This window comes from Vigna umbellata, chromosome 1 (genome assembly GCF_029865625.1).
Source record: "Vigna umbellata cultivar VRB3 chromosome 1, Vumbellata_1.0, whole genome shotgun sequence".
In the NCBI taxonomy this organism is placed as follows: Eukaryota; Viridiplantae; Streptophyta; class Magnoliopsida; order Fabales; family Fabaceae; genus Vigna; species Vigna umbellata.
This window is the reverse complement of record NC_142165.1, coordinates 3,126,503-3,198,591: the sequence shown is the minus strand read 5'-3', so window position 1 is coordinate 3,198,591 and position 72,089 is coordinate 3,126,503. Positions and strand designations below refer to the sequence as shown.

Genomic DNA, 72,089 nt, shown 5'->3' with positions numbered 1-72,089 from the left:
TGGCCCAAAACAGCGGCCCAATCTTCCAATGCAATGGTTCAGTCAATGCAGCAGCAACACTAATGGCTTAGCAGCACAATTCAATACTCTGCAACAGTAACCCAATTCCTGAAATCAGATTCACCAAGCAACAAAAATAAATTAATCAAAAATTAAAGAAAGAAAAGAAAAATTAACAAACGAAAGAAAAGAATTTTTTATCAAAAGATTTTCTAAAAAAAAATATTAATTTTCTAATTATTAACATAAACTAAAAATTATATCTAAAAACCTAATTTTAACTAAAATTTTACAATTCTAAAGAATTAAGAGAAAAATGACTTTAAAAGTGTGCTTTCAAACCCAAAAATGAGTGGCAGTGTTTCTAAAGCTCAAGTGATGATTCAAGAAACTTTATATCATCAATTTAAAGGTGTTTAAACACTGAAACAACAAGGAATCACACTACACTCAAAAATCACTAACTCACTTCCAAATTTAAGCAAAATTGATGGTTTAGGAAGTGATTTTGCATGTAGGCTCAAATTTGACGAAATGAACAGTGCACACAGGTTTGAAATGGTAAAATAAACTTGTTCAAACATTCACAATGGATAGAAACAACCAGATGCTTCAAATCACACCTGCTATAGCAAACTATGCAGCATTTTTAAACCAAAATTAGCACTAGAATTGAAAACACACACTGGAATCAAACTATACAGCATAAACAAAGCTAAAGGAAGTCCTAATTCACCATATCTAGGTACAAAATCTTAGCTAGGAGATGTTAAATGGCCTAAGACAACAAAATTTTGATGCAGTTTTGGTGACATTTTCATACATATTTGGCTATAGTAAGTATGATTTATTGAATCTTGTTGTGTTTGTGCATATACAACCTTTGAACAAGTTTATTTTGCCATTTTAAAGTTGTGTGCACTGTTGAAATGATCATTTTTATGCCTATATGTAGAATCATGTCTTAAACCATCAAAATTGGCTTTAAAATGGAAGTGAACCAGTGAATTCACATTGCAATCTGTTTTCAAACTGTTTCAGTGTTTAAATATCTTTAAAATGATGATAAAAAATTGTTTGATGCTCCAATTTTCGATTCTAGGTTGGCATGTGCAGGTTTATGTTTCCAAATGCAAAGTCTAGTGGTGCATGACAGGACAAGGTTCAGAACGCCTTTTGGTAATTACCGAAGGCTTTTGGCCCTCGGTAATTATCGAAGGCTTTTGGTCCTCGGTAATTACCGAAGGGCGGAAGCCCTCGGTAAATGTTAGCGACAAGAGATTTACCAAGGGCTCTTTGGCCGTCGATAAGTCGTCTGTAATTAGTTTTTACCGACGGTTTCGAGTTGTTTCCGAGGGCTTCTAGCCTTCGGTAATGCCCTTCTTTTTTGTAGTGATCAAGGCACTGTTTCTTCTTCTGTTCAAAGGCTCTTTTTATGAGATTTACACACAGTTCATACGTATATGCAATATGTATCCTACCAAATAATGATTTTCTATAAAGTGACTCAAAAATATTATTATATCCTTCACGTATTAATTGGTTAGACATATGTGCTTACATCAATTGTTTAAAAGTGAATACATATACGCATATAAAATTGAATAAAATTATTTTAAATTAAACTCTAGTATATTAATTTAATTAAGCTATTATGCGTGTAATAAAGAAATAGTATCAATACAAAAATTAAATTAAGTTAGCAAGTAGAAAAATGAATTTTTCTATCAGCGTTTTATAATGAAACCACAAACTTATTTTATTTATAATTATTTTTGTATAACCATGATAAAAACTTTTATTTTCTTTGTTTTGTCGATGATTTTATTTTATTAATTATATAATAATTCTTTAATAGTTTAATACTATAATACATGAATATGAAAAACAGAAAAATTTGATAAGAGTTCGACAACATTTTGCATTGGTCTCCGAAATACACGAAATGAGAGTGATCAGGGATGACCACAATCAAATATACATCCGGAGAACAACACAAATAATCTGAACCGAAATGTTATCAATCTTATCCATAAACTCCAACGTACATTGTTAAACTGATTTTTGTCGCTTAAAATCAGAACAAAGTCTGGTCCCCACTAATGTAGTATAGGACAACCAGAGAATCAATCCAAAGACTCGGCTAGAATTAAGTTTAAAGTGTAGAATCAAATCTTGTATTTATTTAACACCTAATTAACTACTAATGCAATGTGGGGAAATGAAATATGAACAATGAAATTAAAGAGAAAAAAATGAAGGAATCAAATCTGTATAAAAGAAAAAAAATGAAGAAAGAAAATGTAATTTGAAATAAAAGAAAAGAAATGAGAATAGAACTCTAAACTACTTAAACAGAAACAGAAATGAAACTACTATGAGAACTTAAATGCAACTAAAGTGATCCTAAACTAATGAGCATTATTACTGCCTAATAATAGAATCTAAAGATTATCACTGCAATAGGTAAATGATGCAAGAAAACAAGAAAATAAACCTAACTAAGAGTGCTAAGGACAGTGGAACATATAACAAAACTTAAATGGAAGGAAAATAAAATCAATATCAAAACCAAAACTATTCTAATATAAAGTCAACAGAAATACTGAAAATGAAGAAGCAAACTAAAGATATTGGATAAAAAGCAAACAACAGAGGCAAATGTGCAATAAACTGAATGAAAGATTCTCAATTCCTCTTCAGAAAGACATTCCGAGAAAGTTAAGCCCTCCTTGGGTCTTTTGAGTTCGTATTTCAGAACTTCAAATGGAAATTCTCACTCAATTATTCAATCAATACACACTTCCACAAGAACAGGATTACAACACTGAGATTTCAGCATTAAAATCACACGAATCAGAATTAATAAAAGAAAAAGAATAGAAACACAAAACCGATTTGAATCATCTCTGACTCGAGAAGACATCCCGAAAATGTATGCTCACTGTGGAGTCATTCAATTCCAAAAGGAACCATAGAATTGCAGAGTTACAGAATCCAAATCATTTTCTCAACACATAACAAGTACAGAAATCAAAAACAAAGAACAAAATCGAGACATAAACAAGAACAAAACAAAAACACAAAACTCAACTTTATTAACATGAAAAGGAAATTTTACACACTACCGAAAGTCACCAAGACTCTCGCGGCCTGTCACCCTCGCGATCGTCTCAACGAAATCCAAAAGTCGAGAACTCTACTTCTACGAAAGCGGAAAAGAACACTAACCTAAAGAGTGTAAAACTATAGTGAAAACTAAAGTGCATCTCAAAAGTGTATGAAGTAGTGTCTCGTGTACATGGTGAAAGCCCTTTATATAGGGTCGAAGAAAGAAAACAATAGAAAAGGAAAGGGGAAACGAAAAAAATGGGAGAGGGGAACCTTGCTGTGACGCTTTGAGCTCTCTCATCAGACGACCAATCCTTCATTTCGCTTCACAGCCCTCCGATCACCTTCTTCGGTTAGGTCCGGTCAACTCTTCTTCTCTGATCAGCTATGGTCAGAGTGTCGCACTCCTCTTTTCACTTCGCTCTCTGCCCTAGCTCAAAGGTTCTACTCTCTTCTAAATGAATGTGCTCGAGAGAATGTTATTTTCTCAAATGAGCTGCTCTGCAATGACCCCCAAAAGCTACCTCCATTGAAACTCACCGTTTCACTTAAGCCCATACTAGCATTGGCAGCCCAATTATCCAATCAGCAGTAGTCTTCCAATTGCAGCACCATTGTAGCAGGCCAGCGCTGCCTTCAATTTCACTTGCAACAGCTTGATGTTAAAACAATGGCCCAAAACAGCGGCCCAATCTTCCAATGCAATGGTTCAGTCAATGCAGCAGCAACACTAATGGCTTAGCAGCACAATTCAATACTCTGCAACAGTAACCCAATTCCTGAAATCAGATTCACCAAGCAACAAAAATAAATTAATCAAAAATTAAAGAAAGAAAAGAAAAATTAACAAACGAAAGAAAAGAATTTTTTATCAAAAGATTTTCTAAAAAAAATATTAATTTTCTACTTATTAACAGAAACTAAAAATTATATCTAAAAACTAATTTTAACTAAAATTTTACAATTCTAAAGAATTAAGAGAAAAACATGAAACTAGCATAATTCTAAGAAATTAAAAACTAAAGAAATCTAAGAAATGATTTTTAACAGAGAAAAATATGTAAATCTAGAGTGTTATCACACCCCCCACACTTAAAGAACTGCCCTCCAGGGCAGGGACAAACTAAAAAGACAAAGGAAAAGAAAGACTCATTCTAAAAGGAAAGACTAAAGACACACAACAAGAAACTGCTAAATCCTATTTCAGCTTATTCAAACCTGCAAAATCAAACCAATTCTAGCTATTTCATCAAATCAGAACTGCACCAAAAGAATTCTCAACTTAAGATTCAAACTTCAGCAATTCCAGAAAGCCTTATAACAGCTTAATCCAATCAAAATCAGCAAAGCAAACATATGGAAAAGTAGCAGGCAGTCTCAACCTCACAGGATGTAGTGTATGCACTCAAATCACTCAAGTGTTTAGGGACAATCCTGTTTCACTCAATCATATCATGCCAACTACTATTCACAACTTTGAAAAGACTCTAAATGACAGTGCTTGACTCAAGGCTTCTCTAAATCAATAGGTCTTTAATTGGCTTGTAATGTTCATGGAATGAAATGGAAAAATAGAAAAGAATGGGAACTGAAATGAGTAGAGAAATGTGATGAAAAAGGGATAAAACTAGAACTCAGGACATACTCTTTTTTTTTTCAAACTTTGGCCAGATGATTTTTTCTTTCTTTTTCTCTGGTTCTCTTTCTATTTCATTCATTTCAGGTCTTTTTTTTTCAATTTCCATTTCTGATTTTTCTCATTTCCAGACCTGTTTCTTTCTTTTTCAACCAAACCAGATTTTTCTTTTTTTTTTTACTTCTGGCCTCACTCTTTTTCATGCACTCACCAAGTTCTAGACTTCTCCCTACATCTCACAAGTCTCTAAGGAATGATTGGTTGAGGGAAATGGCTTGAAATGGATGGGAAGCAAAGAAAAGAGGCTAAGGCTCAATATAAGGTGCAATGCTAAGGAATGAAATGGATAAGCTAAACTGGAAAAATGAAGGATGCCTAGATCATATTTAAAGTTACCAAGAGCAAGCACATCACAAAGAATCAATGCAAAATCAGAGTGACAATTAAACATGCATGTTATCACACAAGAAAGACAAAAACTGGCCCAAAATCTCTCAAGGGTTTAAAATTTGTTAAAACTGACTTGCTACTCATCCTATGCAAAAATTACTGAATTGAAATGAACTAAAGCTGCAAAAATTACTGCTAGAGCTACCTCTGCTTAAATCTAAAGCTAAGTCTACTTTTGAAAACTCTAATATAAGGAAATAAAGCTAAAAATTGATTGAAATCAACAAACAATGAATATAAGCATAAAACAGAACCTAAATGCACCTAACAGAATTACCTAAGCTATATACAACCTAAAGAGCTCCTAATTAAAGCTTCTACGAAGGAAAGAAACAAAGATAGATAATCCTACTCTATTCCTATAACTTCCTAATCAAAGACAGATTAACCAAAGTAAGACAGATTCATAACAGAACAAAACACAAACTAGACCCTAATGATGAAAAGAATCCTAATTAAAGACTAAAAACAAAGCATGAAACTAAAATAGAAACTAATAAAAAAACTAAAACAGGGCAAGAAACTAACATACGGAAGACAAAATAGAAATTAGGAAAAGAACGGGACCTAGAAGAAGTTCTAAAACAGACTTGAAAGTAAAAGAAACTAAACTAAAACAACGAAGCTAAAAACTGAACACATTCCTATTTACGAACTAAAACAGATCATAAAATACCCCTATTTATTGCTAAAACTAATACTAACAGAGTTATTTACCTCAGAACAAGCATTGAATCTATACCTTCCCACCCCCACACTTAAGAGGCACATTGCCCTCAATGTGTGAATGGGTAAGGTTCCTAAACAGCAGAAACATAACAGATATGCACAAAACAGATACTAATGGATATATGCAAAAATTAAAGGCACAACTGGAACAAAGAATGTATATAACAGAACCAAAGGAAACATATTATTCAATGTACGTGACAATAATAGAAACTGAAAATGAAAAACAAGAAAAGAAAGCTTATTCGTTGAAGCTCTATGTGTTGCTTGGTACTTCCTTTGGGTTCACCACTGGCTGAGCAGGAATGCCTCCAACCTTCTGATTCACCAGTTCATTTACAGCATGAGCCAGCTGCCCAATCTGCATCTTCATATCCTGAATGGTTGCCTCCATAGTAGGGTCCATCCTAGGCTGCATTTGTGACTGGTTCTGCCTATACTGCTGGTTCTGCCCTCCATAAAATGATGCATTCTGCCTATTCTGTTGTGCATACTGATTCATGCTCTACATCAGCCCATTTGACTGTTGTCCACTCTGCTGATTGTATGGAGGAGCTTCGTATCTTGGGTTCATCATATTCCTCCATCCTGAGTTTTGTGAGTTGGAAGCTTGGTTGTAATGTTGTGGCTGATTCTGGGTTTGTCATTGCTGTTGAATCTGCCTGAAGTTTCCTTGCTGATATTGGAATGCAGCTACCACTGATTCAGCTCCAGGGGTGCCTTGAAGTTGATAACACTGGTCTGTGAAGTGTTGATCTGATGCACACAGACCACAGTGCTTTCTCACTGCATTCACTTGGCCTCCTAAAGTTGTCTGCCTCATCAGCTCAATTAGCTCCAAAATTTTGTTCCCCAGCAGCAGGTTGTTCTCAGTAAACATGTTGGTCCTCACTGAATCTGAGATTGCATTCAGTTGCATCTCATGAACTCCTTTACTACTGCCACCTCTGGTGTAGGTCTGCTGGTAATTCTCAGCCATGTTTGCAATGAGGTTTCTTGCTGCAGATGGTGTCTTGTCCATGAGAGTGCCTCCACTTGCTGCATCTATCATGTTCCTTTCTTGAGGCAGCAACCCTTCATAAAAGTATTGCAGTAGCAGCTGTTCATTGATCTGATGGTTGGGACAAGTGGAGCATAACCTCTTGAAGCGTTCCCAATATTCAAACAGATTCTCCCCAAGCAGTTGTCTAATCCCACTTATTTCTTTTCTCACAACTGTTGTCCTGGAGGCAGGGAAGAACCTTTCCAGAAATTTTCTCTTCATTTCTCCCAGCTAACTATGGGTACATTCTGAGAAAACAGCCACTCCTTAGCAACATCTTGCAGGGAAAAAGGAAAGGCTTTCATCTTGACAATCTCCTCAGGCACATCCAGTGGTTTCATAGTTGAACAGACCATTGTGAACTCCATAATATGCTTGTGAGGATCCTCCCCTGCTGACCCATGGAACCTTGGCAGAAGCTGAATGAACCCAGACCTAAGATCAAAGTTGGGAGCCCCCTGCACATATGGCACTTGGATGCATAGGGGCTGGAATCCAATTTCCTGATTAGCCAGCTCCTTTAATGTTCTCTCTCTCTGCTCAACAGTCATGTCTTCAGTCTTAGATGTATCTGATAAACACTCAAATGAAGTCGGAAATGATCCAGTAGCCTCAGATTCATGCTGGTTCCTCTCCTTTTTTATTCCTTTTCTATTCCTACCAATTTCTGGATCCAGGGTAAGCAAAGGGCTGTGATTAGCCCTGGTCATACACTTTCAACTCTCACAGCTAGATGAACACTTATTAGTTTGCAGATTTAGAAATAAAATATTTTTCATTATACGCACTTCTAATTCAACCTAAACCTCCTCAACAGATGTATTGACTAAGCATCCAGCAACACAAACACAGTAATCACCAACAACTTTTCAAATAAAAGACCAAAACATCACAGAATTCAGGACAGATGTACAAAACAGATAGCACATGTATATATACAAGTCAGAACTACTAAAGAGCACAAAAAGTAAAAAAATTGAAAATCATTACGAAAACAGAATATAAAATCTACAATAGGAAAATCAACACGGTACTTAACTAAAATCAAAAACAAGAGCAGAAAAGGAGGAGATAAAGTTTATTCAAGGTAGGTTTTCTAGAACTAGATCATTGAATTGCAATGTACTTTTCTCATTTTCTAAAGGCTGCTTCTCCTGGAAGATTTTTAATTGATGACCATTGACCGTGAATGACTTATCCGCCTCTGGTTTCCTAATCTCCACTGCCCCATTTGGGAATACTTTGACTATTACATATGGACCTTCCCATTTTGATCTAAGCTTGCCAGCTATTAGCTTCATCTTGGAGTTGTACAGGAGCACTTTCTGCCCAATACTGAACTCTTTCCTTAATATATTCATATCATGAAACCTCTTCACTTTCTCTTTATAAAACCTTGAGTTCTCATAAGCCTCCAGCCTGATTTCATCCAGCTCTTGTAGCTGCAATTTCCTCTGCTTCCCAGCTTCATTATACTCCAAGTTGCACCTCTTAACAGCCCAGAATGCCTTGTGTTCAATCTCTACTGGTAAATGGCATGATTTGCCAAATACTATCCTGAAAGGTGACATCCCAAGAGGTGTACGGTATGCTGTCCTTTGTGCCCATAGTGCTTCATCTAGCAACTCACTCCAATTCTTCCTATTTGGCTGGACCAGTTTTTGGAGCAGCTTATTCACTTCTCTGTTAAACACCTCTGCCTGCCCATTTGCTTGTGGGTGGTAAGGTGTAGACACCTTATGTTTGACTCCATATCTGCTCAGAAGTGTTGCTATGAGCTGATTGCAAAAGTGTGTGCCTTTATCACTAATTATTGCCTTTGGAACCCCAAACCTGTAGAAAATGTTAGTCTTCAAGAATTTTGAGACTGTTCTAGCATCATTGGACTTGGTTGCTTTTGCCTCTACCCACCTAGACACATAATCTACAGCCAACAGAATGTAAGAATACCCAGATGAGCTTGGCAGGGGTCCCATAAAATCAATGCCCCAAACATCAAAGATTTCACAAAATAATATATTCTGCAGAGGCATCTCATTTCTCCTAGTTATATTCCCCCCAGCCTTTTGACAAATCTCACAACTCTTCACAAAATTATAGGCATCTTTGAAAAGAGTGGGCCAAAAGAACCCACTATCTAACACTCTTCTAGCTGTCCTGGTTGGGCCAGAGTGACCTCCTACCAATGTATCATGACAGCCATGCAGGACTCCATTTATTTCACTATCAGGCACACACTTCCTAATGATTTTATCACTACAAAACCTCCACAAATAAGGGTCATCCCACACATAATACTTTGCATCAGATTTCAATTTATTTATATAATGCCTAGATGCATGAGCAGGTAAAACAGCAGTAGCTAAATAATTAACCAATTCAGCATACCAAGGAGGTTGAGTCAGAGCAGAAAACACAAACTCATCTGGAAACTTTTCATTCAGTGGAATTTCTTCCTCCTTTCCTGCTATTCTGCTCAAGTGATCAGCCACTTGATTTAAGGCTCCACTTCTGTCTTTAATTTCTATATCAAATTCCTGCATCAAAAGCAGCCACCTCATAAGCCTGGGTTTTGAATCAGCTTTCTTCATTAAAAATCTCAAGGCTGAGTGGTCTGTGTGAACCACAGTTTTAGATCCCAGCAAATATGGCCTATACTTCTCCAAAGCAAAAATGACTGCCAGCAACTCCTTTTCTGTGGTGGTATAATTTTTCTGGGCAGCATCAAGGGTCCTAGACGCATATGCAATGACATGAGGGATCCTTTCTTTTTTCTGGGACAGCATAGCTCCCAATGCAAAGTCTGAAGCATTGCACATCAATTCAAAAGGCAATTCCCAGTTTGGAGGTTGAAGAATTGGTGCAGTGGTGAGTTTCCTTTTCAGCTCATCAAAGGCTCCCTTGCAAGCCTCATCAAATTCAAAAATTGCGTCCTTTTGAAGGAGTCTAGACAGTGGCAAGGCTATGTTGCTAAAATTCTAAATGAATCGCCTATAGAAGTCTGCATGTCATAGGAAAGAACGCACTTCCCTCACAGTGGAGGGGTAAGGTAGGGCAAAAATCACATCTATCTTAGATTTATCTACTTGGAAGCCCTTTTCAGAAATAACATGTCCTAGCACTACCCCTTCATTGACCATAAAGTGGCATTTTTCAAAGTTTAAGACCAAATCAGTTTCAATGCACTTTTTCAAAACTTTTCCTAAATTCCCTAGGCATGCCTCAAATGAAGCTCCAAACACCGTGAAGTCATCCATAAAAACCTCCATGCAACTTTCTATTAATTCTGAAAAAATACTTAACATGCATCTTTGGAAAGTTGCAGGAGCATTACATAGTCCAAATGTCATCCTAGTGTAAGCATAAGTGCCAAATGGACATGTAAATGTGGTTTTATGTTGATCTTCAGGGTGTATATGAATCTGCATGTACCCAGAAAAGCCATCTAGAAAACAGTAAAAAGGTTTACCTGCCAACCTCTCAATGACTTGGTCTATGAAGGGGAGAGGGAAGTGATCTTTCCTTGTGGCTTGATTCAGCTTTTTGTAATCAATGCAAACCCTCCACTTATTTGCAACTCTGGTAGGCACGAATTCTCCCTCTTGATTCTTTACAATTGTCATTCCAGATTTCTTTGGCACCACTTGAACTGGTGATACCCAAGTACTGTCTGAAATGGGGAAAATCATCCCTGCTTTTAAGAGCTTGCTCACTTCCTCCTTCACCACATCTTGAATAGTTGGATTCAACCTCCTTTGAGGCTGCCTAACAGGAACTGCATCACTGTCCAGCAATATTCTATGCATGCAGAGGGCAGGATTGATCCCTGGTATATCTTCCAAAGTCCACCCAAGAGCCTTCTTGTGTTGTTTCAAGACTTGTAGCAACTGCTCTTCCTGTTCAAGGTTCAAACTTGCTGAAATGATCACTGGAAATTTATTTCCAGCTTCAAGATAAGCATATTTTAAGTGCAGAGGCAGCAGCTTTAATTCAGATTTGTGCTGCTGCTCTGGAGTTTCTTGTGCAGATTCTTCACCAAGTTCAAAAATGCCCTCTTCTAGTGCTTGCAAGTCCATATTTTCAAAGAATTTGTCTTCACACCCGATATAGAATTCAGAATGTAATTCCCCCTCTGCCATGTTCAAATCAGATTGCACTTGAAGCTCCAAATTATTACAACAAATTTCTGAATAACTGAACACATCTGAATGGTTTTCCAGGGGATGACTCATTGCTTCAAAAATGTTGAATCTGACCTGGGTGTCTCCAAACTCCATGGTTAAATTTCCTTCATGCACATTGATAATAGTTTTTGCGGTCATCAAAAATGGTCTTCCCAAAATCAATGTAGGACTCTACCTTGAATTCTCACCCTCCATTTCTAAAACCTAGAAATCTGCTGGGAACATTAACTGGTTTACCCTTACTAACACATCTTCCACAATGCCCAAAGGTTTTGCAGTGCTTCTATTGGATAGTTGGATAATAACAGATGTAGGCTTTAAATTCCTTAACTGTAGAGCCTTGTAAATAGAACTGGGCATGACATTTATGGATGCTCCCAAGTCCACTAAAGCATTTGCAATGGAGATTTCTCCAATGGTGCATGGGATGGTAAAATGCCCTGGATCACTATGTTTAGGAGGCAGCTCCAATTTGGAAACAGTAGAAATATTTTTGATTTGTGGCCTCCTCAGTCCTCTTTTATAGGTGCACACCTCTTTAAGGAACTTGGCATATTTAGGCACCTATTTAATTGCTTCCAACAGAGGCATATTAATTTCTATCTTCTGAAAAATCTTCAATAACTCAGCATCAGTTTCCAATTTCTTTTCTGCTGGTGCAGATTTGACAGGGAAAGGTGGTTCAATTATGATTTCTGGTTGCTGCTCATTCTCCACAATTTTTCCTTTCTCTATTGAGGCATGCAACTCCTTTCCACTTCTTAACATGACTACATTGGTACTGGCAGTCCTGTTTACTTGAACCTTTGGTTGATGAGCTGGCTGCATCTTCCCAAGTTCAGATGTTCCTCTTAAATGGGGAGGAATATACTTGGTGGTCTCTTTTTCCTCTGCCAGTGTAATTTCCACTGATACACTGCTCTCTTCAACATCTTCCATACAACCAGCTATCTTTTCATTCTCCCAAGAATTTTGTTGAGATCCCTTCAGATTCACGGTGCCCCAGTTCTCTTTCAAATTATTGGCTGCGGAGTCACAGGTTGCATTTAAAGTGTCCTTAGACCAGCCTAACAGCCCTGATGTTGTCATCTTATTCTCTGAAGGTTTCTGATTCAGCAACTTCACTTTTTCCACCAGCTGGGACATTACTTGAGTCAATTCCCTTAAGTCTTTGGATTCTGCCCCAATTACTGGTACAGTAACAGCAGCTTTATTGTACAAATATCCTTGATAAGAGCACTCAGCCATTTTACTCAATAGTTGTCTTGCTTCAGCTGGAGTTTTATTCATTAAGGACCCTCCAGCAGCCACATCAACAAACATTCTCTCTCCTTGCAGCAGACCTTCATAGAAGTATGTTAGGAGTAGAGAATCTTGTAGCTGATGATTTGGGCACATGAGGCATAATTTATTGAATCTGTCCCAGAAATCAGCCAAACTTTCATTCTGCCCTTGCTCAATGGTGCAGATATGCCTCCTAAAGTATGATACTCTTGATGCTGGAAAAAATCTATTCAAGAATCTACACTGCATCTCTTGCCAACTTACAAAAGGCTGTTGCTGGTAAATTATCCAATACCTAGCAGCGTCTTGCAGGGATAAGGGAAAAGCCTTCATCATAACCAGTTCTTCAGCAGCTCCCGAAGGCTTCATAGAAGAACACACCAGAATAAATTCTCTGATATGTTGATGAGGGTCCTCATGCTCCCATCCATGGAAGGTGGGCAGCAACCTTATGAACCCAGGTTTAAGTTCAATTCCAGATGCATTCTGCTCCAGGGGTAAATGGGTGCACACCGGCTGGTGACCCATTTCTTGGTTGGCCAATTCTCTCATGGACTTCTCCAGAGGAAAAGCCATACTAAACAGCTCAGTTACAACACTCTCAGGCTACTAAAACTACCCCAAGCTAATCTCACTAATTCCCCAAAGTTTGGCATAACACACTCGGCCTAAACCTTCTCAACAAAGGTGTCAATCAAGCACACAGAAACAACCAAATATAATCACCAAGACAACTATCAAAAAGCAAAGACCAAAACAGCTAAAAGAATAAAAAATCAAAATTCACATTACTGTAGTTTTAAAAACAGATGCTAAACATACGAAAAATAATTTGCAAAACAGAAGAAATAGATCCTAAGCTAGAAAGGACAAATATGAACACAAGAAAGAATTGCAAGGAAACAATTAAACCTACACAAGACTAACCTAACACTCTAAGACTTAATTCGTCGAGTCCCCGGCAACGGCGCTTTTGTTAAACTGATTTTTGTCGCTTAAAATCAGAACAAAGTCCGGTCCCAACTAATGTAGTATAGGACAACCAGAGAATCAATCCAAAGACTCGGCTAGAATTAAGTTTAAAGTGTAGAATTAAATCTTGTATTTATTTAACACCTAATTAACTACTAATGCAAGGTGGGGAAATGAAATATGAACAATGAAATTAAAGAGAAAAAAATGAAGGAATCAAATCTGTATAAAAGAAAAAAAAATGAAGAAAGAAAATGTAATTTGAAATAAAAGAAAAGAAATGAGAATAGAACTCTAAACTACTTAAACAGAAACAGAAATGAAACTACTATAAGAACTTAAATGCAACTAAAATGATCCTAAACTAATGAGCATTATTACTGCCTAATAACAGAATCTAAAGATTATCACTGCAATAGGTAAATGATGCAAGAAAACAAGAAAATAAACCTAACTAAGAGTGCTAAGAACAGTGGAACATATAACAAAACTTAAATGGAAGGAAAATAAAATCAATATCAAAACCAAAACTATTCTAATATAAAGTCAACAGAAATACTGAAAATGAAGAAGCAAACTAAAGATATTGGATAAAAAGCAAACAACAGAGGCAAATGTTCAATAAACTGAATGAAAGATTCTCAATTCCTCTTCAGAAAGACATTCCGAGAAAGTTAAGCCCTCCTTGGGGTCTTTTGAGTTCGTATTTCAGAACTTCAAATGGAAATTCTCACTCAATTATTCAATCAATACACACTTCCACAAGAACAGGATTACAACACTGAGATTTCAGCATTAAAATCACACGAATCAGAATTAATAAAAGAAAAATAATAGAAACACAAAACCGATTTGAATCATCTCTGACTCGAGAAGACATCCCGAAAATGTATGCTCACTGTGGAGTCATTCAATTCCAAAAGGAACCATAGAATTGTAGAGTTACAGAATCCAAATCATTTTCTCAACACATAACAAGTACAGAAATCAAAAACAAAGAACAAAATCGAGACATAAACAAGAACAAAACAAAAACACAAAACTCAACTTTATTAACATGAAAAGGAAATTTTACACACTACCGGAAGTCACCAAGACTCTCGCGGCCTGTCACCCTCGCGATCGTCTCAACGAAATCCAAAAGTCGAGAACTCTACTTCTACGAAAGCGGAAAACAACACTAACCTAAAGAGTGTAAAACTATAGTGAAAACTAAAGTGCATCTCAAAAGTGTATGAAGTAGTGTCTCGTGTACATGGTGAAAGCCCTTTATATAGGGTCGAAGAAAGAAAACAATAGAAAAGGAAAGGGGAAACGAAAAAAATGGGAGAGGGGAACCTTGCTGTGACGCTTTGAGCTCTCTCATCAGACGACCAATCCTTCATTTCGCTTCACAGCCCTCCGATCACCTTCTTCGGTTAGGTCCGGTCAGCTCTTTTTCTCCGGTCAGCTATGGTCAGAGTGCCGCACTCCTCTTTTCACTTCGCTCTCTGCCCTAGCTCGAAGGTTCTACTCTCTTCTAAATGAATGTGCTCGAGAGAATGTTATTTTCTCAAATGAGCTGCTCTGCAATGACCCCCAAAAGCTGCCTCCATTGAAACTCACCGTTTCACTTAAGCCCATACTAGCATTGGTAGCCCAATTATCCAATCAGCAGTAGTCTTCCAATTGCAGCACCATTGTAGCAGGCCAGCGCTGCCTTCAATTTCACTTGCAGCAACTTGATGTTAAAACAATGGCCCAAAACAGCGGCCCAATCTTCCAATGCAATGGTTCAGTCATTGCAGCAGCTACAACAATGGCTTAGCAGCACAATTCAACACTCTGCAACAGCAACCCAATTCCTGAAATCAGATTCACCAAGCAACAAAAAAAAATTAATCAAAAATTAAAGAAAGAAAAGAAAAATTAACAAATGAAAGAAAAGAATTTTTTATCAAAAGATTTTCTAAAAAAAATATTAATTTTCTAATTATTAACAGAAACTAAAAATTATATCTAAAAACCTAATTTTAACTAAAATTTTACAATTCTAAAGAATTAAGAGAAAAACATGGAACTAGCCTAATTCTAAGAAATTAAAAACTAAAGAAATCTAAGAAATGATTTTTAACAGAGAAAAATATGTAAATCTAGAGTGTTATCATACATATTATAGCAAATTATGAAAAATAATTTTCCCAAACTGTCCAATCAGACAATTCAAAATTTAACATAAACGATTAAAAGATTAATCGTTTGTGTTAAATTTCAAACGGGAACTATGTTTCACTCAATGATTTCATACTTCTAACATGTCAATCATAATAACACAACAAACTTTATCACATGTTTTAACTAACAACACAAAAGCCAATAACATGCAAATCCAAAAGCCAATAACATGCCTACCCAAAACCTAATAACATGCATATATCCAAAAGCCAATAACATGCAAATCCAAAAGCCAATAACATGAATATCCAAAAGCCAATAACATGCATATCTAAAATCCAATAACATGCAATTCCATAAGCGAATAACATGCATAGACAAAAACTTTTAAACAAAAATGATAACCTTCTTAACCGATTAAAAACGTAAAGGAGGGAAGTGGAGGAGTGCAAAACTCAAGAAATCGTCGCCCAAGAACGCCACCTAAGCACATGAGCAAAACTGCACCAAAACCCAATGAAAACTCATTTTAATCGGTTCAAATAAAATATAACTCATCAAAAAGTAATGTAATCGAAGTAAAAATGATTTTAAATAGTGAAAATGGAAGAAAATCAAACCTAAAATGCAATCCAGAGGAGAGAAAATGCGAGGAAGACAATGAACAGTGAGTGCACATAATTGTTGCCTCGCTCCCGGTTTAGTTAATAGCATACCTTTAGACGTCGACTCCCTCCTAGCCGATGTCTAAATGGCTTTAAACGTCATCTCCCCTGCCAAGCCGACGTTTAAAGCATTTAAAAATTAATTTTGGATCAGACTTTAGACGTCCGGGATGGGGGGCCGACGTCTAAGCTCTATTTAGACGTCGAGGTTGATCGACATATGTCTAATGGCAATGGAGCAGTCACTTTTGGCAGTCCATTTGGCGGAGGTGGGAAGGGGGACGATGTTTATGAGTATTTAGACTTCAGATTAATGGGATCGAACGTCTAAATGGCATCAAAAAGTTACTTTTGGATTATGGGTTGACCCTTTAGGTGTCTCATATGGGTGGCCGACATCTAAATAGACTATACACGTCGGCCCCCCTTGCACACCGACGTTTATGAGTAATAAAAAATTAATATTTTTACTTTTTCGTTTAGTTTTGGCATCCATTTGGGGGGAACCGACGTATATGAGTATTTAGCCGTCAGGGCCCCCCATAACCCACGCCTAAAAAGTTGTTTTATTTATGAAAATGCCACCAGTCATTTTTTACATTGGATATTCGAGGGTCGGACGTCTAAAGGGTGACGTTGAAGCCCTGTTTTGCACTAGTGATTGTAGCTATTTTTTTGTCAATACACAATTGTTAAATAGTTTAGAATATAAAACTATTAAATGAAAAATATTGTGTTACTTTTTTATAATTACAACTATATGCATAACTTCAAATTTCTCTTATATTCATAAATACAACTTACAAATAATATTAAATTTGTCTTAATTTTTAATAGAATTGTTGATAGAAAGTAGTGTTTCATTTACCAACGAAAATGTTTGTCGATAAGTTGTATTTATCAACGATTTACTTATGGATGTGTCTATTTCATTTATTGATAGATAAATATATCGGTTAAGTATTATTGATTTAATTTATAAATAGACAGTGGTTGTCGATAGGTTGTTCAATGAAATAGCATTTGCATTTTGGTTTTTCCTCCCTTAATTTCATTTTATGCATCTCAAAATATTTGGCTACGCTCTCATCTTTCGTCTTACACTCCAGAGCTTGTCGAAACTTGGTGACCCTGTCCCTGCCTTACGTTTAGGTTGTTGTGAGGAGGCCGCTACCGTGAAGTGACCCTACCGTGACAAAATGTTATTGTGATGTCTTGTTCGTGTTAAGGGATCTTAATCGAGGGTCCTATTGTGCTTTTTGTCATTGTCGTTGTCAAGGAAAACTATTGTGGTTACTGTCCACTACATTGTCAATGGACTGTCGCGGTAACTTCTATATTTGTAGAATAAATTTTGATCTGATTTGAACCTAAATGAAAATTTGTGCAATGAGATAAGGATAGGATTAACATTTGGTTGTGAAATCTGATTTAATACTCATTATCATTTTCAAAATGCATATGCATTTTATGTTCAATTATTAATAAAAATCGGTGCCCAATATGAGATTCTCCTTAAAAATACTATCAATCTCTAATGGATAAAGCTCTTTGATAGTGCATTGCAGATTGTTTGGATTGTCTAAATTGTCTGAATTGTGTGGTTTGTCTGAAAATTGATTTATGTCTAAATTCATTGTGGTTGGGTAGAAAATGTTGTCCACTACACTTGAATCTGTCAATCTATTTATTGACGAACATTACTGATGATAAATCTGTCAATAATGAATCAAATTGAGTCATTATATTACTGACAGATAATGGTTAGTAATATCGACAACATTTATCTGTCAATAATTATTGACGATTTATACTCGTTGATAATTATCAACGATCATTAACCGTTAGTAATTATCGATAACATTATTCATCAATAATTTTTATCCATAATGTTATTGTTGAAACATTTTTATCCTTTAGTAATCCATCAAATTATTCGTCAAATAATAATGGAATTTTTTTCGTTAAAAATACTTTCTTTCGATAAATCAAGTTTTTTTTAATAAATAGTATTGAACTATAATAAGATTATAAAATAACTGTTAAGAGATACATTCATGTTCCTTGAATATTTATTAACTCTATTCATATAACATTACATTTAAAGACAAAAAGAAACAAGTTAAAATTTTTCATTTTTAGTTTGAAATTTGAACTAAACCTTTTTGTTGAAGAAAAAGAAAATTAGATCTATATATATTGAATTTTGACTGATTTTTTCTTTTATTAGTTCATTTTTTGAATACTCTCATTAATTAAACATAATCATTTACCCTAAATTCCTAAAAATACTTTTAAATCTTTTTAATTAAGTACGGACATGTTAATTTGAATAGTTTAAGTTAAAATATAGAAACAAATGCAAACACCTATTTCCTTTTTAAGAAAGTTTCTATAATTTTTATGCTTTTAATTATTAGATTGATCACATTTTACACTTTTAGAAACAAAACTTACTATTTACCTCGAAATTAAATTATAGACACATAAAGGTTAAATTGTTCTTTTAGAGTGTACTTTAGCACACTTTAACAATTATTAAAAATTGTTGTATTCAACACATGTCTTGGGTAAGCTTATTATGAGACAAAAAAAGAAGCTTATATTTAAATAGCATGAATTATAGTTTTTATACTATTTAAGAACTCTATAAAATAGAGTGATAAAATGGATTAGACTAGCTAAGTTGACCTTAACCCGTTTTCTGATATATAGGATATAGGGTCTTTGAACCTGAATTAAATGCAAGCCTTTTTTAGCTTGATTTGATAAACACATTTCATAATCGGACTTCGGTCCAGCTAGCTTAAACATGTTCAAGGCAATCCTTCTGATAAATTTTTTTAAGAAATACACTAACAAAAAATACTAAGTTACTCATTAAAGCATGGTCTCAAACTTTCATTTGTGTCATATAAAACTTTAATATTTTATTTTAACAAAGACTACTTATATATATATATATATATATATATATATATATATATATATATATATATATATATATATATATATATATTAAGACGTTGGTAAATTTTTTGAAACTTTAATTTGTTTGATATAAGTCACTTACAAATGTTAAGATACACATGTGTTACATTGTTTTTTCAAACTTTTACAATATTTTCAAACTTAGATGTAAGCAATTAAATATATTGTTTGGGCATATAATCAAATTATAATATATTGATATATATAAATCTTATTTTATAGAGGTAATTTTATAAGGTTAAATTAAATTTAAATTTTTTTAAAATGGTATCAATGTTTATCAATGATTTGTACTAACAAGATTAGTCGATCTAGTCATTATGCTACGTGATATCAAACTTTTCTTTATTTGTACATTTAATGTTTTTTTTATCTGAACACTTGATATCCTCTATCTTAAGAATGTTAAAAATCTCATTTTATTTAAAAATATAGCTAAATTAATTATAATATATAATTTTAAAAAAAATTCTAAGATGATTGATATGTGAGTATTTTCCATCTTTAAAAATTATAATGATTTAGTATCATATTCCAATCTTGTAAATGTACACAATAAATAATTATATGTGTTTTATTAATTAAACTAAAATAAATATGTAAATAAAAATAACTATACAATACATTTCAATATTCAATTTTCAAGGAAAAAAAAATCATCCAACAAAATATAGTGGACTGACCCAAAAACTCTACAACCCACTTCGGGGGTTAGACTTAATCATCAAATTATGAAACCAAATAAAATTAAACCATCTTAGCCCAATTTTATATAATTCATTAGTTATGTTAGGTCGGTCCGTAACGTGTTAAGTAGCTCACTTGTTATCGCTACGTCAAAGCATGTCTCTATTTAAATTCCATAACTTCATGATTCTTAATTCATGCAATTAATTCAGTGTTTTTCATTGAATTGGGGTCATTGTGACGCTTTAAATATGATTTAATCTTAGACGTGTTATATGAAAATTAGAAATCTTTCCTTAGATTAAAAACTGATAAAATGTTCATTTATTTAACATTATATTTCGATTTCATATGATATTTAATTTTTTTTTTATAAGGGTTTGATGTGTTGAAACATATCACCAATATATATCCCAATAAGGCTACACTTCAAATTTAACCTATCATTTGTAAAACACCAAGAATATCATCAAAGAAAAATACAAAGAAATCATGAGGAAAGTCAGAGATTTTCGCCTAAGTCGATATTTTTCATATATTTGCACTCCCTTTATCTGTTGTGTCTTGACATGAAAGACATTTTGCCTTCAATAATTATCCTAATCATTGCTTCAATTCTCTGTATATAATATTTATTACACGGGATTGACAGGGGGAGGTTTTTCTTCAGACTTTCCACCCAATCTTGTTATGAACGCAAGTTATATTCCAATCGATGAACATAAAAATTTTACACAGTTGAATAGGTCACCTTATATGTATGCTTTCATTTCATACTTGTTCATATTTGCAAGATTTTTGCTTTTGGAATCACACATCCAAAATCATAATGAGCTGCAATTACCTAGTTGATTGCAGTGGTTCATTCGTCCAAAAAACACTCTATCTGTGTTGAATAAGCCAGAGAGAAAACGATACAAATGAAGGAGAATTAGAGCATTATAATAAAGAAGGTTCTTCCAAAAAGTGGTAATAATAAGCCAAATAAAATAGAACGTGCATGTTTCACAAGTATTAATATATATGATAAGATGACCGATTCTTCTCTGAAAGAATCAAACTGAAGAGAGGGTTTAGTAGTCGGCGTATGGTAGGGGATACATGCACAGTGTTGGTTGGTGATTGGACGATGGGGTTTGGTTGCATGCAATGCATATTCCCCTTTTCTGAAACCACTGTGACATGTCTAACATACGATACGAGGATCATCAAACAAAAGGTCATTTGTTTTTGTTTGGACATGGGAGAGTGCCCCCATGAGTACACAACAGTTCACAATCAAACACGTTCTTGTGCCTTCCGCGAAGGATCCCTCAACCACAACGTGTCATGTGCGTGTGCATGCAACTACTCTCAATGCCTCCAAGTCAATCTCAAGTCAAGCCACAACAATTTTCTTATTGTCACCATCATCACTTCATTATTGTCAACATCCTCATATTATATATAATCTGTACACACACACACTGAATTATCCTTTTTTTTTATGGTTGTATATATCGGCTGTAAATATGTCTACACCTTATTAAATCATTGACCACAAAGACACTCTAAAAACTTGTGTAAACACAAACAGCGTTTTTCCTGATTTTGGATCTCAGAAAAATTGGTGATTTCTTCATTGTTTATATAGTGGTTGTTCCATTATATTCAGTTTGCATGACAACGGATATATGCTGCTCAATATTTTACACTTTCATCGTATTGTTTTCAATTTGGTGGTCGGCAGAACACGTAGTCAGTGATTGTAATGGACAAGAAACTTGGTCGGTCAACATCTGCCAACGGTTCTGCTTATGAGTTGTTATAGATTAATAGTAACGTTCACATTAGTTTTCACGAGACATTTTATCAATTTATTTATTTATTTTTTTCTTATGTTAAATTAATCAAGTAGAGCTCATTTCCTAGTTCCACCGTCCCAGGCTTTTTTTCCGGAGTCAAAACATTTGAGAAACGAAAAACGCCCTAGGAAATTGGTGAACAAAACTGTTCTGATAAACAAAACCCTCCATATCAAAAGGGTGTTTTTTCTTTTTTTTTAAGGGATTTAAAATTTGAATTGTTTTTGGTAATTCTTAAGTATTAGAAAATTAATCTAACATGTAGTGATAAGATAGAATCCTCAAGCAGAAAAAAAAAGTTAATTAAGGTTTGTTTTATGAATATTAAAAGATTGTTTAACCTAAGCCTGAATATAAAAGGGTTGAATAACAATTATTAAACATGCTTTTCACGTGAATCAAGTGTTTGTTTTATGAACAGTCAAGTTCTTTTGTCTTCAGTATGACCTTAAAGTATCTTCTTGCACTCGTGAACCTTTTCATTATCTCTTTTGACACGGTATGGAAAGAAATCTGTTACGATTCATGAACATCTACCTAACTCAAGTTTACGTTATTAACTTTAGAAGTTAAAAGTAAAATAGTTTGCATGAATCTCTGTATAACAATAGACCGTGTTAAAGGGATCATTCACGTTGTAGAAGAGTGGATTCGAAGCAAAGTCGCCAAATGTTTGAGAAAATTACTCGGGGATGGAACTTGGAAGCAACATAGGTAACGAATTAAGGCCCAAAACTATTTATGAGGATAAAAAAAGCTCCTGCATTGATGCAGACCGGCTTGAATAAAAAACTCTCAAATTCTTAAGTCAGAAGCTCACTATTCAGCCTACTGGTCATTCAATATCTAACTAGAATCAGTTGACAAATTCATAGAAAGAGGCTAAATTTGGCCACCTCATAAATTATATGACAGATTCCTTGATTGAATCATTCTACAACTTTGAATTTAAATATCTTCAAAAAAATAAATGAATTACCAAACTAATAATAGTAATGATAATAATAATAATAATAATGTACGCTTATTACATCAATCATTCTATGGTAAAAAAATTACTAGATCTTGTTAATATCCCTCCCTATGCAGGTACAAAAAATTTCAATGATGTGGTCAGATTTATATATACAGAAAAGAATGGTTACTCTATCATCAGGCACCTCCTCCAAGGTTAAAAATCAGAAACTGTTATGCAATCTGGACCTCAATGGGGGTCTCAACTGCAATCTAAAAAGACCTGATGCACTACCTCCTTCTTCTGTTGTGCTAACGAAACTTTAAACATAGTGTTCTAATTTGATTAGCATAACGCTCGTATCATCCATGGAGCCTCGTGAAACAGACAAATCTACAAGCTTTTTACAAGCCAGCAATGGTTGTGATTTGTTGCTCCCCACGAGAAAAGAACGAGCAATGTCTACTGCTTCCTGATTACTAACCTGAAAGGACGAGAAAGAGAAACTTGTTCAGTTAGTTCATCACTCAGCAAATGAGAAACAATATTGAACAATACATTTCATGAAGAAATTGTGAATATATGGTCTCAAGTTCTATACCTTATCCCATAGTCCATCTGAAGCTAAGATTAACAAGTCATGTTCAGGTTCAATTCTGAGAACTTTGGTCTCAGGTTCTGCTGTCACCCATTGTTTCAGGTGTCTATCTCCAATTCCTCTAGACACAGCAAGAGATCCTTGGATCCTCCAAATACCGCGGCATAAATCCACGTAGCCACCCTACAAGAACAATTCCAATACTTAAGAACCAACAAATTCAAATTCAAAGATTTTGAGGTGGTTCCAATAACAACAGAGAAAGTATTATCACGCTTAGAAGCTTACCAGGCTCTCAATTCTGTCCCTTTCATCTTCCCTTGAAGGCCTGTGATCAGATGTTAGGGCTTCAGCAACACCCCCTCTGCTAATGACAGCACGGCAATCACCAGCGTTGGACACAACAAGGTTGCCGTTCCTAATCAATGCTGTCACACAGCAAGAGCCACCATGGAGTTCCTCCTTCAGGAAATCTGAGTCTGTGTTGAGGTACCCACGCTTCACTGCCTCCTCAGCATCATCTTCATCTCTCATAATCACTTCATCTAAAATATTCTTCTCTAAGTTATTTGCAGCATATTCAGCAGCCTTGGCACCTCCGTGCCCATCAAATATGCCAAAAAAAGCCTGTCGGGATCACAAACAAATTTTCTCGTTAGATTTAGTTACACTCACATCAATCTAACTCATCAAGTATGAGCATCATCAGGAGCATATTAATCAATCCTCAATACACATCACACACACTACAAATTTTACCCAATCTCTCTGCTTCAAATATTTTAATTCAACATGTTAACCACTGAAAAAACTTCTTAACTGAGTAAGTAAATCACAATTCTTCATACCATATATATCTACAAATTCATAAAACCAACAAAAACACACAGAAAATCTCTCGATCCTTCAAATTCTGTAATAAGTAAACTCAATCAGACTCAGACCAATTTCAGACAAAAAGTTTCAAACTTTCCACAACCCCAGTTCGTAAAAAGACCCCATAATCATAAGCCCCCTACCCACATACCCCAGCCCCAAAGTTTTTTTTTTTCTCTGTTCAAAAATAGAATTTTCTTACCAGTTTGTTTTCACCGCGCAGATTATTCCCAGCGGTGTAACGATCCTCCATGTACTCCCTCCTCCCTCTCTTGCAGTAGACCCCAAAGCCATCCTCCTCGGCCTCGACGACGTCACGCGCCGCAGCGGAGGGCGTGGGCGGAACCCCGAAGGTGAGAGAGGAAACGGGTATGTCGAGCCTGGCGGGTCGCTTCCTCTTCAAAACGGTGCCGTTGGGGGAGGTGGAGGAAGCAGAGGAGGCAGAGAAGACGGAGGGAGGCTTGGGAAGGCGAAGGCGAAAAGGAGAAGAAGGAGAGGAGGAAGCAGCCGCAGCAGAAGGAGAAGAACAAGAGGAGGCCGTGTTAGTGTTGGAAGGTTTGAGGTGGGAGAGGGAGAGGGAAAGGGATTCGGGCGAAGAAGAGATGATGGAAGGCTTAGAGCAGAAGAGAGAAGAGGAGGGAGAGAAGACCGGCGAATTGGAAACCGCGACGGAGCAAGACATGTTGGAAAAATCCTTGTGTTGTTGAGTAAAAATTCAAACGTTGGAATTGGTCTTCAATGCGTTTTGTTTTTTGATTTGAGTTTGGGTTTTGTGTGTTGAGAGAGTTTGATAAGGGAGGGTGAGGTGTATATAAAGGGCAAAATAATAGAATGTTGTTTCTGGGTCGGATTGGAGTCAGTGTGGGACCCTCTCTTTTGCGTGTTATTTGCGAGTTTCATTACACACACAACACAGCTATCACACTCAATTTTAAAACGTTCTTTGACCACCTTCTTACACCTCTGAAAACCCCCTTTTGCCCCTCCTCCTTTTCCTGCTTCATCTTTTTCTTTTATGTTGCTGCCCCTTCTTCAAAAAAAAAAGGGTAATAATAGGTCAATCATCATGAAAATTCAATTTAAGGAAATAAAAAAAAAAGGAAAAATGTAGATTGATATAGTCTTCATACACCATAACGTGAGGTAATATGATAATTTTGTCCCAAAAGTTTACTATATCATTTTGCATATGTTTGTTATATATCTATTTTTAATCATTAAGTCATTTATATTTTAGATTAATATTTGAATTATTTACAATTTAGAAACTAAAGACATAATTATTAGTATTAGTTGTTATTTAACTAGATGCATTAATTTCATTTTCCTGTTCATATATATATATATATATATATATATATATATATATATATATATATATATATATATATATATATATATATATATATATATATATATATATATATATATATATATATAATCTTAATACATTGTTGTGTGAGGTAATATGATAATTTCTTTAATGACTGTGCTGATAAAATAACAAAAGTAATTACTATAAGATTTTGCATCAATATTATATCTATCTTTTACCATTGAGTTAATTAGTTACGTGATATGTTAAAGATAATACAAATTGAAATATGGTCTATTTTATAAAATAATATGACAAAAATTATTCAATTTTATGTCTGTTAATTTTATTTCAATATTAAATTTATTTAGATATTATTGCTATGAGTAAAAACATAGTTTTATCTTTAAAATATATTTTATTTAGTTAAAGTTAAATAAAAAATACATATAAACTTAAAAAGATTTTATCTCGGGAGATATTCAAATTTTATATTTTACAATTTACATCGGTATATTGGAAGTCGGAAAAAATATAATTTTATTTATATATTAATTAAGTTATATATTGATATCGTAAAACTTCATGTCATAAATAATTAAATACAATACGTTTATTAATATTTATAACAATCGTTTTAAAAATATTAGAATAATTATTTATTATTGATAGGCGAAGTATGAATTTCCACATTGATAATATATAATAAATTAGTTATTTTATTTATTGTGAAAGAAGGCATAATTTTAAGCAAAAGAAGTGTGTAATTTATTTATTTTCACAACTAATGACATGAGTTTCCAAGTAATAATAAATTTAATTGAAATATAACTGCAAAAGAAAAACATCATTTTGTAAAAGTAATAATATAATGAATAAAAAATATGAATCAGTATTTGATTTAATTGAAAGAAAATGAAAATATAGAAATTGAAGAGTTTTTATAGTTGTTTAAATTTACTTTTACTTGGTATTGCATTGATTCAACAAAGAAAAAGGTAAAAGGAATAAAAATCTAATTTGAATGTTGACTCGAAGGTGTGTTGTATTAAAGAGAATGTATCTTTAAGGAAAGAAGAGAAAAAGGGTAGGAATGTAATCTGGCGAAGTGTTAGTGGGGTGACCTGGGCGAGTAAAAGCTGATGAAAGTTGGATTGAAAGAATAAAAAAAAGAAAAAAAAAGTGTAATAGGAATGTTGAAAGAGTGTATTTTGACTGAAGCAGTGCAACTACTTGCGTTCAAAACCCTAATAATAATCTCTTTCATTCTCTTTCTTAATTTGTATTATTGATTAGGTTTTGTTTGGGGGAAGTTAACTATTGAGAGTGTGGGGCCACAAAGAGAAGCACGTTCTGCGAAGTTACCGTTGGAGATAGAGAGAGAAACAGACCTCATTTATTATATTATTGTTATTATTATTATTTGGTTGTTTGGCTTGGTGACCGTTGTCATCTTCTTCAGCACTTCTCAACCAACTCCATATTTCTAACGTTAACACAGTGTTCTTTACAACTTTTTAAAATGCTTTTTTTTTCTTCTCATTCAGCACCGCCATATAAGCTTGCAAGTTGCAACTACTTCATTTCTCGCAATGCTTCCAACTTTACTTTGATGAATTTATTTATTTCAGATAGTAATGCAAGTTAAGGAACATAACTAAATAAAATTATTTTTAACTAACTTTTCACAACATTCACATTATATGGTTGACGTGAAACGTTGATTCACGTAAAAGTGTCACTTTTACATTGGTTTCTACAACTAATAGAAAATCAACATTCATTAACGATTTTTATAGTTTTAAATAAAGAATTAAATAAATTTTTATTCTTTAATTTTGACCTCAAATTACTATATTTTTATTTGTTAAATACATTTTTATAATAGATATTAAAATAATAATATATCAAATTGTTTCGTGCTGAAAGGGGCTAAGGAAAACTCGTACTCCTCCCGTTCGGGAATGCTCTATCTCCGTCGATCGGTCCTCCTTGCTCCTGTCTTAAAGTCTGAAGCTTCCTCTCTTACTGTCAAAATGGGAGTGGCCTATAGGAAAACACTCCGACGCTCAAAGTTAGAATTTATTTCCGCAAGTCTCGTTTTTTAATTAGAAATCAGAGAGCTTACCTTCTCCATCAATTGTTATTTATAGGATTTCAAGGAATATCATCCATTAACGTACCTCTTAATGACGATCAATGTCCACCTTAACTGTTCGACAGTGACCGTTACATCATTAATTATGCATTCATTGACATTCAAAGGTTGTCTCCAACAAACGGCTGAAGAGTTCATGAGTATTCTCCTGGCGTCCGACAGGGAATAATCGGCTTCCATCGCCCCTACGCACCCGGTCGGTCTAATTAACACTTCCATCGTCTTTTGACAGTTTGTCTAACCTACTCGATAGCAACACATATCCGGTCGGTCTAGCCTACTCGGTAGTAACACAAATCATATAAAATACTTAGATGATAGTATGGAATATGTTTGATATATCAAAAAAATTAATTTAATTAAATTAAAATGATTATATTTATTAATTTTTAAAGTTTAAGAATAAAAATATATCAAAATTTTAAAAATAAATAAATTCTAATTTTACAATAAAATTCATAGATTAAAATGAAATAAATCTATTTTTAGATTTTCTTTTATCATTTTAATACAATTTTGTTATGAAATTATAAGAATTATGTAAGTTTAAAAATATTTCGGACAAGTAGTAAGCTTAAAAGATTTTTAATCATTTCATAATAAAATTACATCATAATAATAAATAATAAAAAAAGCTTCCGTTTGTATGTAGTTCTCAAAATAACAGAATTTCACCAAACGTAAATGAATTGTTTTGCATTAAGGATTTTGGTTCATCATGTGTATTTAAACATTTTAGATATAATATGCTATTTATTTAATATTAAGATGATTAATATAAGCATTTTTAATTTAATTTTGAAATCCTATCATTAATAATTGAAATGCGTTCTTTGTTAATATTTTTATTTTACAACATAAACAATTGTCTACCGTTTCATGTGTTCTAATAATAACAAAATTGCTTAGCTTTTGTTTTTTTTACTGCCTGCTGCTTAACATAGGAAACCTTTGTCTTTTTGTGAATCTTAAAAACCTTTATTAACAAAAATATTAAAGAAGATCATAATATCATATTATATAATATGGGTAGTGATAATGCGAATAGATAAATGGATATAACATGGTCTTTTGTTTAATAGATTCGGAGGTCTCTATATTTGCGGGTTCGTTTCAATTGGGTCCTCCAATTTTGGACGTGATCAATTGGGTCCCTAATTTGGTCAATCTGATTCAATAATAACATTTTCATTGAATGCAGTTAACGACGTTAACTTTTTTAATTGGTGGCAAGCTGAGGCATCCAGGTGGCATCCTTGATGGATTTTTAATTGTTAAATATATTAATAAAATATATTAATAAATGAAAATATAATTAGAAATTATTAAACATATTAAGCATTGTTTCCTATTTTGGGGTAGCTTGTGTATGAGAAATTGGGGAAATCTGCGAACTTAGGGTTCGTTGCTGGAAATGGCATTGTGCTGGCATTTGGGGAGCATTGCTTTTGCGTGAGAAATTAGTTAGACATAAGCTTTCGTTGTATAAAATTGTAGTGATCTATCGGTGGTTTTGAGTAGAAGCAGGAAATTTTTGGCGGTGAATCACGTGGAAGAGTTTCGCGAAGGTCGTTGGAGGTGTAGCACGTGTCCAGGTTAGTAAATGTTTACTTCTTTGTATAATTTTGACAATGATGCATGGTTAGTCGTGGTCCCCCATGTTCGAAGTGGTGTGGTAGTGTGTTATTTATGTTGTTGTTGAAATTGTTGTTGAAAGTGGTCCCCCATGTTTGAAGTGTCGTAGTAGACCCTAATTGTTGTTGTGCTTTATATTGGTGTTGCAATGTTGCAATGTGATCCCCCATGTTTGTTTCTTGTGCTTTTTGTTTTGTTTAAGTTATGTTGTAGTTGCTCCCCGTGTTTCCTTGTTCTGCTTCTAATTTTATATAATTTTTGTTGTCATTGTCGTCTTATTATTTTATAGGATATATACTGTTATAGTGTATTACATGTAGGGCTGGGCAAAAATAACTGATCTGTACTGTACTATAGTTAACTGTACTATATTATACTTAAAAAAACTGATCCACTTTTACTAAAAGTTCAGTATACTATTTTATGGTTTAGTTTTTAAAAACTGAACTTATAACAGTTTCGGTTCAGTTAACTGTGAGAACTGTATCTACTCTTTTCTTTCTCTAGTTCCTATTCAATTGCTCCGTTTGGCTAAGAAAACGTTATTTAATAATAAAATATTAATAAAAGAAACCGTTCAAATAAAAAATTAATAATGAATTTTTTAAGACAATTTTTTTTATCACAAATTTTTATATTTTTTCATCAATAAAAATATATTACTTTTTAAATAATATTATTTTAAGTAATAAAAGTAAAATATATTTTTTTAAATTTAATTTTATTAAATGATTAAGTAATATAAATCATAAAAAAAAAGACTATATAAAAAAATAATACTTTAAATATATTATATTCTTTAACATATTATTAAATATGTAAAAATATGTTAAAAAAACTTTTAATGATATTAAAATGTGTGTAAGCACACACACTAAAATAACTATTTATTTTAAAAATCAACTTACTTTAAAATAAATATCAATATTATTATTTTTAAATGATAGTATTTTACATACTAAAAATAAAATATATTTCTTAACGTTAAATTTTATTAAATGAATATATAATGAAATATCATAAAAAAAATAGTAATGTAGCAAAAATAATTAATATTATAAAAATATCAAATGACAAAAAAATTAACAAATGTTTATCAAGAGTAATTTTTCTAGTATCATCTTTTATTATATTATAATAATTAATAAATATTTGTTTAATTTTTACATAATAAAATATAAATAATAAATAATTGATTAATAAAACAATTTTATGAGGGAACAAAATAAATATAAATAAAAAATTATTTTAAAATAAAATAAGTAGATAAAAAGATAAAATAAATTATATACACATATAAAACAAAAAAATATAAATAAAAAATTAAAAAAATAAATATAAAAGTAAAATAATATTCATGACAAAATAAATATAAATAAAAAAAGAAAAAAAAATAAAAAAATAAAAAAAGAAAAAAAAAATAATAAAATAATTTCCATACACATATAATAATAAAAGAAATATAAATAAAATAGAAAATAATAATATCAAATAATTAAAAAGTTAATTTGTAAGACACTTATGAATAAAATAAAATAAATATTAAAATAAATTTCAATTAAAAAGAACATGTATTGTTATACTATTCAGTTTAAAAACTAGTACAATTCAGTTTAAAAACTAGTACAATTCAGTTTAAAATTAGCATAATTCAGTTTAAAATTAGTATAGTTAGTAGTTCAGTTTAGTTTATATTGTAGTTTAGTACAATTTAGTATAGTTCAGTTCAGTCCAGTTTGATAAAACAAAAAACAGTTCAGTTCAGTTTGTCTGAACTGTTTTACAGCTCAGTTCAGTTTATACAAATTAGTTTTTAGTTCAGTACAGATTTTAGTAGTACAGTGCAGTTCAGTTCTATTTGCCCACCCCTAATTACATGGAGGATCATTTTGAAGTTGTTTTCCACCATGGAGGTCACTTCATAAACAATGGGCCACTTAAGTATGAGGGGGAAAGTACAACTCTGTCTTTTGACCCAAACGTGTGGAGTTACTTCATTATAGTCAGTGTAGTAAAAGGACTTGGATATGATGGATTTAAGGAGTTGTGGTATTGTGTAGGGGGGGTTCTGTGTTAGATGATAGGTTAGAGGCTTTGTCTGATGATAGAGGAGTCATGCACATGATGAACTTAGCTATGCTAAATGGAGAAGTTCATTTATTTGTTGTTCACACAGTGTGTGAACCTGAGATCGTACACTTGTTAGAAAATGTTCCACATAATATAGGTGAAGAAGAAGTTCAACCTGTGATGCATGATAGTGATGATGGTGAGTGTGAACAAGTTCATGATGAGTGTGAGAAAGAAAGAGTTGAGGGAGATTATGTTGTAGAAGGTCAAATTGAAGCTGAATGTGATGTGGGTGAGTGTGAAAGAGATGATGTTGTAGGAGGTCAAGTTGAAGTTGAATGTGATGTGGGTGAGTCTAAAAGAGATGATGTTGTAGGAGGTCAAATTGAAGTTGAATGTGATGTGGGTGAGTGTGAAAGAGATGATGTTGTAGAAGGTCAAATTGAAGTTGAATGTGATGTGGGTGAGTCTGAAAGAGATGATGTTGTAGGAGGTCAAATTGAAGTTGAATGTGATGTGGGTGAGTCTGAAAGAGATGATGTTGATGTTCGTAGTTGGAGTTGCAGTGGTGAGGATGCCAATGTTGATTGCAATGTGGATGTTCCTAGTATGGATGACCTAGTTGACTGTGATATCCAAGAAGAGGTAGGGCATGGAGTTGGGAATTGGTTTGGTGAAATTGAAGTTGATGTGCAAGATGATGGACCATCACGGACTCGCATTTCCGATAGTGATGTTGAGGATGGTATAAATACTGACAATGATAGAGGTCTGTCTAATGATAATTGGGAATCAGAAGAATTGGTTAGTGGAGGAGAAAGTGATGGAGAAGATGATGAGGAAGAAAGTTATGGAAAGTTTGTAACATTTACTATGCCTAAAACAATGGTGGATTACAAGTGGGATTTGGGCACTTATTTTGTTAACAACCAATTCTGATGTTTACTGGCACAATTGCAGCAGTCGTTTTTTGTACCTTGTAATGATGTAAAAAATTCTGATGTAAAAAATTCTGATGTAAAAGATTCTGATGTTGAACCTTTTGTGATTAATACCAGTTTGTTGTAATGTCAACTTTGCTTTTATGGAATTTTATCTTTGCTTTTATGGAATGATTCATACCAGTTTGTTGTAAGCTTTTGTTATTTAAGAAGTTTTGTCTTTAGCTTCCTGTGTTTGCAGTGATTAGTTCTTTAAGAAGTTTTTTTATCTCTGTGTTTGCAACACAAGGAATAACTCAGGGTTAATGGGATGACCTGATGAGTCTAATTTAAAATGTCAGCAGCTCATAACCCAAAGCTCTCAGAAGTAGAGCTGAAGCCAATAATATCTCAGCAATGTATCTGTGGTCTGAAGAGGATAACAATGCTGTAGTTTAGCATTATAACAATGAAATTGCTTATTCTATAAATTGAAACTGCTTATTCTATAAAGATGATTTAGCATTATAACAATGCTGTAATTTAGCAGTAATTTTGTACACAGTATATGGACTGGATTTATAACAACTCTTCCATTTCATTAATTTCATTAATTTCATTACAACAGACCAAACCTACAACAAAGTTACAAGAAATCATCCTTTCCTCATCAACATTGAAACTAAAACTATCTGTATTACACATAAAATAGACACCAACAACATGACCACCTTCATCCACTTTTGAACAATGAAAACTGATTTTTGTAAATTCACTATCATTTTCCTAGTACTATCCATGTCTTCACTCTTCACCAGAGTTTCTTTCTTTCCTTCACTGTTGAAGAAGCTTCCCCTTGCGTCACCACCAATATCATTGCACCATTTGAAGAAGTTGCAACCACTTTCTTCACCACCATTCTGTAAAGACAACATTCAACTTAATTAGGGAGTACCACCTTCTTCTCACAAACAGTAACAAAACTTAATTAGGTTGAGTTGAATCTAACATACCTTATACTTGGAGCATCCCCAAAATTGCTTGCCCCGATTCTTCGTAGTTTTGGCAGTTCTCACCACACAACTTTGACCACAGTAGCAGATCGGTGAAGACGTACCATTTTCCTTCCGCCTGGCACTGCAACTCGATGAATAGCAAGAGTGCTCCTTCGACATTGTCTTCGAACAACAACAACCACAAACACTACACCCAGCCTCGTCGCAGAACTACAACCTCGACCTCCTATCACACACTTTTAATTTTGGGATTTGACCTTCAAATACAACCACGAGCCCTAATTTCTCTTATTTCCCCAATTTCGCAGATTTCCCCAACTTTGCAGACACTAGCTACCTGACCCCAAAATAGGAAACATTGTTTTGGTTTAATGAGTTATAATTAAACCACAAAAATTCATTTAGCTTTTATTTTATTTGTCAATAATATAAAAATGTTAAAAATCCACCTATACAGCTCAAACGGTGCCACCTGGATGCCTCAACTTGCCACCTGTTAAAAAAGTTAACGTCGTTAACTGCATTTAACGAAAATGCTATTATTGAATCAGATTGACCAAATTAGGAACCCAATTGATCACGTCCAAAATTGAAGGACCCAATTGAAACGAACTCGCAAATATAGGAACCTCCGAACCTATTAAACCTTCTATTTTTGTTTTTTTAGTTATTTAAGATTCTTATTTTAAACGTGATTTTTTTATATAAAACCAACATATAGAAGTAAACATTTCTTCCAATTATACCCTCGAATGAAAAATAATTATATTTTAATTTTTTGGATGGATACCGATGGAACATTAACTATTGGTATATATTTGCATATTGAATTATGATTCATCAATACTTTAATTTGGATTTTGGATCATGCATTCGTATTTCATAATTTAATATATTTTACTAATATTAATAAAATATTTAGTTTATAAAGTAATAATAATTTTATGTTAATAATAATTTATAAGTTTTTATGTTAATAATTTTAGTATATATGATTTTAATTTGGGTTCATATAATAATAATTATATATTTATTATATTTTTGAAAATTGTTATAAACTTTTTAATATATATATATATATATATATATATTTATTGTATCGGGTACATTGTATATCGAACAATTACTAATTGTTAACCGTTCGGTCACTACCACAATAATGGTCAACCAGGTCATCATCCACTGCATCAACTAAGCTTAATCGCGTTAAATGGTGTTGAGTTATAATTGGGCCAGCACTTAAAGTATTATTGGGCCAATAGTCCAGTAAAGGATAAAATAATCAAAGATATCTGATTAAAGATATTGATAAGCTATTTATGAGCAACCGACCGAATTTAATGCTGAATCTAAAGGTAAGTCTGTTTTTATTTTATTGGGCCTGTACCAGGTACGTTCTACTAAGTTCACAATACTTAATTACAATAAATACAAAACATTCATTTGTGAGCAAAAACCTCTTCAAAGACACGCCTAACTTGAGCACCTTTTGCAGGTACCTCCCCTCCGGTCCAAATTGAAGGAAACCGAGCAGTCCTGAAGGCAACCGAGTGATCCAAACTGAAGGAAGGTGAGCAACTTAGACAATTTAGGCATCTGGAAGCAAGGAAGACACGTCAGAAAGGTACATCTCTCAGCCCTACAAAATCCCTACCGAAACATTTTGGCACCTACCGTGGGGCCGAGCGGTATCCCATTGAAACTGTAAGGAACCAAGACGAACACTTAGTCTCAACATCACTACGGATCAACACCAGGAACTTTCAGCAAAGCCAAAGTTACACCACGGATGGTACCTATCCGCGACGAGGTTTACTCCTTACACCATCTCACATTTCTCCCTACACCCTTACATTTTTTAAAAATTTCCAAACCTATCCTTTGTATTTAAAAAAATCCTGCACCCCCACATACTCTCCTTCTCCTTCCCCGTAATATTCCAGTATGTCCACTTTCTAATCTCCCCTCTTTTACCAACCTTCTCTACGTCACATTTACACCATTCTCTTCCCCTTTTTTCTTCTTTTCCTTCTTTTTTGTTTAATCATGTTTAAATACCTTGCAATAGTCACCATGTCACATATATGCACAAAGTAAGTGCATCACCAAATCAGAAAACTTAAAACAGAAAAGAAGAAAAAAAATGTCAAAAGCATGTGCCAATCGCCACTCACCGCTGCTCTCATTTGGTTCAGTCCTCCATTGCACGACACCATCAAGTAACCATTGTTCTTATACACCCCTGCCAACAACAACAATAAGATAAAAAAAGGAAACAAATAAACTCAATATCACGTAAAACGCAGGAACAAAGAGATGAAAACGACTAAAGAAGAAATTATCAATTACTACTGACTCTTGGGTGGGAGCACTACAGGGGTAGAAGACGGGTAGAAGACGACAACTCATTGAGCGCAGATTCGTAAGTGAAACACGAAGGCCACCCTTTCAAGACTCTAGGCCCCCAGACGTCACCCAACGCCGTTAATTGAATGACGCATGTCCATAACAACACCGACGTGGTCGCACGTATCATCCACAGCTTCATCCTCAACGACCTTGTCGACGAGGATGACACCACCATCGATTTCCTCAGCTTGTTGTTACTCTCCCCTTTGAGACCCATCATCATCAACCCTTCCCAACACCCTCACTCTCTTCATCTCAATCTTATCTCCCCCACCCAACAGCACCTCCTTCATAAATGCAACCGTAGTCGTAGACGGATGTCAAGATCCGTTGATGCCTAAACGAATCTCCCCTATCTGTTAATCTGCAGGGTAAAATGAGAATGTAGAGGTGCACGGAGTATCACATGATGGTGGAGGGAGTAACCCTCAACAACTCGATCAACAACCTGAAAACTCAATCCGAAACTTGCCTTCTACCCGCATGGGTATTCATTTAAAAAAAATCGCAAGTATTTTAAAACTTGTGATACCACCGAATGTTAAAAAATATATTTTATACATTTTAAAATAAAATTTAAATAAATAAATAAATAATATATATATATATATAAATTAAATTAAATTGAATATAAATTAAAATTTAATTTTAATTAAATTTAATCTAATGAAATATAAATTTATTTTATTATAAATTTAATTTAATTAAATAAAATATAAATTAAAGGTTTAATGTCTCGGTAGGTCCCTATTTTCGGCGTGAATTTCAAATAGGTCCCTTTTCTTTTCGGCGTCTCAATTGGGTTCTTTTTTGTGTAAAATTGGAGCAATTAGGGGTCTGCCGTCAAATTAGACAAACGGCCGTTTAAGTTTGCCTACGTGTTATTAAAAATGATTTTGAATTAATTTTTGTATTAAAAAATGGATTTGTTCTTCAAGGGCAAAAAAGGCAAACTGGGGCAAACCCTTTTCTTCTTTTCTTCTTCGATTGGAAGCGCGGTTCTTCTTTTCTTCTTCGATTGGAAGCGCGGAGGGGAAATCCCTTCCGAATGAAGAACTTACATGAGGTCACGATGCTATTCGCTATCAGGACCGCCGGCGACGACGCCGGTCACCACCAGGGCTTCTCCCAACGCCCCGCTTCACTTCGGGCAAAGCACTCCTGCACCAGCGTCCACAACCGTCGCGACCCCTCGAGATCTCCAGTCAGGCGACCGTTGCGCGACCACGCTCCGTCAAGATAGGACAGCCACCGGCGATGACGGTCACCATAGGAGGAAGATTTACCAGCGTCAACGCGACCTTCTCCTTCTTCGCTCTTCTCCGACAACCTAACTTCACCGTGCTTCTCACTGTTCCTGTTTTTTGACTGTTGGAGACATGAAGAGAAACTCAAAATTTGTTTTGTTTGTGCCCGAGTGGTTCTTGATGGTTCCTAGTGAATACAGGTGAGTAGTGTGAGAAGTGTATGATAGATGATGAAGGCGTTGAGGTGGTTACGGATGAGAGGAGTCAAAGGTTGGAGTTTGTATGGTTGCAGTAGGCAGAGACTGGGAAAAAAATCTCTACATAATTGAGCTCAACCGTAATTGCAAACTAACTTTTAAGTGCCTTACTTGAGCTGGCATAATCCAAGAATAAACGAAGCAAACAAACAGAGGGCCAGTGAGAATGTGAACAGAAGTTAGACATTCTATTCCAACAACAATGCCACTTAGTGGTAACCAATGCTTGACCAAAAACGACAATATTAAAGGTTGTATTGAAGTTGAGCAGTTAGAGTGTTGATTCCAGATTTGTTGGGAAAAGAAGGAAAACCAAGGGTTTGCACCTAGCGTCACAACCGAACGGTATGAGTGCGTATGAGAACGAACGTCCCTAGACGAACGCTACGAACACACAGTACTGCAGCGTGGATGACCGAACGGTATGAGTAACATGTGCGACTGGAGAACGAACGTCCCTAGACGAACGCTACGAACACACAGTACTGCAGCGTGGATGACCGAACGGTATGAGTAACATGTGCGACTGGAGAACGAACGTCCCTAGACGAACGCTACGAACACACAGTATTGCAGCGTGGATGACCGAACGGTATGAGTAACATGTGCGACTGGAGAACGAACGTCCCTAGCCGAACGCTGAAGGAGATGAACAGAGAAAGAGAGAGTAAAACGCACAAAAACAATATTATTCAGTCTGATTTCTTCAAAGTCACATTTACAAGAACAGAGGTTTAGAATTTATACAATGAAAAGGCAACTGGACAGTTAATTATAAACTGTCCTCTCTGAAACAATCATTACAAAACTCTAACACAAAGCTGCCACAGTCCTCTCTTATTTAGGTAATTTCCTAATCTAAACCGAACAAATCTAACCCAGAACTACATAAATCAAGGTAAATCAACAAAAACATAGAAAGCCCTTTGAGAGAAGTATAAGAATGATCCAGTTAAAGGGAAATGAAGCCATACAAGGTACCAAATCACTTCATCTTAGCCTCTGTAAAGAGAACATGACGATTAACCCTAGGATCAAATTTTCGAAACTCAAGCTTCTCTGTGAACTGTCTCGGCTTTCTCTTTTCATAGAAAAATCCAGTGCCGGCAGCAGACACTAGTTTCACAAACATCTGAGCCTTTTTCTTCTTGTCACCCATTCTTTACTCTTGAAAGTGATATCACTATCTATCACAAACGCAAGATCTGTAATGGAGGTGTTGTGAGACGCAAATCTGTGTGGTAGATGTTCGATTCGTCGCGCTGCTGCAGGTGCGTAAGGCTGCTCCTTCCACTGTTTGTCGTGGCTAACGCCGGTGAGGTGCGATTGGAGGTTATCAGAGGAATGGCAAAGAGAAGATGATATGAAAAGGATTATATGAAAAGGGTTTGCCCCAGTTTTCCTTTTTTGCCCTTGAAGAACAAATCCATTTTTTAATACAAAAATTAATTCAAAATCATTTTTAATAACATGTAGGCAAACTTAAACGGCCGTTTGTCTAATTTGACGGCAGACCCCTAATTGCTCCAATTTTACACAAAAAAGAACCCAATTGAGACGCCGAAAAGAAAAGGGACCTATTTGAAATTCATGCCGAAAATAGAGACCTACCGAGACATTAAACCTAAATTAAATTATTTTTTTATTTTTTGTGGGTAACGGGATACCCACGAATCTAGTAGTATAATACCCGTGAGTCAAGTAGTATAATATCTACATCTGATCCATTTATAAACAGGTATTAAAATACCCACAACCCCTAGTACCAACTACTCCTCATGGATTTTATCTCTAGGTATCTAGGAGCGCGAATTTTTTTGTCATCTCTAGTAATACCTAAATTCTTAATTAATTTTTAAAATTGAATATATAAATGAGTATATATATATATATATATATATATATATATATATATATATATATATATATTTTTCTTTTCGTTATATATTCAATTACATATTTTCTTTTTATTATGTAGTCTTCTTTAAAGATGACACCGAGATAAGGTGAGTCTTGATTATCCTCTTGAAGTAAAAATTCATCATCATTTATATTTCTTTATCTGTATAAAATTTTTGTTTGATTTAATTTCATTCCATCGAATAATAAGTGTATCTTACCCATATATGTCCATTTCCTATTCCAAATGTTAATTAAATATATTTTTACAACAAAAAAATATATAATAACTGGAAAAGAAACATATTGATTCAATATCAAAAGAACACATATTTTCTTTATTTTCACCACCAAATATCAAGGAAGAAAATTGCACTAATAGAAAAAAAAATTCAAATGAAAAGAAATTAAGTACAATAAAATAATGATAAACAATTTATGTGACCTAGTAGTCTAAGGATTTATGTTATATGAAATTGGAGTTAAACATTTTTATGTGAAAAGATATACAGTAAATAAAATATTAAAGAACAAAAAGAATATGCTGTAAAAACTATTTGATTGAGGTTTATTTCTTGAATCATAATACACCACTTGAACATGAATTGTATAGAAGAAAAAAAATATGTAAATAAGATAAAAAGCATTTTAGGGATTTATGTGAACTTTGTAGATATTAAGCAAGTTGAATAGTTGAAAAAGATAATTAAGAATTGTATAACAAAATAAATAAGAGATTTTCAAATGAAACCAAATTAAAACCAAAGAGAAAAGGGATGATAAATTGTTTACACTATCACATAAGTTACAAGTTTTTTAATAATTTACAATAATAAGTGTGAGGCCAGAGTACAAGGATACGACAAATTTGTATATATTTTTATCGTTCACATCTCAATAAAAAATTGAATATTATTCATATTTATATTTATACCCACTCAAGGTAGAGGATTTTATGTAAAAATCAATATAAATTTAGACAATACTCACAAAAACAAGTTTGTATTTCCTAGTTTAGTTAAAATGTATTACATTTTAGAAAATATAAATCTTTATTTTATCAAATTAAGTCTTTTACAATATGTAACATCATAAAAATTCTAATAATATAAACTCTTAAAGTATTACTTAATGGGAAACAAAATTATAAATTATCTACAATAAGATTTAAGTATAATTGCAATCTTTTAAAACGTAATGGATACATTTCTTCAAAACTATAAAATACATCATCACCTAAGGACGTTAATGACTTTCTCTCACTCATGTGTTACGTATTAATATACAATCATTATAGAAAAGAAATCAAAATCAGACAAAGAAGAAATGTAATGGGAAGCTAATGCATCTAAAAGAAGAAACTCAATATAAAAGAAATAATAACTCATTATAAAGATTACCAAAACATGTGTTTGAAATAAAATAAGTTCTTATTCCAATTCAACTATCCCACTATCCTTAAAGCTGAAATAAACTCTCAAATTATTTCATTTAATAAACATTCTCAATAAAAATCAGTCTAAAAGCACAAAATAATTCACATTCATCTAAATAAAACAATTATCCAACATCAGTTCACACTTAACTAGTGTATTGAATGGATTCGTGAAACTCTCCACCTGTCACACCCAAATCTTCTAGTGGTGTTCCAACACTCAATATCAATGTTCCCAACCAAGCCATGACAAGGTCAATCCCATTAGCTCGTTAAGTATGATCCTCTTTCATATCATATTGTTTGACATGTGGAGTCTCTTTCGACTCACAGCACTTAAATATCATACCCTATGCGAGTGAGATACTAGTAGAGTTATGATAGTCTCTTCTTCCAAAGTTCCTTCAATACATGTTGATATCTTGAATAGTAGTAGTTTCCCATGAAAATAATTATTAGAACTCAACTACACATAACTACTTCAATCCAAGTTGTAAATTTAATCATTTACAAAAGTTTAAGTAGAAAATGTCACCCAACACAATATCTCCACAACTCAGCACTCAAAAACACATAGTCTTTTGTAAAAAATTATCAGTTTTTGCCTAGTGCCCGATAGCTACCACTCAATGCCCACACCCCTTGCAACTATGGCGTCTGACAGTCTTCAAGGCAACCCAACGATACATGTAGAAACAAAATTGAAACACGTCTAAAGGCTTTAAATGTAGATATACCAAAAATATCACTCACTCTTATCAATTTAATTCACCATCATGCTCACGAACACAATTAATTCACTACTTCCATCTACTTTAAATTACCATCCATTAATTATACATCACGAGAGGCATAGAAATCCATATTACCTTTAACATATCAAACCTTATTCAAGAGATTCCAATTCTATAGCACATAGCTCATATGAATTTAACTTCCATATAGTATTATCCATTTTAAATCTTTCTATAACCAACTTTCAGCCAAAACAAAAAAACAAAAATTTAATAAGCTAATAAAAATTCCTTACACTTACATATTTTACAGTGATACATGATACTTCTATAATTTACCTCATTCAAAATTCAAGACAACATAGTAATTCAAGTCATACACACACATTGAAACACTAATTATCAATCTCATATATGTTCTAAAGTTGTTTAACATATCAAATATAGTAAATTGAGTATCAACCATCACATAAAAATTTATTTACATGAGATTTATTAATTTCTCAATATTTGACAAAGACAAAAGCCCAATCATAACTCAACTCCCCTCAATATCATTATGTTCTTCCTTCAACAATTTCAGAATTCTAATATTTATATTTTCTTTATTAAGTCAACATCCAAAACAGTTCTGAATATCTATGTTACATCAATCATAATTACAATTCAAACTAAATTTGTCAATCAAATTACATGCATCATAAAACTCCATTCAATTAATTATGAATAGGAACAAAATAAAATTAAATGATTAGTTTTCCTTGCCTAACGGAAACTCCTAATATAATGTTCCTCCTATACAACTTCAAAATTTAAGGTTGCTTTATCTACACAAGAAAAAGCCTAATCAATAATAAGAGCATAACTCTATGATCACAAATAAATAGAGACCTATATGTAGTGCATAAAAGTTGCATGGAACCGAAAGTAGGTCACATACAATAAGAAAATAAATTTGATTCAAGAAAAAGGATAAAAGTTGAACTTATTTAAAAGAGGAATTTGATCGCTTCAATATACTCTTTACTCTTCAATTTTCGTACGGTGTGCTTAGATTTTTAAAAGAATGAGAAATGAAGAAGAAATTAAAAAAGAAATAGAAAAAATTAAACATAACGTGAGAAAACTTACATGAGAAAAAATATATGCCCGTATAGTTTCTTATTCTCTTTCATTTTCTTATAATATTCTATTATTAAAATTTGCTATGTTCATCTACTCGACACACATTCAATATTTTAATTATTTTTTAATATTTTTTATTTGTCATCTACTTGTTTACATATTAACATATTTTATCATTATATCAAGTAATTAAGCATGGAATTGCTATTTGGTATCTTATTTTAAGAGTTGTTCAATTATAGCTTTTTCTTTTTGTATATAGAAGTTACTTAAAAAATATATCGTGTGTTATTTTCACAATAAATCTTAAAAAATATAATATTTTTATTTTACTTTTTATTTTGTATATAGAAGTTACTTAAATAATGTTTGAGAAATGCAAGAACGGGTTAATTCACAGTCAAACCCAACAGTCGTCCGTAAGCCACTAAATAATAGAGAAACGTTTAATATATTTTTAGCTCCTAACTTCTTCAAATTTCACTTTTTTGACCTAAAAAAAAGGTAATCAATCTTAACTCGTGAACTTTTTTCATTTAATTTAGGTCTTTATTGATAAATACCAATATTAAGAAATGGCCATACAGTCATGTTAATAAGGAATATTTTTTAAGATGATTTTTTTTTTTTCATTTGAAGTTGAAACCAAAATTAGAAACTCTTTTAATTACATTTGCTCTAGCTATCTCATGTTCTCAATTTCTTTATACTTTCTGCTTAGAGAACACAATTTGCATTAAATTATAAAATATTGATCAATCAATCTTTCCTTCAATCTTTTTATCACGAAAAAGAAATGCAAAAGCAAGTATTGGGAGTGGTCCCATAATACAATATAAGAATCATGAAGAAAATTCAAAATTGAATATATTGATGTGAAACGAAATCTATGTAAGACAAGGTGATGAGAAAAGAAATGGTCAAATAGATAAGGAAGTGTGTCTTTGTTAGGAAGTCACGTACTAAATATATGAAGGAAACCACCAATAATAGAGCAAGTCACCACTGGAAACACATGCCTTAAATGTAAATAATTGTTTTATTATGAATAGTTATTTAAATCTAGAAAAAAGTTGTATACAACAAAACATAACCTCTTTTCAATAGAACAAACCTATAAAATAGTTTATATAAATAATTACTATAAAAATATATAAAGTAGATGGGTTTTTTAAAAATAATTATTTGAATTTAGGAAAATAATTATTTAAAAAGTATAATTTCAAAAAAATTGTTTAAACCAAAAAATATAATCTTCTTTATTAATGTTATAGATGTTCACTCCTAATCATATTAATTTATTAAACTACATTATATGATTGAATAAACTTACAAAAAAGTAAACCATTTTCGTTTTTAATTTAACTCAATAGTTTTAATAATTCAAGGCACTAAACATCTTATATTAAAGTACACTGAAATCCAAACCAAACTCAATACTTTGGCTTGTAATATAAATCTTTAATTAAAACTTACTCTTATGTACTAAAGTATATTTACTCTTAAGGATACTTTTTCCATATTATGGGGATAATAGTATGTATATGGATTTCTATCCACGAATCTAGATCACTAAGTCAAACAAATATATAATCATTATTTTATATTTATCAATTTAATGATAATATTTGATTTTACGTATTTTTATCTGTATATTTTTGTAAATAAATCAAGTTTTTCGTAGCTTTTATCTTATTTTGTTTTCATGTTTTTTTTTATTTGGTGTATGCTTTTGTATTTCTAATATCTATATTGAGTGTGTAAAATAAATCAATATAAAGCCATTCAAATGGGGAACACACATTAGAATAACTCAAAGAAGTATGATTAGGAAGAAAAAAAATTAGACAAATATTCACTCTAAGATCAGTAGAAAACCACCATTAGGTGTCAGGTTGTAAAAGTTGGATTCTTGTTAGGCAAAAATGACAATCCAAACCTACCGTATTTGAGTCATTCGCCAAAAATTTAACTCGCACTAGAAATCCAAACCTATAGAGACTATCAATTTTTATGACAAGAATAAAGTAATTAAGTAGTCCTAATATTTAATCATGTTTTTACCAAAGTTTTCATTATTCATCATTCTTATAGGAAAAAAGGCTTTTGGAATCTGTTTAAAATGCTAGAAACTCTCTCTCTCTCTCTAAAAGCTCTCCATCTCCTCTTTGGGTTGCCTTTTTCATCTTTTAAAATAAAACCTTTTGGAGTTGAAGTAGAATAATTAAAGCTTACATATTATCTATGTTTAATATGAATTTTTCTCGTTTTTAAGTGTTAAAATATATCTTTAGAATTTAAATTTAAAATTAAATGTCTAATGGACAAAAGTATCTAAAAATAATGAGATTAAAACTCAAATTAACATAGATTTAAAATCATTACAAATAAAATTTGAATATATTCGTAGATTAATTTAAATGAAAAATTAGTATCTATCTCTTGTTAGGTCGCTATGGTGTAGAGCTTATAAAAGTTACACACCATTGTAACATTAATTTTAAAATATTATAATTAGCTAATCTTAGGACCCAACAAATTGCATTCACATAAAATTTCAAAAAATTTAACTCAATAATATATAGATAATTCAAATGGTTATATTTTTTTTAAAAGAGAAACGAAGTATCGTGTATATAGAAATGACAAAAAAATTCAATACCCGTCAATTATTAAATAAAGGATAGAAACAACGAATACAAATATCTAGCTACTATTTCTCAACAGGGATATTGTAGTATCAACCAATTGCTCATAATTAGCTCATAATTACTTTTTTTTATAATAATCATTTGTAAACTTAATTTAATATTACTTTTTAAATCAAGTAATTAAAATCAAGGTTTAATAGCCAATTTAGTCCTCACTTTGGTTGAAAAATCTCAATTTAGTCCCTCGTTATAAAAGTGTTTTGAATTAGTCCTAACTTTTAAAATAGTGGGTCAGATTGGTCCAATCTAACACATCAGCTTTAAGCTGTGTCACATCATCATCCATTAACTTATATTTAACGAAAGGGACCAATCTGACCCACTATTTTAAAAGTTAGGACTAATATAAAACACTTTTATAACGAGGAACTAAATTGAGATTTTTCAACCAAAGTGGGGACTAAATTGGCTATTAAACCTAAAATCAAAGTTCAAGTGAAAAAACAAATATTAAAATATTAAAACAAATTATTTGTGTCTGCCAACACACCCACAGGCAGTAATGAAAGCTGCAGTTACCTCAAAACAGAATGGTATTCATTTCAGTAATGGTCACTGAGCTTGCAAAATATAGAACAAAAACCAATTGACAACTAAATGATGGAACACTGATCATCAAAAGTGAGCTTGTTAGCAAATAAAGAATGTGGAAACACTAAAGCAGTAATGATTGCATATAAGATCAAGCATCAAACTATATCCAGCAATGTATGTGTCAAAATATAGACATAAAAAACAAGAATCCTGTAATGCTTACAAAAATTATACCAAGACTCAGATCAAGTGTTGGATTACATATATCATTTCATCCTAATCCACCAATGTTGAAACCAAGATAGACCTCAAGAACACAATTTCATCCACCTCATATCAAAATCTCTAAAATCTCTAATAATCACATTCTGAACGCAAAGGGGATTTTGTTCCCCGACGTCCAATTGCAGCATCAAAATTGAAACATTGGATAGCGAGGGGAACGCACATCTCGGCTTCAGATAAAGATCGCCAAACACATTGGAAAACGTGAAAGCAAAATTCTCTAAGAAAGCTGAAGCCTTTCAAGTAATATACCCTAATCGAAAATTATCGAATCAAAATCTAGAAGAGACACCAGATAACTCAGTCCCTTAGATGTTCAATTAATGTTTGCAGAAATCAATAACAGGAAAAATTTAAATTTGGAAGAAAATTTAATTTAGTTGATCCAACGTGTTTCCACAACCTGGATCAAATCTTAAAAGATTGGTAATCATCACTAATCTCAATAGTTCAAATAGATCTTCTATTCGAATAGGTACGAAGTACATCATCAGCATGGAAAATGCATTCTCATCCACAACAGTAATTTGCTGTGTAGGAAGGTGTCCTAAGATTTATCCAATTTCATCACATGATGTAACCAACACAAATAAAGAGAGCTTCTAAGACCACAAACAATGAACAAATAATCCACATAATGCATATGCGTCAACATATGAGCCCAAAAGAATCAACTTTGTTTAAGTAACAAAAACTAAAAGATATAGAACAGTGGCTTAGATTTCCAGCACACCAACTCAACACAATTTCTCAGGAGAATGTTCGGTGTAATTTTCCATGAAAAAGAAAACACATTTTCCCAAAGGCGGATCCATGTAAAACCATAGTCATGGATTTGTTTACAATAAAACTCAATTGCCTTGGAACAAGTACTGCCTTGGACTAAATAATATGTTTTGATCTAATCTACCAAAAGTTTGAAGCTTCTTATCTAAACACCGAGCTTAAAAGCAATACATAAATTAAATAACTATATGGATTTACAAACTTGTAATCTCAATTCAAAACAATAACATCAAGGCCACCAAAAAAATAAGATCCAAGTTGCCAGCTGAAAACACAAAAATTAGTTCCTCGACATCCAAATAAATGCAACGCCAAAATTGAAACAGCTACATAGCGAGGGGAACACTCATGTCGTCTTGAATCAAACAACGAAAAAACTTTGAAACAAGTGAAAAACCAAAAATAATGATCAATACACACAACAAACGTATCACATTGTTTTTACATCACATAAAATTTAAACAAATGTAAAAACAAGTAGAAAACTTGAAGCAAAATTAGACAACTCAGTCCCTTAGATGTTCAATAATGTTTGCGATCATAGCCGCAAATCATTACAGGTCTGTAGGCTCATCACAGTCGAAAATAGCACAACCCAAGTTATCCAATCAACGAAAAAATGCAGATCCAACATAAAAAATTAAAACTTCGGTAGAAAATTGAATATAGTTGTTCCAGTGTGCTCCCAAAACCAAAGGATTGTGGAAAAGATATTGAAAAACAACACAAAAACTTTTGCTTCAAGGGAACGAGTCGAATGGGAATGGAAGTAATCCGCACCGACCAGATAAAGAAGCCTATGGCTAAATAGGGCTAGAAAAGTTGAAGAGAGGAAAAGGAATGCGAAACCCTAATTTCATATACATAGGTTAAGAAGAAGAGGCAAGACCAAGTGAAAGGGAAAAAGTGTGGTTTATATAGTGAGGAATGAAATGATATTCGGGAGTTATCTGCGATTCATGTGCAATATAGTTTGGCAACCAATTTTAATGTAGTAAATTAAACTTGGATGCGTTTGTTTTTAGATATTTCATTGTGAAATACTATTTTAATATATTTTTAAAATACTATTAGTTCAATTAATTATTCTTCAATAAATATATAAAAATATTAAATAAAAATATATATTCGTTCATTATGATTATATTTTATTTTTTTATTTTTTCCATATTTAAAATTAAATTCCCTAATTTAACACCTATAATAATAATTTCAAGTTTTATCAACAACTCTTATAAAAATATTTAACAATTACTTAAACATAATTGATAATCTAAAAAACTATTATTCTAGATTTATATTTCTAATACACTATTTAAAATAATTAGCATTTGTTTCCATCAACATTAACATTTTTTTTACAGTACATTGTTCAAAGAAATTTTAAACACGTAAATTCACATCAATTTACTCAATGATATTTTAAATTTTAAATCCTTTCAATCACACAAAAACTTAGTATAAACAAGCAAAACCAGTCATTCAAATCAAGTTATAAGCTTTGATGGGTTGAGTATGCATATAATGAGGTGAGTAACCCATGGGTTCAAATATTTCTCCATTCTTCTTTGACAAATGTGACTTAGTTGCAGACACTAATGACCTTTAATAGTTATGATACTTTTGTTGATTTCGTTGTGAAAATATTAGAATTTGATAAAATTTGAAGGTAAATCTTTTTGTTATTTATTTGAGTGGATTTAGAGGTAAGTGAGAATGAATTTTGAAGTAAACTTTTTAATTTGTCACATCAATCAAATCTTACATTAATTCTCACAAATTTTACTTCCAAATTCCCCCTCACTTACCTCCAAATCGACTCAAATAAACAACAAAAAAAATTTACCTTCAAATCCCCTCAATTACTCTCCCCCAAATCCATTCAAGTTCCATGACATAGAGAACTATTAGGGACAAGTTTGCATGTCTTCCTCTAATGACAACAATTTTAAATTTACGTTGTGTTAGGTTGAATGGATTACACTATTTACAGTGATTGAGAGAGACAGATTACGAACGAAAATCGTGTTCGTTTTAATAAATAGCAAGTAATGGATGACGATGGATTTGCAGGATGAAGGGTTTATTCCATCTTCGTAGAAGCCATGCGATTTTGAGTGGATTATGAGTGAAATACCTCATTTCCCTCCTTTCATTTCCTTGAAGCCATGCACATTCCAGGGTTTCTCACACCCTCCAAGGTTGGCCAACTTGCATAAAGAGCTGTGTGAGGGAGTAGATGTTGAGGATGAAGATGATGGAATAATGTGAAGCAATGGAGGTTCATCAACGAAGAAGATGAGTTGAAGAAGAAGTGTGTGTATCCGAATACAGGGAGAGTATATTCAGTTTCAGAGAGAGTTGTATTCGTTTCCATGGAGAGTGCATTATGTTCAACCTATGTGTGCAAAGTGATGAAGCCTCGTATTCGGTTCCAGGAAGAGTGGATTCGGTTTCAACTCTTTGTAATCAAATGCAACGCTTCAATTTCAATTTCATGGCTTTGTTATTGGATTCCAAAACTTGATTTTCATGACTTTCTCACTTGTTTATTTATTTTTGCAGTTAAAAAATAATTATTTCATTTTACTTAAATATATTTATTTTTCATTTTAAAAATTAATTTTTACTTTTTTTTCTCTTTACAATATTTTTCATTTTAAAAATTATCATTTTATATTACTTTTACTATTAAGGATATTTTGATAATTTTTAATTTCTACCAATTAATGAATATTTTATCTGTCACATCAATCAATTCTAACATTAATTTTTATAAACATTATTTTCGAATTCACTTTCACTCACCTCCGTTTCAAAAAATAACAATCAACTCTTTCTCAAATTCCTTCCGATCCATTTTCTTCTCTCTTCCAAATCTTTCATCTAAAATGAGCATTACATTAGACCGTGTTCGCGTTTGAGGATTTCTTATTTATGAAGATGGGAAAGGAGAAATCTACCTTGTTCTTTTCCACTTTATTAGCATAGATTTGGAAGCGCGGATTTATTGATGGATGAAAGGATTTCCTTTCATATATGCAAAGATTTGAGGGTCTCAAATGTGATTTTACAAATCTAACATTTTTTTAATTCTCTTTCTTCAAACTTTTTTACATGTTTTTTTAGATGTTATGTCATTATTACACACATATATAGTTATAATAATAAAAGTAAATAATAATATATTAATTTTTTTAATTATATTATTTCAAATAATTTTTATAAAATATATATTACATATAAATATCATTTTTATTATTATTATGAAGGATAATTTGTTAACTTATATTTTCTATCTATTAAAATATTTTTATTAATCTATCATATCAATTAAATATTTCACAAACATTCATAAATTTTAATTTTAAATCTATTCTCAATCATCTTAAAATCTCTTTAAAAAACATCTATTCGTTTCTTTTTCCTCAAATTCTTTCACTAAAATAAACATTACCTTAAAAATGGGTTTAAGGAATGAATTTGAAGGAGAGAAATGAATGAATTTTGAAATTTGAAGGAAAAGGTAGCCTTGTTTATTTTAAAGGAGTTGGCAATGTAAATGAAAGGGCATGAAAGTGTGTAAAAATTTAAGATTACAAATTTACTCTTTGGTGATACATAAAAGTTTAATGTTTCACTTGTATAATTAAGATGGAGTGAGGTGATAAAAAAGTTAATTTTAATTTATATTTTTTTACTTTTTGTTTAACTTCTGGCTTTAGAAAGTCTCTTTATTTAATTCCTCTTCATAGAAGAACGTTTTGTTGATGTGGTGCTATTGAATTACTACTTTTGTCTTTTGTTTGACACGGTTGTTTCTTTCTTAAGACTACGAAAAAAAAAAGAGATTTCGGGTTTCATTATGCTAGGTTAATCTCCAGGTAATAAGTCCAAAGTTCTCACCCTAGAAATATAGAATCTCATTAACCTTTTCTAAGATAAGAGAGATTTAGAAATTTTGGTTGAAAGAGGAATCAACTACATCGTCAGCACGAAAAATTCATTCTCGGAAAATTCATTCTCATCCACAGCAGTGTTCTGCTGTGTAGGAAGGTGTCCTAAGATTTTTCCAATTTCATCACACAATGTAACTTAAGCAATAATTATCTCATATTAGGTCAAATTATAAAAAATGTAGGAGTAGAAATGTATTTGTTTCCAGATGGGCAAAAACATCCTCAAAACTTTTTACAGTTAGAAAAAAGTATATAAATGTGGGTTGCTTAAATTTGATATGACAAAGTAGAGCCCAATTTAGAATCACTATAAAACCTTCATCACAGATGCTCAGATTAATTTAAAACCTTGTACAAAACTAGAAAACCAGATTTAACAACCAAAATAATTCACAATCACCATAGATAATAAGTTCAACACCAAAATCTTACAGTTTCCCCTGGCTTCTTCATGCATGATGGTGTTTCCAGTCCCTTTTGTTTCTCAAAACTTGTTTTAAGGTGGCAACACAAAGTATGGTTGCAAAAAGTAATGTCACCAAAGAAACTCTGTAAGCATGCTTGCTTCAAAAGATATGCAGATTCAGAAGCATATAATTATTTTTACCATCACTCATAATTACTCAGATCAAGTGTTGGATTATATATTTTGCTTCATCCTAATCTACCAACATTCAAATTTTAAACCAAGATAGATCTCAAACTATGAGAAAACAAAAATTTACAAAAACCAAATCAGTAGCTAGCAAATGACAAAATAATAACCCTCACATTATGAAAACTCAAAAAGGGGATTTAGTTCCCCGACGTCCAAATGCAGCATCAAATTGCAACAATGGATAGCGAGGGGAACACGCATTTCGGCTTCAATTAAACTACGCAAAACACTTGAAACAAGTGCAAGCGAAAATCTCAAAGAAAATTAAAGCCTTTCAAAGATTAACACCCAATTGAAACACAACTAAAAAGCAATACACATGAAAAACGAAACACATTGGTTCCATAACCAAACGTAAAATCATTAAAAAAAAAGCTGGAAGCAAAAATAAAGAACTTAGTCCCTTGGATGTTCAATTATGTTTGCGATCATAGCCGCAAATCATTACAGGTCTGTAGGCTCATCACAGTTGAAAATAGTGCAACCTAGGCTATCCAATTGACGAAAAAAAATCCTAACCCAGAATAAAAAACTAAAGCTTTGGTAGAGAAATGAATTTAGTTGCTCAATTTGCTCCCAAAACCAATGGATTGTGGAAATATATTAAAGAACAACACAAACAACTATTGCTTCAAGGGAACGAGCCGAATGGGAATGGAAGTAATCCGCACCGACCAGATAAAGAAGCCTATGGTGAATTGGGGTTAGGAAAATTGAAGAAGAAAAAGGAATGAGAAACCCTAATTTTGTGTGCAGAGGTTAAGACGAGATACGGCAGAACGCTAGGGATAAGTGTCGTTTATATACTGAGGATTGGTGTGAGGAACGGACCCTCTTATTTGCGCGTTAACAGCGGGGCATAACGGTCGTAAAAAATTTAATTGTATTTATAATTCTTTTAACTTTTATTTATTTTAAAATAAATTATTATAATATACATATACGTTAATTTACTAAATTCTTTTATAATAACAAAGTCATGTTGATAATGAAAATTTACTTTCTCATTTTTTATACAAACAACACATATCTTTTAAATTCTAACGTTAAATTAAAACCATAACCTCATTCTGTGAAGAATTGGTCAATTTTGTTAAATTTAAAACCGTCTCCTTAAACGCCTCAATAATCTGATATCATTGTTTACTCCAGAGCGTTTATCAGCCTAGATTATGTTTCTGTGGATCTCCAAGGAGTAATGGGCCCATCCCACAGGAACAAATTTCGGCCTTTTCTTCCTCCACCTCCGCAATTTTCAACTACATCCCATAACTTTCAAAATGCCTATTTACTCCTTTATTAAAATGACTTTTGAATCGTTTCATCTGAAAATCTGTCGAACAAGTTTCTCAAAACATTATGTTTTAGAGTTTTTAAAATACAATTTTTAGAATGAAAGAAATTCATTTTGTAACAAGTTTTTTTATAATAAAATTTCTAGAATAAGCTTTCTGGAATAATATAACACCTTTCGAAATAATTTTTCCAAAACAATCTTTCAAAAACACATGAAATATGTTTCGAAATGAGTTTTCCAAATCATATTTTTGAAACATAAACAATAAATTTTGAAATGAAATATTTAGAGCATTATTTTCTTAAAATGAGTTATTTTCCTCTGCTCTAAAGAATAAAGATATTATAAGGATGACATAGTATTTCGATTTTAAATTTTTTAATCCTTAATATTAATTATTTGAAATATTATTTCTTTTAAAATATAAAATTTTATCATGATTTTATTTTTCCAAGCGTCTTATAGGATTTAAAGAGAAAATATATTTAAAATATCTTTAATTTCAATTTTCAAGTAATGTAGAACCATTTATTGTACTAGAAAAAATATTCACTAATTCAAAATATTTCAAAATAGACATTGCAATATATAAAAGTCTTTAAAATTGAGTGTATGTAAAAGAAAACAAAATTAAATTTTGATTGGTTAATTTAAAAGTGAAAAAATGTATTTGCAAAATCTAAAATTTGTAATTACATTTTCATATTGCATAAGAAAATTCTTTCAATGGAGTGTCATATAAGATTTTGTAATTGAAAAAAATATATTTTACTCTAACTACCGAAACTTAAATTATTATTTCAAATTACTTAATTTCAAATACTTCTAAAATGTCAATGTAAAACACTTTTAGATTATACAATACCCAAAAAAACTTTGAAAATCTGAAAATTCATTGTTGTTATGAAATAAAATAAAAAGGACAAACCAATCATTTTTTAAAATGAGACTGCAGGAAGAAATCACAGGCATACAGAAAGTAAAAAGACTATGTATAAGCTTGAATTTATTAGCTCTGACTTTTACTTTCTGCACTTCCATAATTTTTATTTTCATATACTTCAATAATTTTGAAAATTGCGATTTTAATTTTTGAAAAAATAACTTCCTAAATGTATATTTAGAAAATTTTCCGAAAGAGATTTTTCAGAATTTTTGAAATAAGATTTTCAAAATGATATTTTTGAAACTGATTTTTTGGAATCAAATTTTCAGAACAGATCTTACGGAATCAAATTTCTATAATAAAATTTCCAAAACATATATATCAGTTATCTGGAATATTCCTACATGAAATGTATTTACGTTTTTTTTTCTTTACCGTGATGGGTGCTTGAGTGTTTTATTATCATCGTGGAGATGCAGTTAACAATTGTGGGGTACAATAAGGAATAGCCTTAGACTCCTGCTATTTACTCACTGTTTTTCGCTAAATGTACTCCCAATTTCTTTCTTTCCTAAATACACATTCCTCTTAATTTTCTATTCTTTTCCAAAACACTGACACACGGCTTTTTATTTATTTAGTTTTTAATTTTCTGTTTTCACTCCTCCAACACCGTGATAATGCATACAACACATAAAAGTTTATTGTTAAGATAATTTTCTTTAGGAACATGTTTTTCTTTATAACCAAAGACATTAATATTTTGGCTATTGCAAAAGTTCATTTTTGTAATTATAAAAAATAGAGAAATTAAAAGATAAATATGTGTAAAAATTGGTTAGGTGTGAAAATAGTATCCTTTTTTATTAATATTTCACACAAATTATATATTATATATTATTAAGACACATTTACCTAATTATTGTATGACTTCATAATTAAATGTCAAAGCTCAACATACAAATAATGAAAATATTAGCTTGCTTGAATAGGTAAAACGTTCAAGTTACTTTAGCCTAGTTTTGTTACGTAAGCACCAGATAAATATAACTAAAAATCAATTATGTTTTCATTTTTATTAAATCACCGATTTTTTTTATTTTTTTTTAAGATTGTGGTTCCTACTTTTTATTCGTAATCTCTTAAAAGTTAGTTAAGACATTTCATTTCATTTTAAATGAGTTTTGTCTTTTAACACAAACAAGATAACTTTTTTTTTTTACAGAGAACATTCTTACTGGATTGGAGAGTATATTTGGAACTCCTTGAAATATTGGAATTTGTTATATTTATCACAATAAATATGTACGGTCTAAATGAATAGAGTTTCAAAAAAGGATGGAACCTTGTATATTAGTGGATCAATTACTATTCATGATCATGTAATTCGTATGGTAAATCTACAATCCTTTAGTATCTATTACATATAACTTATGTATTTTAAATTTTGGCTTAAATGCTTACTTCGTCCTCATGTTAAGAGGTGAATTTCTGTTTAGTATCCGGTTTTAAAAATGAAGACATTGGGTCCCTATGTTATGAAAAGTGTATGAATAAGGTCATGTCCGTTAAGTTGACAACAATGGCGTTAAGTCCATGCTGATGTGGTCGTACTTTTTCTCTTCTCTCTTTTGCTGTCTAATTTTTTTTCTCTCTTGTTCAACTTTTTCTTTGATGATTTGTTGAACTTGTTCTTTCTTTGTGGACCTTATTCATATACTTTTCATAACACAGGGACTCAATGTCTTCATTTTTAAAACCGGGTACTAAACAAAAATTCACCTCTTAAATGGGGACGAAGTAAGCATTTAAGCCTTAAATTTTATATACATATATAATTCCATATTCTATTACAGGCACAAGAGCTGGGACAAACTGTCCATGTTGATGAGGTTTTTCAACAAACTCATCTTTGAAATAGATTTGCACAGTTTGTTGATGAAAGGTCTCAGAGGACCCATGTAAACATATACTTTTAGTATTAGGTTTAAATTCTCGGATGATCATCGTATTTGTAGGAGAATCTCAAGTGGTCATCGTTTTTTGAACCGTCAAAATTTGGTCCATATACTTGTAAAATTGAGCCAATTTTGCCCCCTCCGTTAAATTTTGACAAACGGCGTTAAACGATGATGACGTTGCATTGTTTGATTTTGTGGAATTTTTATTTAAATTAAAGGATTATGAGATGGCAAAATTGAAATGGTTTATGTTAAAATGATAGATTAGGGATTGAAAAGGGTCAAGGAAAGAGTGAACTGAAAAGGAAATTAGGGATTTGGAATTCGAAGACCATTAACCACTTCGCGTTCTTCATCCAGTCAGGCCATGGGTTTTGCCGGCGGTCGACTCTTCGTGTTCTTCATCGCCATGACTGGGTTTATTGTGATTCTGCATTTATTGATGAGAAGCCAAAGATTTGTGAAACTGATATATCTCTTGAGATGATCCTTCGATTGGATTTATTTTGTACTTTATTTTTTAAGTAAAAATTGAAGATATATATGATTTGAGATTCTCTTCAAATAACCATCATATGGATACATCGGGGTGGACGTAGGAGGCATGGTTGTTTGATCTTCTCTGTAGCTTAGCCTTTTAAAATTCTTTTTTGTCATATAGTAGTTTTTAGAGCCAAAAAAAAAATCACTGCATAAGAAGATATGGAAAATCAATCTTTTATTTCATACTTTCTACAACTTCTGCATCTATTCTTTGTCCCAAGTATTATGCTCGAATAACTAGCAGCTAGAACTGTTCTTCAAACATCATGATTCTTGAATTTAAACCTATAAAAAAGAAAACAACCTCTCCCAATAGAAGTCATAGGCCAATCCTGTACTTTAGAGCAAATTGCTTTTAATTTGAGACACAAATCAGCAAAGTTTGATGCCATTAGGTGGAAGTTGAGACATTGAAGGACTCGTAGAAGCACCTTTAGACAAGACTCTAATCACATTAATCATGGAAACAGAAGAATAAGCACTAGGAAATCCATTTGTTGTAAATGAATTGCATTGAAGATAATGTTATCTTCATTCTTTCATAGTGTCATCATGACCAAATCACTATTAACAAGGATCTGTCTTTGTTGCCAAAGCTGTTACCTTACTTTCATCTTCATCTTTGCTGAACTGCTATTATTTTATTAACATTTATCAATTATCGCTATCACTGCTCCTGAAATTATGTTACGTTACATAAACATTAATCCACACATATATAATGTAATTGAATTTGGCATGTATACGAAAATTTATGTTATCTTGGCATGGTTTATTGAACCATGTGACTTGACCTTGAAGGATCTAAGCTGTTATATTGAAACTATTCATTGAAGTCATAAAGTTGGGCAAAAATTTAAGAGTTCATAATTTTATTTACAAGTTCGGCAGACAGAACAGTGAAATTTTGGGATTTAGATGATAAAATAACAGAGTATAAAACTGACCTAAACATGTTATATTAACATCACAGTAACACATTCAGATAAAAATCAACGGAAGCAAAATGAAAGAATAATGTGCATACCTCCTGCCATTGCAATTTTGTAATCCAAACACAAACAACTTTGTTTTCTAAACCTTAACTCACTCAAACTCGATGGTGTGTTTTCTGAATAGAGGAGTAAGCTTAGTGATCAAAACTGAGAGTAACCCATTCCCTTATATAAAGTCTGGCCATCATAGGTTCAAAATAAATGGGCTTTACATTTAAAAATTAGTAACTGCTCCATAACCTCTATGCAGTTAAAAAGATAAAAATAATGGCTTAATGGACCACTTTATGTTCCTTAAAAATAGGAACTGAAAATGCTATAATATTTATTTTATATTTAAAAATAATGCTAACATTCTCCCACTTGGTCCATTTATCCAATTATTAACCACAATAAGTGACATAATATATACGAGTCATGGTGATAGGTCCTCCGATAGTGAGTGTTATCTTCCATGTACCACATTAGATATTTCTCTCAACATTAGCTCTAAACTTAATGCAAAAACCATATGTTTATGCTAGATCAAAACTAAATGATATCTTCTCAAAATAAATGTGCACAAAAACATATGAGAAAGACATCAAACTGAATAAGAGTTTCATTGAAAATAATAAATGTACTGATAATAAAATTACATCGTGGAACCAAGTCCCATTTGCACTACATGATCCTTAAAATTCTTTAGTGGCATGCCTTTAGTTAAAGGATCAACAATCATCAACTCAGTGCTTATGTGTTCAATGACCACTTTCTTTTCCTTAACACGTTCTCTGATGACTAAGTATTTGATGTCAATGTGCTTACTTCGACATCCACTTTTATTGTTCTTAGCCATAAACACCGCAACAGAGTTGTCACAGTACAACTTTAATGGCCTAGAAATAGAGTCCACAACTCTAAGCCCAGAAATGAAACTCTTGAACCATACACCATGCAAGGTAGCCTCAAAACAAGAAAAGAACTCAACTTCCATAGTAGAAGTAGCAGTTAATGTCTGCTTGGCACTTTTCCAAGATACAACTCCACCAACTAACATAAAAATATAACCAGATGTTGATTTTCGCGAATCAACGCAGCCAGTATAGTCTGAATCGGAGTAGCCAATCACTTCCAAACATTCAGTTCGTCTATATATAAGCATGTAATCTTTTGTCCCTTTACGATATCTCATTACCTTCTTTGCAGCTTTCCAGTGGTCAACACCTGGATTACTCTGATATCTTCCCAAAACTCCAACAGCATATGCAATGTCAGGTCTAGTGCAAACCTGAGCATACATAAGGCTTCCAATAGCTAAAGCATATGAAATATTCTTCATGTGTTCCCGCTCAAAATCATTTTTCAGACATTGATTCAAATTGAGTTTATCACCCTTCATGATGGGAGCTACACTTGGTGAATAATCATTCATGTTAAACCTCTTTAAAACTTTGTTGATATAGGTCTCTTGAGACAAACCCAAAATGCCTCAAGATCTTTCCCTATGGATCTTAATGCCAATGAGATAAGATGTCTCTCCCATATCCTTCATGTCAAAGTTCTTTGAGAGAAATTGTTTCACTTCATATAACAAATCCTTATCGTTGGTTGCAAGAAAAATATCATCCACATATAATACAAGGAAACAAATCTTACTCCCACTGACCTTTTGGTATATACATTGATCCATGACATTTTCTTCAAAACCGAATGAAGTGATAACATCATGAAATTTTAGATACCATTGGCGGGAGGCTTGTTTTAATCCATAGATGGATTTATTAAGCTTGCAAACTAAGTGCTCATTGTCTTTAGAAGATAATCCTTCAGGTTGTTTCATGTAAACCTCTTCTTCCAGATGACCATTAAGGAATGTTGTTTTCACATCCATTTGATGTAACTCAAAATCAAAATGAGCTACTAATGCCATAATTATTTGAAAGGAATCTTTCTTAGATACAGGAGAAAAGTCTCTGTGTAGTCAATTCCTTCTCTCTGAGTGAACCCTTTGGCAACAAGTCTTGCCTTATGTCTCTCAATGTTTCCTTTTGAGTCTTTCTTGGTTTTAAAGACCCATCTACATCCAATGGATTTTACCCCATTAGGCAACTGAATGAGATCTCAGACTTTGTTGGATGCCATAGAATCCATCTCATCTTTCATAGCATCATACCATATGTCTGATTCTTTAGAACTCATGGCTTGTGAAAACGTTTCAGGATCATTTGCAGCTCCAATATTGTAGTCAACTTCTTGCAAATACACTACATAATCACTAGGAATTGCTGGCCTTTTAACTCTAGTAGATCTTCTTAATGTTGCCTCATCATTTTCTTGAGGAAATTGTTGCTCAAGCAACTGTTCAGTAGGTTGTTCAACATCATCTTGTTGTTCCTCATTAGCAACTTGATCTGTAAGGTCATTTTCAGCAGGTTGTGAAGCTTTAATTATTGTTTGTCTAACACCCATTTGTGTTTGACGGGTGTGAATGACAACCAATCTATCACTTGAGCTAGAGGGTTGAGCTTCATAGTGATCCCTTTCATTCCCAATGTTTGGAAACCGATCACTCCCATAACTAAGTCATTCTCAAGAAATTTTGCATTTCTTGACTCCACAATCCCAGTGTTATGCAATGGACAATAGAATCTATATCCCTTATACTTTTCAGCATATCCAACGAAATACCCACTAATAGTCCTTGGGTCTAGTTTCTTCTCTTGTGGATTATAAATTCTCACTTCAGACGGACATCCCCAAACGCGTATATGTCGCAAACTTGGTTTCCAACCTTTGAATAACTCAAACGGTGTCTTTAAGACGGCCTTGGTTGGGACTCGGTTTAATATATACATAACCTTCTTCAACGCTTCAGTCCACACGAATTGAGGAGGTTTTGAATTACTCCTCATACTTCTCACCATGTCCATTAAAGTTCTGTTCCTTCTTTCTGCCACACCATTCTGATATAGAGAACCATACATAGTATATTGGGCAACAATTCCATGTTCTTGAAGAAACTTCGCAAACGAACCAGGTGCTTGTCCATTCTCCGTGTATCTACCATAATACTCTCCACCTCCATCTGATCTCACAATCTTGATTTGCTTTCCGGATTGTAGCTCAAATTTAGCCTTAAAAATTTTAAAGGCATCCAAAGCTTCATCCTTAGAACGAAGTAAGTAGAGATACATATAACGTGAGTAGTCATCTATAAAGGTGATGAAGTATTTCAGACTACTTGCATCCATCTGGACAACAAATATCTGTATGAATAATTTCTAGTAAACTTGAACTCCTCTTAGCACCAATTTTAGACTTGTTAGTTTGCTCACCCTTTATGCAATCCACACAAGTCTAAAAATCAGTAAAATCCAAAGTACTAAGTACTCCTTCATTTACTAATCGCTTAATTCTCTCAATGGAGATATGTCCCAATCTACGGTGCCATAAAACAGAAGAATCCTCATTCATAACACATCTTTTTAACCTGGTAGTAACGTGCATAGAATCATAAGCAATATTGTTTTGCAAAATAATGGAATAAAGACCATCGCACAATTCACCAAAACCAACAACTTTAGATTTATTCATTAAGGTAAAACCAGAATCTAAAAAATTAAAAGAAAACCCAAAGGTATAAGTCTTGAAACAGAAATCAAATTCTTAGAAAAACAAGGAACATAAAATGTCTTTTCCAAATGCAAAACAAAACCACTACTTAAAACTAATCTGCATGTTCCAATGGCTTTCACATGTGAGCTCATCTTACTCCCTGAGTAGATATATTGCTCACTTGCCACTGGCCTCCTTAGGTTTTGCACACCCTAAGGTATTAGAAACATGGATTGTAGAACCAGAATCATTCCACCATGTGTTATGATTAAAACTAGTCAAATTAGATTCGTAACAGACAAAAGCAAATGGAGATTTATCAGATGTCGTAAACTGCTCATCAATAGCCCTTAGTAAATTTTTGTCATTCTCATACTGGTCAATTGAACCCCGGATCCCAACAGAAATGTTGGTTTTTATGAACGTTACAGAGAGACAATTTGACCTCTCCCATTTTTCATAAAGATCAATGGCATCTGGGGTGCTAGTCTCAGTAATACCCGATGGTTCTGGTTTTCTAATAGCATAGTCAATGTCCATCTAGCCTAAATGAAGAAGAACTCTTTCCTTCCAAACCTTATAATTATCTCCTTTCAACTCGGGAATACTACACTTGATATTAGAAAAATTCACAGATTGAGAAACTGCAAATTCAAAATTACATGCTTATTACATAATTTGAGACTAAAATAAATGTCATGTTTTACCAATGCAAACATGTATTTACCAATGAGTTTATTAACATAAAACTTGCCTGGGGGCTAAAGTCTTACTCAATTAGACTCATTATCTTAATGATAAAACTATCAAATTATGTTCGTTTTTCTTAATTCCTGTGGGTACATTAAGAAATATAATTTAATATTTTATCCTAATTAATCATATAAATATGAAAAAATTCCTGTGGGTAGATTTTATCATATTAAATATAATTATTTACAACTAATGTTTCTCATGTAGCAAAACTTTATATACAATTTTAATTGATTAAAGATGTTGTGGCTACTCTTTAATTTATTAAAACTATATTACTACTAAAACATTAATAAAAATATATAAATATTTACAAGAAATTCTTAATATATTTAATTAATCCAAAAACATTTAAATATATATTATATATGTTACGTATTCAATTTATATGTTAAATAAATATAAAAAAATTAATTAAATATCAATTAAACATATAACACCATTCTCGCATAGCCATTAAAGTTTGTCTAAAAAGGAATAAAGCTGCAATACATTAAGAAATAATGCTGCGTCAAAAATGACCTATAAAATAATAAAAAAATAATTTGAGAATGGCTGAATTCTCCTGTTCGTGGCATAGAGGATTAACCCTCACTTTCTTTATAATTTTGCAACGCGCAAAAACCAAGAAAAAGAATAGGGTTTAGAGACTGCAGAAACCCTTTTAATCAATATGATTACGTGTGCATGTCAAATCTAACAATTAAGGTTCAAATAAATACACGTGTGTAAGACCCCTTGGCTTAATGGGCGCAAGTCACTATTCAATAATTAATTGCGCCTGTAATTCTGTAGAGGGGAAAACTGAGAAATTTTCTTAAGCCCAGCTATTAACATGGAGACACGCGTCTAGAAAAGTTACAATACTGTAACAGGTCATGAATTGACCCAAAAACTGAAACGCATAAACAAGGTTTCTTCTTCATATAACTAAACAAATGAAGAAAAGCAAAAGGATTTTTCAATGGATAAAAAAAATCCTGAAACGTGAGAGAGAGAAAACTTGAAACGTGAGAGAGAGAAAAAACGAACAGACAGAAACTGTTCATCGTCTTCAAGCTTTAGAAGGATCCTCTTGACCCGATTTCAATTTTATTTTCGCTTTTAAATATAAAAGCTCCGTTTAAGATTACAAAAAAAATTGTAATCAGGTTTAACGTTAATTTGGGAATTTGGTTTGAATTAAACGAATCAAAATAATAAAGCCTACAAAACCAAAATCCAAATCAACGAAAACATGCAAGGCAGAGGAATGAACAATGGCTCTGATACCAAATGATAAAATAACAAAATATAAAATTGACCTAAACATGTTATATTAACATCATAGTAACACATTCAAATCAAAAACAACGGAAGTAAAATGAAAGAATAATGTGTGTACCTCCTGCCATTGCAATTTTGTAATCCAAACACAGGCAACTTTGTTTTCTAAACATTAACTCACTCAAACTCGATGGTGTGTTTTCTGAATAAAGGAGTAGGCTTAATGATGGAAGCAACTCCATGACGCGTAGAAGGATGCTTCAAGACGCAGAGAATGGCAGCGGATGGATGATGACAGTGGATGTCTGAATGCACTCAAGGTGTTTGTGAAATTGTCTGGTGGTGTTTGGATGAGTGTTTTGGTAGATTTCTAACTCAGTAGGCTTTCCAAAAGGGAAATGAGCTAGAGGAGGTGCTAGATAACAAAGCACAAAGGTGAACTTGAGAGTAAAAGCTGGAAATTGACAACATTTATTTACTTCAATTCAAGTTAACTTTTACAATGGATTAAGCTCTCTTTTATAGGAAGAGAAGCTTGAGAACGTGGAATGTATTCTGCATATTTACAATGTGCATAAGCTAAATGAAAATATGCAGAATGATGTTGGCCATGTGTTATACATGGAAAATGTGGAGAATGTGCTCATGTGAAGAAGCTTGATGGTTTGGCTTGTGTTCCACGTGAGAAACATGTAAAATGTGGCTGGTTGCATGTTTTACGTGGGCAATCTTGGTGGCTGCATAATCCACATGGAAAATGTTGAATTCATTCTTTCAAAGGTGCTACACGGCTGGTTGCACAATACATTCTTCTTTGCCTCCTTGCTTGGCAACTTTCCTAGGAACCTTCCAACCTTATTAATGTTCTACAAAACAATGTAAATGGAATTAGTTAAAGAGAATCTATCTAAGGCTTAGATAAGAAAATAGCTTTAGCAATCTTTATTCTACTTCCCTTTCTTTAGTCTTAGTGTTAGATGATACTTCTTTGGATGGGAAGTCCTTAAAGGGGTTGCCATCACTTAGTGATCAAAACTGAGAGTAACCTATTCCCTTATATAAAGTCTGGCCATCACAAGTTCAAAATAAATGGTCTTTACGTTTAAAAATTAGTAACTGCTCCATAACCTCTATGCAGTTAAAAAGATAAAAATAATGGCTTAATGGGCCAATTTATGTTCCTTAAAAATACGAACGGAAAATGCTATAATATTTAATTTATATTTAAAAATAATGCTAACATTAGAAACCTTTGAACTGATTGGATCCAGTAGACATGAGGTATCTAATCTTGCTAAAGTGTTTTTCTTCTGTTTCAAAGGAATCAGTTGTACCAATTAATAAATCATAAATTTTGGTGTTGAGAATCAAATTGATCCTTTACTGTAAAATGGACCGAAATCCACTTCTCTTTTAGGTCTTAGTTTCTTATATTATTCTAACCGTTTTCTGTTTTCCAGAGCTCTATAAATAAAGCTCCTCTTTACGTCTTTTACATATGAAAACTCAATAATTGAATACAGTTAATTGAAAGCAAGAAAGGTTTCGTTTTACTTACTCTTCTCTTCGCCCTCTTCATTTTTCTCTTCTGCACCTTAGTCGTCTGACGTCTCTAAGGCCGTCGGACCGCCGTGCCGTCACCAGCTTCCTCAGTCTCCACGGAAGAAGTCTCTGGATCCTCCGTTCTCTCTCCTCTCTCTCGCGCAGAAGCATTTGCCACGTTTGCTCACCAAATCTCTCACTCTGATGGCTTTACCCACATCACGGGCCATGAGTTATTGGGCCGCCCTCCTGTTCACACCATTTTGGGCCTCGGTTTAATATGGTATCAGAGCAGGTCTAGTACCTGCTCTGCTTCCGCTGCCTCTGCTGATATTCTTGATATCCTTCTGGGCTATTTCTTGTATCTTTAACCTTCATGGAACAGGTGGGTCAATCATCCAATACTTACTACTTGCATCAGGCAAAGTTCAACAACCCATCCAGCCCTTACTACTTACACCCGGGTGAGAACCCGAGTCTCACTCTCATGACACAAACTTTAAGCGAGAACAACTACTCTTCTTGGAGCAGAAGCATGAGAAGAGCTTTGCTCTCCAAGAACAAAGTAAAATTCATTGATGGGTCAATAAAGAAACCCCAGAAAGATGACATCCTATATGATGCATGGGAAAGGTGCAACATGATGATATTGTCTTGGGTAACAAAGACTCTTTCCCAACAAATTGCTGAGAGTGTTATATACGTGGAAGAAGCAAAAGAATTATGGGATGAGTTGAAAGAAAGATTTTCCAAGGGTGATCATTTCAAGATTTCGGACTTACTTCAAGACATACACTCCATTAGACAAGGAGAAAGAGGAGTGAGTCAATTCTTTACTGATTTAAAGATCCTATGGGAGGAGTTGGAGTTCTTGAGACCCATACCCACCTGCACATGCAAGATACCATGCAGTTGTGATCTTTCAAGAACCTTCTTAAAGTATAGAGAAATGGAGCATGTGATATGTTTTCTAAAGGGATTGAATGAATCCTACAACACTGTTAGAACACAAATTCTTTTAATGGATCCCCTTCCAAACATCAATCGGGTTTTCTCTCTTATTATACAACAAGAGAGACAGGAGAAGCATGGCTCAGCTGATGCTAAAGTTTTGGCCAGTACTGCTGACGGAAACAATCAATGGAAAGGACAAGGACGGGGTCTGGGTTCCGTGGCCAAGGAAGAGGAAGAGGTAGAAATCCTAACTATGGCAAACAATGTTCCTATTGCAACAAGATGAACCACACAGTAGATGAGTGCTACTCTAAGCATGGGTATCCACCTTGGTACAAGAAAGAAGAGGACAGTCAAGACAGAACGAATGAATGGAGTTCTGCCAATGCTTGCCAGAACACCATTGAACCCGAGGGAATTCAGAGAACACAGCCTACAAATAACAGCAACATTTTTAGTTCTATCACTGCAGAACAGATGCAGAAGCTTCTCCGAATGATAGACAAAGATGATGAGCCAACTCACAAAGTTAATCAAGTTCAGAGGAATGATATTGAAAATAAGCAAGGTAACTTTTCCTGGATAATAGATACTGGTGCCACAGACCATGTGACACATGATAAAATGAATTTTATAACCTTTTATCAAATTAAACCTATTTCTATAAGATTACCCAACAATACTACCCTCACTGCTAAACATGCTGGTACTGTACAATTCTCTGAGGACTTTGTCATTTTCAATGTTGTATATATTCCTGAGTTTTATTTCAATTTGATCTCAGTTCAAAGTCTTATTAAAGACTTGAATTGCAGTCTGACTTTCTCCTCTAAGACTTGCCAGATAAAGGAGAACCATACATTGAAGATGATTGGATATGCTAACTCTTGGAGAGGGCTCTATTATCTGCAGGCTTTTCCTAAACCTGATCAAAGATATATTTCCAGGACTGCTTTTTCTCTTAAGAAGGTTGATGTAAACCTGTGGCACTATAGATTAGGCCATCAAGGGGACAGGGTTATAAAGCAAATATGCGAGAATTTTCCCTATGTTAGATTAGGTGCTAATACTGTTTGTGATACCTGCCATTATGCTAAACAGTGAAAACTGTCTTTTCTAAAAAGTACTTCTACTACTGCTGAATGTTTTGATATTGTGCATTGTGATATATGGGGTCCTTTTAACACTATCTTTGTTCATGGTCATAAATATTTTCTCACCATAGTTGATGACTATAGTAGACACACATGGATTTTTTTGATGAATAATAAAGGTCAAACTAGAGATTTGCTGCAGAGTTTTGTTGCTAAAATTAAAAATCAGTTCAACAAAGGGATTAAGACTATTAGGTCTGATAATGGTCCTGAATTTAAGTGTGTGGATTTCTATAAATTACATGGCATCAATCATCAAAGAAGCTGTGTTGAGACTCTTGAGCAAAACTCTGTTGTTGAAAGGAAACACCAACACATTTTAAATGTTACCCGTGGCCTCCTTTTTCAAGCTAATGTACCCAATGCTTACTGGTCCTATGCGGTTAGTCATGCTGTCTACCTTATAAATAGGTTGCCTACTCCCATTCTTAATAACAAAACCCCTCATGATCTGCTCTATAACTTGCCCCCTACCTATTTAAACCTCAAAACCTTTGGATGTTTATGTTTTGTTTCTACTCTTGAGCATAATAGAAGTAAACTTGACCCAAGAGCTAGAAAGGCTATTTTTCTAGGCTACAAAACTGGCGTGAAAGGTTATCTTGTGCTTGACATAAACACCAAGGAACTTCTTATAAGCAGAAACGTTGTCTTCCATGAAGACATTTTTCCTTACAAAAATTTGCAAGACAATAGTATAAATTCAGATAGTGGAAGGGACAAAGCTGATTCTCTCAGTGATCTTCTAAAAGATCACTGCCACACTGATGATGACATACATACCGAATTGGATGCTGCTGACCGGGAAGAGGCACAACAACTCATTGCTGATGAAGACAGTAGTGACAGTGCAGGAGACAGTCAGGATATACAAGTGCACAGAAGATCTAACAGACCCAGAAAGACCCCTGACTACCTAAAAGATTATATCCATCAGGTCAATCAATCCCTATCTGTGAAGAATGGTCTTAAAACCCCTTACCCGATATCTAATCTGTTGTGTTGTGATAATCTTTCAGAAAAGCATCTAAAATACACCATGGCTGTCACTGGAAATAAGGAGCCTAGATCTTACAGTGAGGCAAAAGGCATGAATGAGTGGGTAGAAGCCATGCAGAGAGAGATCAAGGCTCTGCAAGACAATGACACATGGGTTCTAACTCAGCTACCTCCAGAAAAGACTGCTATAGGATGTAAGTGGGTGTATAAGACGAAATACAAAGCTGATGGTAGCATTGAAAGATTCAAGGCTCGCCTGGTGGCAAAAGGTTACACACAGCAGGAGGGAATAGACTATCTTGACACCTTTTCCCCTGTTGTTAAACTGACCACGGTTAGGTTGCTCATTGCTCTAGCTGCTTCAAATAATTGGTTTCTACATCAACTAGATGTAGACAATGTTTTCCTACACGGAAATCTCAATGAAGAGGTATACATGGAGCCACCTCCAGGTTTGACTAACTACAATGAAGGGCAGGTTTGCAGGTTAACAAAATCTTTATATGGCTTGAAGCAAGCCAGTGGGCAGTGGTTTGAAAAATTGTCTTCCTTCCTAATATCTGTAAACTATACTCAATCTAAGTTTGACCACTCCTTGTTCACTAGAACAACCCTTACAAGTTTCACTGCTCTACTTGTGTATGTGGATGACATTGTTTTGACAGAAAACTCTATGATGGAAATCAACTGCATAAAAGGGATCCTACACAAGAAATTTTGAATAAAGAATCTTGGAGAACTCAAGTACTTCCTAGGATTGGAAGTGGCCAGGTCAAAGAAAGGTATTCATTTATGTCAAAGGAAATATGCTTTGGACATACTGAAAGAGACAGGGATGTTGGGATGTAAGCCTTCCTCTACTCCTTTCCTAAGCGATACAACCTCATTATACAAGATGGACAGCTACCTGGATGATCCAGGTCCATATAGAAGACTAATAGGGAAGTTACTCTATCTTACAAATACAAGACCTGATTTGTGGTTTTCTGTTAATTTGCTTAGTCAGTTCATGCAATCACCCTTTGACTATCATTATCGTGCCATTCAGCACATTCTTAGGTACACTAAATCCAAGCCCTCTGAAGGGCTATTTTTCACTGCTGACTCTCCTATGCAATTGAAAGCCTTAAGTGACTCTAACTGGGCCACTTGTCCCAATACTAGAAGATCCACAACAGGATTCTGTATCTTCCTAGGATCCTCTCTCATTTTCTGGAAATCTAAAAAGCAGAAAACTGTTTCCAGATCATCCACAGAAGCTGAGTACAGAGCACTTGCAGCCACTGTATGTGAAATACAGTGGCTTTGCTATCTCCTACAGGACCTCTAAATTGAAGAGTCAGGGACCCCTGCCTTGTACTGCAACAACAAGTCTGCGAGACACATAGCTCACAACCAGAGCTTTCACAAACGTACCAAGCATATTGAGCTCGATGGCCATGTTGTTCGTGAGAAAATTCAGGAACATCTCCTCACCCTTCTTCCCGTGCGATCCGACGAGCAGCTTGCCGATATCTTCACCAAATTCCCTCATCGCGTCAAATTCAAGTCTATTGTTCCCAAACTTGGACTGGTGACCATACACCGTCCAGTTTAAGGGGAGGTTGTTGAGAATCAAATTGATCCTTTACTGTAAAGTGGACCGAAATCCACTTCTCTTTTAGGTCTTAGTTTCTTTTATTACTCTAATCGTTTTCTGTTTTTCAGAGCTATATAAATAGAGCTCCTCTTTACGTCTTTTACATATGAAAACACAATAATTGAATACAGTTAATTGAAAGCAAGAAAGGTTCCGTTTTACTTACTCTTCTCTTCGCCCTCTTCATTTTTCTCTTCTGCACCTTAGTCGTCTGACGTCTCTAAGGCCGTCGGACCGCTGTGCCGTCACCAGCTTCCTCAGTCTCCAAGGACGAAGTCTCTGGATCCTTCGTTCTCTCTCCTCTCTCTCGCGCAGAAACATTTTCCACGTTTGCTCACCAACTCTCTCACTCTGATGGCTTTACCCACATCACGGGCCATGAGTTATTGGCCGCCCTCCTGTTCACACCATTTTGGGCCTCAGTTTAATATCTGGTTCCAAATCTGCCTCTTATTAATTGAGTTTTTTTTGCTGTAAATTAGTTTTATACCACTACTATCATTCATGAAAAGTGGAAACTCTTAGATTACTTGTTTCAATGGTTAACGTGCTTGGCACATTTTTTACCAGTTTGCCATAACATTGTTGTGGGTGGTTTTGAATACTAATAAATGATTCCTTTAGTTGTAACCTGGAACATTTCCCAAAATTTTTTATACTCTTCAATCTCAAATTTAATTTGTTTCTGTAACTTGAAATTTGTAGTGTATCACGCCCTACTGTTAATCGTATAAGTGTGCGCAATGTATTGTGTTTTGTGTTTTAAGTCACATTCTGTGATGTAACTTAGTTGTAATTGTAGTATGCTAGATGTATCTGTTCGTTTTTTCTTTCTTCTAGTGTAAGCCTGTATATTATTTCCAAGATATGCATGGACATGAACTGAATCACAAAAATTTATACAAAATACTAATTTCTAATAAATATAAATTACCTTGTGTTAGGTTTCAAGGGTACGCTCACTAACCTTTCATCTGGATGGACGAACCCTTTTTGCTGGACTTAAGGATAATTTTAAGGTACGTATTTTTTGTTCCAATAATTAGATTATAATGGTAAATAGCTTGAACAGGTTAAAGATTTCATATCTAATTCTCATTTACTGTAGGTATATTCATGGGAAATTATCATATGCCATAATGCTGTTAACATGGGATGGACAACACTTGGTGACTTATGTATTCATGATGACAAGCTTTTGGGTTGCTCATTCTACATTGAATCTGTTGGAGTATGGGTGTCAGATATTTCGGTAGGACTCACCCTCAATAGATTAGTTTATATGTTTTTTCTTGTCAATTTTGAAATATGATCTGTATGTTATTTAACTAAAACACTATGGTTGTATAATTCCTACTACGTGGCTGGCTGGCTGCTTATATGAATTTTATGATGATTTAATTGCGAGTTTTAAATGCAAAGCCACTGTTTCCTTTTGCGTCTATCTCAATGATGAATGTCATTCCATCCTTGTTATTATGCAGAAAAAACAATAAGCTAATATGTACTCTATCATTCTGATTGTTAATTTTAATGCATCAGCTTATCAAGCCATATGGTGATGACTTGAAAACTGAGAACAAAGAAAGCACAGAGCAGAAGCTCAGTCTCCAAGGACGACAAATGGAGAAAGTAGAATATGGTGTGGACAACTAGTTAAAAGAGATAAAGAATATATATATATATATATATATAATATTAATATATATATATATATATATATATATATATATAATATATATATATATATATATATATATATATATATATATATATATATATATATATATTATTTTTTGTAAGCCATCACTAGTAAAAAAAGTGGTATCTAACGCGCCAAATACGCTTCGGTTAAACAAAAACCGAAGTATACAAACTTATATACCTCGGTTACTGGATGACCCGAAGCAGAATGCAGATATTGCCTCGGTTACTGGATGACCCGAGACTTATACCTCTGCATATAGCACTGCAAATCAGACTGGCAGCTTTTTGAAAAACATTACTACCTCGGTTAGCTACAAAACCGGTGCCTATACACGTTTTGACTTCAGGTGTAGATTTGAACCGGTGCCATATGCTATTATTTTGGGTATAACTTTCGTGGCATATGCTATTATTTCGTAGCCCAGCAGCTTCCTCTTCCCTCTCATGTTGTCCCATTCTTATGCGCAACGTCTTCTTCCTCTGCACTCCCGTTCTTGCCTGCCTCCTCCCTTCGTCGTCGCGCCTGCCGCTTGGGGTTGGCCTCCTCCTGTCGCGCCTCCTCCCGTCGTCGCGCCTGCCACTTGGGGTTGGCCTCCTCGCTCGCGCCTCCTCCTGTCGCGCCTCCTCCCGTCACGCCTCCTCCCGTCGTCGCGCCTCCTCCCGTCGTCACACCAGTGCTCGCGCCTCCTCTGTATCTTCATCTTCATCCACCGCTCCAGATTTGCCGCTCCAGATCCGTCGCTCCAGATCCACCGTCGTTGCCTCCCCGCTCTCGTTTCTGTTGCCGCCATGCCGCGTTGTCTTGGGTTTTTGGATCTTGTTCTTGGTCTTCTTTTTGGATCTAGAGACATTGGAAACACCATTTTGAAATAAAATCCTCCACTGTCAATCTTGTTCTTGGTTTTGTTCTTGATCCAGAGACATTTTTGTTGTTCAATTTTTCAGTGATGGGGACTCTTTCATGGACTCTTGAAACGGTGGGAGAGTATAGCAGGGGATTAATAAAAAAAAAACCAAAACCTTATGAGATCGGTTACAGTGACTCGAGACGTAATCCTATCCCTTTACGCCTCGGTTCATAAGCGAGGCATAAAACCTACCTCTTTTTACCTCGTTCGTATACGCCTCGGTCATAGAACCGGTGTCTATAAACAATAATAACCGGTATCATTTCATGTTATTGCACTAGTGCATAGACCTTCTTGTCTTCCCATGGCTTCTTCAAAATTATGAATGAATAAAGCTTTCAAAATAAAGTTTGCAGCAAAAAGTATATATTTAGTAAGATTATAAGAATTTCCCATGTCAATTTTTTTTTGTAATTCTGAATGCTTCCCAACTAATGTTATCTGCATAAAACCTTGCTGATTAATCATATATCTCAATTTTTACATAAAAAAATAAAGTAAAAAATAAATCCAGCAGAAGGATCATCTCAAGAGATATATCAGTTTCGCAAATCCTT

At 33.4% G+C, this 72,089-nt stretch overlaps 2 protein-coding genes, 7 non-coding genes and 2 pseudogenes across 9 annotated transcripts; 2 read left to right on the top strand and 9 right to left on the bottom strand.

The window, feature by feature from the left end:
- Nucleotides 1-22,724: 22,724 nt before the first annotated feature.
- Nucleotides 22,725-24,967, bottom strand: LOC124819476 (putative protein phosphatase 2C 25). The gene is made up of 4 exons (XM_047290997.2): nt 24,381-24,967; nt 23,591-23,929; nt 23,306-23,485; nt 22,725-23,188 (listed from the first exon to the last, which is right to left on the bottom strand). The coding sequence occupies exons 1-4, from the start codon at nt 24,858-24,860 to the stop codon at nt 23,027-23,029; spliced, it is 1,161 nt and encodes a 386-aa protein (XP_047146953.1). The 5' UTR covers nt 24,861-24,967; the 3' UTR covers nt 22,725-23,026.
- A 6,195-nt stretch (nt 24,968-31,162) lies between these two features.
- LOC148204416 (uncharacterized) lies at nt 31,163-32,295 on the top strand (annotated as a pseudogene).
- Nucleotides 32,296-45,831: 13,536 nt separating this feature from the next.
- Nucleotides 45,832-45,927, bottom strand: LOC148204415 (small nucleolar RNA snoR31). Its single transcript, XR_015783991.1, has one exon. It is a non-coding gene; the product is annotated as a small nucleolar RNA snoR31 (small nucleolar RNA).
- A 97-nt stretch (nt 45,928-46,024) lies between these two features.
- On the bottom strand, nt 46,025-46,167 carry LOC124824473 (small nucleolar RNA snoR136). Its single transcript, XR_007027722.1, has one exon. It is a non-coding gene; the product is annotated as a small nucleolar RNA snoR136 (small nucleolar RNA).
- A 244-nt stretch (nt 46,168-46,411) lies between these two features.
- On the bottom strand, nt 46,412-46,507 carry LOC124824478 (small nucleolar RNA snoR31/Z110/Z27). Its single transcript, XR_007027727.1, has one exon. It is a non-coding gene; the product is annotated as a small nucleolar RNA snoR31/Z110/Z27 (small nucleolar RNA).
- A 707-nt stretch (nt 46,508-47,214) lies between these two features.
- On the bottom strand, nt 47,215-47,298 carry LOC124824471 (small nucleolar RNA SNORD25). The gene has a single exon (XR_007027720.1). It is a non-coding gene; the product is annotated as a small nucleolar RNA SNORD25 (small nucleolar RNA).
- Nucleotides 47,299-51,250: 3,952 nt separating this feature from the next.
- On the bottom strand, nt 51,251-51,340 carry LOC124824472 (small nucleolar RNA snoR31). The gene has a single exon (XR_007027721.1). It is a non-coding gene; the product is annotated as a small nucleolar RNA snoR31 (small nucleolar RNA).
- Nucleotides 51,341-51,464: 124 nt separating this feature from the next.
- On the bottom strand, nt 51,465-51,605 carry LOC124824475 (small nucleolar RNA snoR136). The gene has a single exon (XR_007027723.1). It is a non-coding gene; the product is annotated as a small nucleolar RNA snoR136 (small nucleolar RNA).
- A 116-nt stretch (nt 51,606-51,721) lies between these two features.
- Nucleotides 51,722-51,805, bottom strand: LOC124824476 (small nucleolar RNA SNORD25). Its single transcript, XR_007027725.1, has one exon. It is a non-coding gene; the product is annotated as a small nucleolar RNA SNORD25 (small nucleolar RNA).
- A 5,842-nt stretch (nt 51,806-57,647) lies between these two features.
- Nucleotides 57,648-58,427, bottom strand: LOC148204414 (secreted RxLR effector protein 161 pseudogene; annotated as a pseudogene).
- A 6,120-nt stretch (nt 58,428-64,547) lies between these two features.
- Nucleotides 64,548-65,411, top strand: LOC148204413 (uncharacterized). Its single transcript, XM_088104976.1, has one exon. The coding sequence runs from the start codon at nt 64,548-64,550 to the stop codon at nt 65,409-65,411; it is 864 nt and encodes a 287-aa protein (XP_087961102.1).
- The last annotated feature ends 6,678 nt before the right edge of the window (nt 65,412-72,089 follow it).

Bases quoted from the DNA above. Each gene is read 5' to 3' on its own strand.
- LOC148204413 (XM_088104976.1), top strand. From the start codon at position 64,548: ATGGAACAGGTGGGTCAATCATCCAATACTTACTACTTGCATCAGGCA.
- LOC124819476 (XM_047290997.2), bottom strand. From the start codon at position 24,860: ATGTCTTGCTCCGTCGCGGTTTCCAATTCGCCGGTCTTCTCTCCCTCC. The intron at 23,486-23,590 runs GTAAGCTTCTAA...TTGTTCTTGTAG, and splicing joins GGGACAGAATTGAGAGCCTG to GGTGGCTACGTGGATTTATG. The intron at 23,189-23,305 runs GTATAGAACTTG...TCGTCCTTTCAG, and splicing joins CAGATGGACTATGGGATAAG to GTTAGTAATCAGGAAGCAGT.